Here is a 72,089-nt window from a genome sequence, read left to right as displayed (position 1 = left end):
GAGATGCAGGAATAGAGATGCAGGCATAGAGAACAGACTTGTGGACACAGTGGGGGAAGGAGAGGGTGGAAAGAATTGAGAGAGTAGCACTGAGATACATACTATGCATAAAATATATAGCTGATGGGAAGCAGCTGCATAATACAAGGAGTTCAACCTGGTATTCTGTGACAACCTAGAGCGGTGGGATGGGGTGGTGGGTTGGGGTGAGATTCAAGAGGAAGGTGACATATGACATATGTACCCTTATGGTTGATTTACATTGTTGCATGGCTGAAACCAACACAACATTTTAAAGCAATTATCCTCCAATTAAAAAAAATACTGCTAAGTCAAAAATTAGGGAACAAAAAAAAAAAAAAGGAAGCTTACCTATAGAGAAACACAAAGAAGAAAAGAAAAAAAAAATCACCAAAAGTAATCCCATTCAAATATAATGGTAAAAATTTTGTTATGTTTCTTTCAAGATATTTGTTTATACACTTAAAAATTATACAGCGTAATATCACACTGTTCCACAATTCACTTAACAATATGGTACGATGTAAATCTTTTCATGTTGATGTATTCTAGTATGTGGCTAGAGTTGATGGTTATTTGGTAATATAGTGAATAGAGAAGAGTTATATTGCTTTGTTGTTGTTTAGTTGCTAAGTCATGTCTGACTCTTTGTGGTCCCATGGACTGTACCCCGCCAGGCTCCTCTATTCATGGGATTTCACAGGCAAGAACACAGGAGTGGGTTGCCATTTCCTTCTGCAGGGGATATTCCTGAACCAGGGATTGAACCTGGGAGTCCTGCATTGCAGGCAGATTCTTTACCGTCTGAGCCACCTATATTGCTTTAATAAATACTTTATTGTTAACATTTGTTTCCAATTTTTGAAAGTGAAAGTGAAAGTTGCTCAGTCGTGTCTGACTCTGCGAGCCCATGGACCATAGCCTGTCAGGCTCCTTTGTCCATGGAATCCTCCAGGCTAGAATACTGGAGTGCATAGCCATTCCCTTCTCCAGGGGATCTTTTCAACCCAGGGATTGAATCAGTTACCAACAATACCTCTATGAAAGATCTTGATGTACTTCCTTGTGTGTATAAGTTAAGTTCAGTTGCTCAGTTGTGTCTGACTCTTTGCGACCCCATGAATCGCAGCACACCAGGCCTCCCTGCCCATCACCAACTCCCAGAGTTCACTCAGACTCATGTCCATCGAGTCAGTTATGCCATCCAGCCATCTCATCCTCTGTCGTCCCCTTCTCCTCCTGCCCCCAATCTCTCCCAGCATCAGAGTCTTTTCCAATGAGTCAACTCTTCGCATGAGGTGGCCAAAGTACTGGAGTTTCAGCTTCAGCATCATTCCCTCCAAAGAAATCCCAGGGCTGATCTCCTTCAGAATGGACTGGTTGGATCTCCTTGCAGTCCAAGGGACTCTCAAGAGTCTTCTCCAACAGCACAGTATATTTATTTATTTATTTTTACATGATATTATACATGTTTAATGCCATTCTCCCAAATCTCCCCACCCTCTCCCTCTCCCGCAGAGTCCATAAGACTGATCACAGTTTAAAAGCATCAATTCTTTGGCGCTCAGCCTTCTTCACAGTCCAACTCTCACATCCATACATGACCACAGGAAAAACCATAGCTTTGACCAGACGGACCTTTGTTGGCAAAGTAATGTGTCTGCTTTTCAATATGCTATCTAGGTTGGTCATAACTTTCCTTCCAAGGAGTAAGTGTCTTTTAATTTCATGGCTGCAGTCACCATCTGCAGTGATTTTAGAGCCCCCAAAAAATAAAGTCTGACACTGTTTCCACTGTTTCCCCATCTATTTCCCATGAAGTGATGGGACCAGATGCCATGATCTTCTTTTTCTGAGTGTTGAGCTTTAAGCCGACTTTTTCACTCTCCTCTTTCACTTTCATCAGGAGGCTTTTTAGTTCCTCTTCACTTTCTGCCATAAGGGTAGTGTCATCTGCATATCTGAGGTTATTAACATTTCTCCTGGCAATCTTGATTCCAGCTTGTGTTTCTTCCAGTCCAGCGTTTCTCATGATGTACTAAAAATATATATATATGGCTTTGATTACTTCCTCATGACAACTTAACAGAAATGAAATTGTTGCTAAAATATATTCATAGGGTTTCATTACATATTGTAAAATTGCCCTCTAAAATGGTTGTGTCAATTTAAAATTCCTCATCAGCAGTGAATTAGAGGACTAGTTGTTCCCACCTTTGGAAAAGGTGGATCTATAATTTGAATCTTTACAAACTGAAAAATTGAAAAATGTTATCTGCTGATATAATTAAAAATTTCTTTTGTTATCAAATATTACATATTTACAAAAATATAGCACATATTTAGTTAGAAAGCATGATACCTACTAACTCATCCATCATTGCACCTATTCTCCTAACTTCTATCTGCTTCCCATTCAGATGTAATCAATATTCAGGATTTTTTTGTTTATGCTTCCTCAAAGCTGCTCCTCTTACAACTATGCAAGAAGTTGTCCCAGAACTCAATGCTGATCATTCTATGGTTGTTTGGCATTTGAAGTAAATTGGAAAGGTGAAAAAGCTTGATAAGTGGATGCCTCATGAGCTAACCGCAAATCAAAAACAAAAAATCATCATTTTAAAGTGTCATCTTCTGTTATTCTATGTAACAACAATGAACCATTTCTTGATCTGATTGTGATGTGGGATGAAAAGTGAATTTTATATGACAATCAGTGATGACTAGCTCAGTGGCTAGACTGAGAAGAAGCTCCAAAGCTAAACTTGCACCAAAAAAGGATCATGGTCATGGTTTGGTGGTCTGTTGCCTGTCTGATACACCACAGCTTTCTGAATCCCCATGAAAACATCACATCTGAGAAGTATGCTCAGCAAATCCATGAGATGCACTGATAACTTCAATGCCTACAACCAGCATTGGTCAACAGAAAGGGCCAATTTCTTCTCCATGACAATGCCTGATCGCATTTCATACAAGCAACTGTTCAAAAGTTGAATGAATTGAGCTATGAAGTTTTGCATTATCTGTCATATTATGCTGACTTCTCACCAGCCAACTGCCACTTCTTCAAGCATCTTGACAACTTTGTTCAGGGAAAATGCTTCCACAACCTGCAGGATGATGCACAAAATGCTTTCCAAGAGTTCAAAGAATCCTGAGGCATGGATTTTTTTTTTTTTTTTTGCTACAGGAATAAACAATACAGAAATAAACTTATTTCTCATTGGCAAAAATGTATTGATTGTAATGGTTCCTATTCTGATGAATAAAGATGTGTTTGAGCCTAGCTGTGATGATTTAAAATCCAGTGTCTGAAACTAATATCACTTTTGCACCAACCCAGTAGAATAAATGAATTCAGTAAAGTTGCAGGATACAAAATTAATACACATAAATTTGCTGCATTTATATACAATAATCCAAAGAAATCAAGAAAACAATCTTATTGACAGTTGCATCAGAAATAGTAAAATACCTAGGAATAAATTTAACCAAGGAGGTGAAAGACCTGAAAACTAGAAGGATTTTCCAGGCAAGAATACTAGAGTGGGGTGCCGTCACCTTCTCTGAAAGAAACTGAAGATGACCCAAATAAGTGAAAAGAAATTTTGTGTTCATGGATTGGGAGAATTAATATTGTTAAAATATACATACTACCCAAGGAAGTCTACAGATTCATTGCAATCTTAATTGAAATATCCATGGTATTTTTAACAGAACTAGAATAAACAATTCTTAAATTTGTATGGAACCATAAAAGTACTTGAATATTCAATGTAATCTTGAGAAACATATACAGAGCTAAAGGTATCATACTGCATGGCTTCAAACTATACTACAAAGCTATAGTAATCAAAACAGCATGATAATGGTGCAAAACAGAAACATAGACCAATGAAACAGAATAGAGAGCCTGGAAACAAACCCATGCATATACAGTCAAAGCAACTAAACAATAACAGCAAATGGCAAAAGGAGACAAGAATATACAATGGGGAAAAGACAGTGCTGGGAAAGCTGGACCACTACCTGTAAAAAAAAAAAAAGTGAAAGTAGATCATTTTCTCACACTATATATTAAAAAATGAAAAATGGATTAAAGACTTAAAGGTAAGCCCTGAAACCATAAAATTAGGAGAAAACATGAGCTATGTGGTCTTCATATGCAGTTTCCCTTTAAACTCAGTGTTAGCAATATTTTTTTTGATTTGTCTCCTTAGATGATGGAATTCCAGCTGAGCTATTTCGAATCCTAGAAGATCATGTGGTTAAAGTGCTGCACTCAATATGCCAGCAAATACAGAAAACTCAGCAGTGGCCACAGAACTAGAAAAGGTTAGTTTTCATTCCAATCCCAAAGAAAGGCAATGCCAAAGAATGTTCAAACTACTACACAATTGCACTCATTTCACACTCTAGCAAAGTAATGCTCAAAATTCTCCAAGCCAGGCTTCAATAGTACGTGAACCAAGAACTTCCAGATATTCAAGTTGGATTTAGAAAAGGCAGAGGAACCAGAGACCAAATTGCCAACATGCATTGGATCATAGAAAAAAACAAGAGAATTCCAGAAAAACATCTACTTCTGCTTCATTGATATGCTAAAGCCTTTGACTGTGTGAATCCAACAAACTGGAAAGTTCTTAAAGAGATGGAAATACCAGACCACCTGACCTGCCTTCTGAGAAATCTGTATGCAGGTCAAGAAGCAACAGTTAGAACCAGACATGGAATAATCGACTGGTTCCAAATTGGGAAAGGAGTATATCAAAGCTGTATATTATCACCCTGCTTACTTAACTTATATTCAGAGTACATCATGCGAAATGTTGGGTTGGATGATGCACAAGCTGGAGTCAAGATTGCTGGCAGAACTATCAACAACTTCAGATATGCAGATGACACCACCCTTATGGCAGAAAGCGAAGAGGAACTAAAGAGCCTCTTGATAAAAGTGGAGACTATTATACAGAGTGAAGTAAGCCAGAAAGAAAAACACCAATACAGTATACTAACACATATATATGGAATTTAGAAAGATGGTAACAATAACCCTGTGTACGAGACAGCAAAAGAGACACTGATGTATAGAACAGTCTTATGGACTCTGTGGGAGAGGGAGAGGGTGGGAAGATTTGGGAGAATGGCATTGAAACATGTAAAATATCATGTATGAAACGAGATGCCAGTCCAGGTCGATGCACGATACTGGATGCTTGGGGCTGGTGCACTGGGACAACCCAGAGGGATGGAATGGGGAGGGAAGAGGGAGGAGGGTTCAGGATGGGGAACACATGTATACCTGTGGCAGATTCATTTCAATGTTTGGCAAAACTAATACAATTATGTAAAGTTTAAAAATAAAATAAAATTAAAAAAAAGTGAAAGAGAAGAGTGAAAAAGCTGGCTTAAAACTTAACATTCAAAAAACAAAGATTATGGCATCTGGTCCCATCACTTCATGACAAATAGATGAGGAAACAATGGAAACAATGACAGACTTTATTTTCCTGGGCTCCAAAATCACTGCAGATGGTGACTGCAGCCATAAATCAAAAGATGTTTGCTTCTTGGAAGAAAAGCTATGACAAACCTAGGCAGCATATTAAAAAGCAGAGACATTACTTTGGCCACAAAGTCCCATATAGTCAAAGCTATGGTTTTTCTAGTAGTTATGTATGAATATGAGAATTGGACCATTAAGAAGGCTGAACACCCAAGAATTGATTCTTTTGAACTCTGGTGTTGGAGAAGACTCTTGACAGCAAGGAGATCCAACCAGTCCATCCTAAAGGAAATCAGTCCTGAATATTCATTGGAAGGACTGATGCTGAAGCTAAAGCTCCAATACTTTGGCCATCTGATGTGAACAGCCAACTCATTTGAAAAGACCCTGATTCTGGGAAAGATCCAAGGCAGGAGGAGAAGGGGATGACAGAGGACGTGATGGTTGAATGGCATCTCCACTCAATGGATGTGAGTTTAAGCAAGCTCAGGGAGGTGGTGAAGGTCAGGGAAGCCTGACGTGTTGCAGTCTGCGGGGTTGTAAAGAGTTGGACCTGACTGAGCAACTGAACAAATAATAAACCTTTTTATAGGTCAAAGAAGGCTGTCTATTTGTAAAAGGTGTATCTATTTTCAGAACATTCTGGTAACAATTCCTTTTAAATTGCAGTAATTAACATTAATATTTTATAACTTGACAACACTCTGATGAAACATGTTTGTAGTCCAGAGCCCTGGATTTTGAGTCTTGTGGGACTGAAAGGGATTTAGTGAGCCAAAATTGCTGATATAAGAGATAGCCTTATGGTCTGTGGTTTCTCATTTGCTGTTACCTCCTTTTCTTATGGAAGAGTGTCTTTTTGCTATGAAACCTCTAGTAAGTACTAGAGTAGAAAAATACTCTATTTCCTGCTGATTCTCGAGCATTGTAAGGTGCTGGGTTTCTTGGTTATATCTACTGTACTGATTCATGTTAAAGCAAAAATATTTCTGTACATCAATTTAAGACATCATTAAATTTGATACCAAGAAGCTACTTTCTTTTCTCTGTTCTTCTTATTTCCCGGGTGAAAATCAGGATGGACTCTGAGGCATAATTCACAGGAATATCCAATGAATGAAGGGCTGGTTATTCCCAAGACTCACACAAATGCTTGGCCACCATATGATAATTAGATTTTTTTTTAACTTGAGGAAAGCAATATTAAGCTCTTTGTTTCAGAAAGGTTTGTAGTCTCAATCAGAGTGAAACTGTCCTTTCCTGAACCTAGAAAAATATTTCTATTTCAAGCACTATCATGCAAAACATATGTAAAACAAATGTTTTACTGTTTAGCAGATCCAAAATCAATCCACCCTATCCTTGGGTCTCTCTGCAGTGATTGCTCAGTAATTTCCTCTCCCTTTAACTTAATCTACAGTTTTATTGTTATTTGACGTATTTGTTCCATATGTATTCTGGGCAATGCATGGAAAGGAGTAGCAAGATGTATAACACTATGACTTTTGCTAAGGGTGCTGGGTAGATGATGCTGAACTGCATGGTGAATGAAGAGTGGAATTTTGACTGGAAAAGAGGGAGGAGGAAAAGCATGATTATTTTTATCTTTTCTATGCCTTATTCCTTTCTATTCCCCTATGCTCTATGTCCTTTTAGTTTTTCATGGTAGATACATTCCTGTGATGTTTTCCGTTTCTGTGTTTTATAAACTTTCACTTTCTGTCATTTGGTTCTCAGAATCCATCAAACTAACTCTTATTTTTTTCTTTTAGAAATTATAGCTCATATAATTGGAAGTTTTATATCTTACACAATTTGGAAGGAATTGATCTACCCTCTGAGGAAAATAGACTCAGCTTAACTCAGGTAAGAGAGATTTCTGGTTCTTACTGCTCTTCTTTGCAAATACGGTTAATAATATTTTCATCACTGGATATGAGTCATTTCTAGGGCTCTGATAAGATTCACTTGTGTTATTTTTTGATGCAACACAGATGAAACAGTGGAATGCAGTAAAATACATTTCTCAAGTGAAAAGCTCATTATAGGGAACTAAGATCAGGTATAGGCAGCATAGCATAATTTGGGTGTCAAGTTGTTGATATGTCTCTTTCTGATGTGCAAGGAGGGTGGGTTAAAAGTGGGAGAACTGTATGGGCTTCCCTGAAAGTCCAGGGGTTAAGACTCTGTACTTCCACCGCATGGGCCTTCAGCTGTCCGATTCCTGGCTGGGGAACTAAGATCACACATACTGCTCAGTCAAGAAAATAAAAAGGTGGGAGAGTTATAGCAACCTGAAATACTCCAGAAGCATGGCACAGGTTGTTGTTTAGTTGCTAAGTCATGTCCAACTCTTTTGCGATCGCATGGACTGCAGCCCACTAGGTAAATCTGTCTATGAGATTTCTCAGGCAAGAACACTGAAGTGGGTGGCCATTTCCTTTTCTAGGGGATCTTCATGACCCAGGGATAGAACCCACATCACCTGTTTGACAGATGGATTCTTTACCACTGAGCCACCAGGGAAGTTCATGGCACAATTAGGGACATATATAACTAAAAGGGCTTCCCTTGTGGCTCAGCTGGTAAAGAATCTGCCTGCAATGCAGGAGACCTGGGTTTGACCCCTGGGTTGGGAAGATATCCTGGAGAAGGAAAAGGCTGCCCACTCCAGTATTCTGGCCTGGAGAATTCCATGGACTGTATAGCCCATGGGGTCACAAAGAGTTGGGCACAACTGAGTGACTTTCACATAACTGAAATAAAAATCTTGTGACAGTTGTTAGATTTGGGTTTTATATAAACCTAGGTGACTGCATTGATTTCCTCTAGCCCTTCATGTAGAAGTGGCTCAACATGTAAATGGCTTAATTGAAAAGGGTCTGGAAAGGATGCTTTGGAGGCCAGGAACTTGGAAGAGAATAGATCTTGGTGAGGATGTTATAGTGGAGGTCTTGGACAGCCAGGGACTGAGAGAAGTAGATAATGAGCAGGAGCAGAAGGCAGTATGACAAGAGATGGTAGAGGAGCTGGAGATGAGGTTGCAGACGCCAAAGACCCTCTGCCTGTCAAGTTCCTTGTAGAAAAAGCTACTTCCTCATACCCTCGAAGTTACTTTGTCTTTAGGTTGTCAGTGACTTATAGACTAGTGTAGCGAAAAGCCCTGGACGCTGGAGTCAACTTGCTTTTTAAATTACTATTTTTTCTTTAGAGAGAAAAACACATTCAAAATAGAAAATTTATCATCCATAGCCTCTTCATAGAAAGCAACTATTAAAATTTTGACATTTTCTTCCAGTACTTTTTTTTTTTTCTTCCAGTACTTTTTAATCCATTGCATCTTTAAAACAATCGCAAGAATTGGATTTGTATTGGACACCTAGCTATGCAAAATTAGGTAATTAATTCAATCTCTTTGAGTCCTTATTTTTTATCTGCAAAATATGGATCATATTCCTTTTTCCTATGCTCTACTCTGCTACTGTGAAACAAAAGAGATGAAAGACTTTTTAGAGGCTGTAAACTTTTAGAAAAAGGAAATTAATGTTATAAACTTTGATTTTGTAGGAAATTATTAATAAAACAGGGTTAAAAAGTAACAGCATTTTGGTAGGAAACAACTTGAAGAAATTGTCTTATTTGAAATTACATGGGAGAGTAGGTGCATTCTTGATTCAGATGAGTTTATAATTCATAAGGCTAACTTTGAGGAATAATGATATTCCTACATACTGTATTTTATTTTCAGAGGGTATAGCACAGCTATAATGTATAAATTAAACAATATATTATATATGTATGTAATATTAATATTTTCTAAAGCCAGTATGAAATCAGAATAAATAGAAGTATGCCATGCAAATTTCAGGAAATAATTGTATTATATATATGATTAGATAGACTCTTTTCAATATCTTACAACCAAGATTCATTAACACATTAAGGAAGTAGAAATATGTGTAGACAGTAAAGAAGACAAGAAATCTACTAACATGTTTAAAAGAGTTGAGAAAGGAGATGTCATTAGTAATAAAAAGTTTTTATCCTGCATGTAAGATTAAGGAGAGGTATAATACTGAAAAACTGTCATTTAGTCACTGACCAAAGATTTAGTTGATGACTTCTTTGGCATTTTTCACAGGTATAGTAAAGTGAAAGTTGCTCATTCATGTCCGACTCTTTGTGACCCCATGGACTACACAGTCCATGGAATTCTCCAGGCTAGAATACTGGAGTGGATAGCCAGTCCCTTCTCCAGGGGATCTTCCCAACCCAGGGATCTAACCCAGGTCTCCCACATTGCAGGTGGATTCTTTACCAGCTGGGCCACAAGGGAAACCCAGGAATACTGGAGTGGGTAGCCTATCCCTTAATTGAACCGGGGTCTCCTGCATTGCAGGTGGATTCTTTACCAACTGAGCTATCAGGGAAGCCTTCACATGTATAAAATTTCATTATCTGGTGAATCATAATAATTTCTATCTCTCCTAAGTAGTAAGCAGAAGTAAACAGTTGTAAATAATCATCCGAAGTAAATTATGTCTGAGGGTTTGGAGCGGAGTGAGAAAGCCATTCATGAAGTCCTCAAAAGGATGCCCAAAATAGGTTTTAGAATTTACACAGTTGCACATATTGAAAGTTGCGCATTGTGTATGTAGCCTTGATCCTCCCTTTGGCCTCTAGGTTACAATGATTTAGGTCCTCCTCTATGTTAATGATTCTAGTTATAATCTTTTCAGTTATGCCCACATAAGAATGCTTAGAGAAGTGGGGTAATTAAATAAGATGGTATTGCTAAGCTATCTGGAAGTGAGTCAGAATAAATTTATACTAGCATCAGAGACTAATATCTAAGCCTTTGGACCACTTACTTTTCATTTATGAATATTTTGCATGTTACATGAACAGAAATATCTGTAGATCATGGAGAAGGAAATGGCAACCCATTCCAGTATTCTTGCCTGGAGAATCCTGTGGATGGAGGAGCCTGGAGGGCTGCCGTCCATATGGTCGCACAGAGTCGGACACGACTGAAGTGACTTAGCATGCATGCATTGGAGAAGGAAATGGCAACCCACTCCAGTGTTCTTGCCTGGAGAATCCCAGGGACAGAGGAGCCTGGTGGGCTGTCATCTATGGGGTCACACAGAGTTGGACACGACTAAAGCGACTTAGCAGCAGCAGCAGCATGAATTAGGAATAACCTTTGATGAAAAGAGATAGTTAAAGTGTTAATCACTCAGTCATATCTGACCCTTTGTGACTCCATGGACTAAAGCCTGCCAGACTCCTCTGTCCATGGGATTTCCCAGGCAAGAATATTGGAGTGGATTGCCATGCCCATATCCGGGGGCTCTTCCTGACTCAGGAATCGAACCTGCATCTCCTGTTTTGGAGGCAGATTCTTTATCATCTGAGCCACCAGGGAAGCCCATTTCTCTTCAAATATAGACCAGACAGAAATATAGCCTAATTCTTCCCCCATGGAGTAAGAATTCAAGCCTTCTGTAATGTCCATAATGCCCCTCCTTCACTACCATCAGTTGCCTGTCCTTTAAATAGTCTTCCTTTGTCTAATCTTTTTAATTTTTTTTAAAAAATTGAGTACAATTGAAATATAACAGTGTATTAGTTTCAGGTGCACAGCATAACATGAACATAAGCCTGTAAGGATTTAAGTCCTTTCCTATGTTAATGACTAGTTAGAATTCTTATTTGAGGAGTTATAATCTTCAGGTCCAGTCTGTAGAATAGGTGTTACCAACAGAGAGAGAGATGACAAAGTCTTTGCACATCCCATTAGCTGCAATATTTTTTAGAAAGTAGGAAACAGTGAACAGTATAAGATGATGCACAGAGATCAGAAGGATAAAGATTTAGCTATTTTGAGATATTTGGTAATCTTCATATGATCAGTTTAAAGAAGGTAGAGACAGCTGTTAGACTCCAAAGAGTTGAGGAGGAGGTCATTGATGGGCAATAGAGCAGAGAGTATTAAAGGGGTATAAATATTTCTTTAAAAAATATTTATTAGAAGATAATTACTTTACAATATTGTGCTGGTTTCTGCCATATATCAACATGCATCAGCCAAAGGTGTGTGTATGTCCCCTTCCTCTTGAACCTCCCTCCTGCCTCCCATCCTATCCCCCCCTCTAGGTTGTCAAAGAGTACTGGATTTGAGCTCTCTGCATCATACAGCAAATTTTCACTGGCTAGCTGTTTTACATATGGTGATGTATATGTTTCAATGCTACTCTCTCAATTCGTCCCATGCTCTCTTCCCCTTGCTGTGTCCACAAGTTTGTTCTCTGTCTGTGTCTCCATTGCCACTCTGCAGGCAGGTTCGTCATTACCATCTTTTTAGATTCCATATATATGAATTAATATACAATATTTGTCTTTCTCTGACTTACTTCACTCTATAATAAGCTCTAGGTTCGTCTACCTCATTAGAACTGAGTCAAATGTATTCCTTTTTATAGCTGAGTAATAAGGAATTTGTACTTTTAAAGGCAGTAAGACCCACTGGACATTTTTTGGTGGTAGTAGTTATACAATCAAAGTGCTACCTAGGTACTGGGCTTCCCAGGTGTCTCAGATGATAAAGAATCTGCCTGCAATGTGGGAGACCTGGGTTCAACCCCTGGGTTGGGAAGATCCCCTGGAGGAGGGTATGGCAATCCACTCTAGTCTTCTTGCCTGGAGAATTCCCATGGACAGAGAATCGGGGTCGCAGAGTCAGACATGACTGAACAATTAAGCACAGCACCTAGGTGGAGCAATCTGATGGCCAGAATATAGGTTAGATGGGGAGAGATAAGTTGTTTGGTATTGCAGGATTTCAGTAATGATGAGGAAAGGCAATCAAGATTTGAGAAGAGTAGGATGGATAAGATGCCTGAAGTATTTTAATAGATCCGGAAGAAAAGCTGCACTGGGGAATAGAGAGAGTATTAGTTGCGTAGTAATCATGTGAAATTTCACCAATATATAAGCATCTAGGGGATAGTGTTTAGTGAGCTATGGGAAATACAGCTATAAAGTTTAGGATAGAATTAGGGGATGAATAGATTCAACTTGCATTTACATGCTGGGGAAATACTAGACCTTTGCATATACATTGTTTTTCCCACAGTGGTCAGGCTTTTGGGGAAGGTATTAATATAATTAAAATACATGAAAGCCCATTAGGTGAAGAGAAAAACAAGATCTTAAATAATGTTATTATTTATACAGTGAATAAGTGTTGAAAAACCAGGGAAAGACAAAAGGAGGGATTTGAGAAATAGAACTACCAGGAGAGTTTAGTGCCACTAAAGATATTTATAATAACATCATTATGATGAACAGTTATTCAGTTCTTGGTATGAGTCAAATACGGGTCTAAGTTAGTTTCCTTTAGATATTTTTGAGGCCAGACTATTTTCACTCCAATTTAACAGTGAATAAACTTAAACACAGTAAGATTAAATCATTTTTCCAAGGTCAGGGTAAATGGTAGGGCAGGTAGTTGAGTTTAAACATAGCAATCTGGTTTGTGATTTTTCACTTTTAACCAAGATTTTACATCTTTCTCTCCAGAACATTAAATATTTGAAGGAAAATGAATAAACTAATTTAAATAAACTACATAATACTCTAACTTGTACATTTGGAAAGATGAACAGGTTTGGATTTTATTTTGAATTCTATTTTTTTAAAATTTTATTATTATTATTATTTTACTTTACAATATTGTATTGGTTTTGCTATACATCAGCATGCATCCGCCACGGGTGTACACGTGTTCCCCATCCTGAACCCCCCTCCCACCTCCCTCCCCATACCATCCTTCTGGGTCATCCCAGTGCACCAGCCCCAAGCTTCCTGTATCCTGCATCGAACCTGGACTGGCGATTCATTTCTTATATGATATTATACATGTTTTAATGCCATTCTCCCAAATCATCCCCCCCTCTCCCTCTCCCACAGAGTCCAAAAGACTGTTCTATACATTTGTGTCTTTTTTGCTCTCTGCTATTTTCTAGAGAAAATCTCATTTATTTTTAAGGTCAGCCTTCATTTTGGCAGAAGATGTTTGATCTGAGGTTAATTCTGACTTTGGAGCCCTAAAAAAATCAAATTCTCAGGTTGAAAAAAGTAATAAGTGAGTTAGTTGCTCAGTCGTGTCCAACTCTGCAACCCTGTGGACTGTAGCCCACCATGCTCTTCTGTCCATGGAATTCTCCAAGCAAGCATACTGGAGTGGGTTGCCATTTCCTTTTCAAGGGGATCTTCCCAACCCAGGGATTGAGCCCAGGTCTCCTGCATTGCAGGCAGATTTTTTACCATTTGAGACACACGTAATCTTTTCTTTAATCATCTCATTACAAAACAACAAATAAAAATATTGTTATTGAGAGTTACAGTTACTTCAAACATCAGCACCGTGTTATTTATTTCACAGATTTTTAAGCACTTTTCTATTGTCAAGTAGTTATTCCAACAACACTTAACAAGGAGTTTAATACTGTGTATTAGGCGGTATTTACATCCTTGGAGAGATCAGAGGGTGAAAAATATCAGATTGAGTGGATATATTGAATGACTCTTGAAAATGAATGGGATAGATGATTTCTGAAAGTTCAGTTCAAATATTATAATCTACATGTATAAAGCATATATTAAGTATATGTGATATTAGGGTGTGTTGAATACAGGGCTGTTGTAAGAATCATATGCTAATTTCAATAAAAAATTAATAACAGCATGTAGAATGATTCATGAGTAACATAGCAAGAACTTTGGGAACAGACCAATTCAGATAAATTTAAGCAGAGGATGATTATTCTTGAAATTCAAATTTGAGGCTGGAAGGTTAATGGAATGCATATTTTAATGTACATAAGATAAAGATAGTGAGATGGAAATCATGACAGGAAGCAAAACAGGGAAAATAGATTCAGGAGGCATAATATGTAAAACAAATAGAAGTTTTAGAGGATAAAAAGGGACTGATTTAATTTAAATGAGAGGATGAATGAGAAGAGGGGTGTGAAAAGTGTTTCAAAGAACTCAGCTTAACTGGTGGTGGGGAAAAGTAGAAGGAAATAAAATATATTAATAGGAAAATAATTGGCATCTTATTTTAAAATAAGAATGCAGAAATGTAACTCTGGAAGAGACAATAAACATGCAAAGAATAGACAAATATATAGGACTTTCATGTTAATAAGGCAGTGATAAAACAAATACTATCTTTACCAAACCAACACAAATTAAATGTGGAAAAGTTCTCTTTTTGCTGATGACATTATTGTAAGTCAAGAAAATCCAAGACATTACTATAAAAAATTACTACACAGAATGTGGTAAGGTATCTGCATGTTAGGACAGAATGAACTTTTGTTCATTCTTGCAAGACGAATCTAGACATGGAAATGAGAAAAGAGATTCTGTTCATAATGCTAAGAAAAAAAGCTAAAAAATACATATGAACAATTTTTACAAAGAAGGTATAGAATATGTGTAATAAAAGACACAATCTTATTAAATGACATGAAACAAAATTTGAACAGATGAATAGATGCACTATATTCTTATTTATTTATTTGGCTGTGTTAGGTCTTAGTTGCAGCATGGGAACTCTTAGTAGCAGCACATGTGATCTATTTCTCTGACCATGAATCCAACCTTGTACCCTTGCATGAAAACTCGAAGTCTCAGCACCTGAACCACCAGGAAGTCCCAAACATGATATTCTTAAATGGGAAGATATCATCATAACAATGCTACTTCATTCCAAATTAATATATAAATTTCATGCAGTTAAAATCAAGGCCAGTGGAATTTTCTAGGGGGATTGGATAAAATGATCTTAAAGTTTATATGGAATAATACATACACAAGAATAGCCAAGAAAGCATGAAAAATAATAGCAGGAAAGGAGAGACTTGCTTTATCATGAGACAAAGCATAAAGCCACTATTATGAAATACTCTGATATTTCTACAGATGTAGATAAATATATCAGTGGAAATAGAAGAAAGAATTTGGAAGCAGATCCCAAATATCTGAAAATTTAGCAAAATGAAAATGGTAATTAAATTCAGTGGGGAAAGAATGGGCTATTTAACACATGGTGCCATTACTTGCGGAGATGGCAATGGCACCCCGCTCCAATACTTTTGCCTGGAAAATCCCATGGATGGAGGAGCCTGGTGGGCTGCAGTCCATGGGGTCGCTAAGAGTCAGACACGGCTGAGCAACTTCACTTTCACTTTTCACTTTCATGCATTGGAGAAGGAAATGGCAACCCACTCCAGTGTTCTTGCCTGGAGAATCCCAGGGACAGGGGAGCCTGGTGGGCTGCCGTCTATGGGGCCGCACAGAGTCAGACACGACTGAAGCGACTTAGCAGCAGCAGCAGCAGCAGCCATTACATGGTGCCATTACAATTCTACTATACCTGGAAGAAATTAAAAGTGGACTGATATTTTAAAACATACAAATATAATAGAGCACAGTTCTAAACAGAAAACAAAATACGATAAAATATTGAAAGAAAATCTAAGGGTATGTATGATCCAGGAACAAAGGAGATGGTAACTGAGACTAAATTCAGTAGCTATAAGGCAAATAAGAGCTGTATTTAATCATATAACATTTAAATCATATAACTTGGGTATAGCCAAAGAAATCATAAACAAAATAACAGACAATTGATTTAAAAATATAATAAATGACAAAAACTTAACATCTACAATATAAAAAGAGCTCTTACAAATGACAAGAAAAAGCACAATAAGAAATAGGAAAATACACGGGAAGGTAATTCACAGAAGAGCAAATCCAAACTGCAAGAAAATATGTTCAAATTTTTTGATTGTCAGACAATGAAAATTAGAGTAACAATGAACTATAACTTTTCACTCACTACACTGGCAACAATTTAAAAAGTGTCAACATTTATTCTTGTGGAAATATATGCCTATTATAGCCTTTTGGAAACGCAATCAAGCAAAACTACCCAAATTAAAAATATATGTACTTTGACCCAGTAATCTCATTTTAAGCATTGATGCCATGAAAGAAAAAATTAATGCAAACCGATGTGTGTGTAAAGATATTTGTAGCATTGTTTGTAGGGCTCCCCAAACTAGAAACTAGGTAAATGCTTATTAACAGGGAAATTAATAAATAAATTATGGTCTATCCACACGGTGAATCAGGCAGCTATTACAAAGAATAAATTAGAGCACCTCTCCAGACAGCTTTCTGTACCTTTTTGTACATGTTTTCATTCTGTGCCATATTTCAGGAGAGAAATTTGGAAGTACAAATCTCTCTATTTCCTGAGTAACTTCTCTTTAAATCCAAAGGTGCTTTTGTCTATATTTTCCTTTCTTGTTTAGACACTAAAGCCCAAACTAAATTTGAGGTACATGATTAAATGATACCAAAGATTTATGCAGGGGACATTTCTGATTCTGGCTCTTTGTTCTACTTGAACTGTGTAAACTCTAAGTAACTCTGAAATGGCAAGATGATCTTTAGTTTTTGAAATTTTTGCAAGGACTTTCTTTCCAACTTACTGATTATGTCTGTCTCCCTCTTATGTTCCTTAGTTAACCTCAGGGTCAACCTTGTGCATGAAGTTGATGGATGGAGGAAATTGTTCAGTGGTGTCTGAATTTTTGCTGCAGGGACTCACCAGTTCTTGGGAGATCCAGATTCTTCTTTTTCTCTTGTTCACAGTATTTTATATAGCGAGTATGTTGGGAAACCTTCTCATTGTGCTCACAATTCTCTCAGACCACCATTTACATTCCCCCATGTACTTTTTGTTAGCAAATCTCTCCTTCATTGACACAGGTGTTTCCAGCATTGCAACCCCAAAGATGATTTCTGACCTTTTCAGAAGACACAAAGTCATCTCCTTGAGAGGCTGCATCACCCAGATGTTCTTTATTCACACTGTTGGGGGTGCAGAGATGGTGCTGCTCACAGTCATGGCCTATGACCGGTACGTTGCCATCTGTAAGCCGCTCCACTACCCGACCATCATGAGCCTAAGAATGTGCACTTCTCTTCTGGCTGTTGCTTGGACCATTGGACTCATCCACTCTGTGGCCCAGCTAGCTTTTGTTGTCAACTTACCCTTTTGTGGCCCCAATGAAATGGATAGCTTTTACTGTGATTTTCCTCGGTTCATCAAGCTTGCATGTACAGACACGTATAGATTGGAGTTTCTGGTCACTGCCAACAGTGGTTTCATCTCCATGGGCACCTTCTTTACCCTGATTGTGTCTTACATCTTCATCCTGGTCATGGTTCGAAAACACTCTTCAGGTGGTTCATCCAAGGCCCTTTCTACCCTCTCAGCTCACATCACTGTGGTAGTTTTTTTCTTTGGCCCTTGCATTATTGTCTATGTGTGGCCATTCCCTACCTTACCCATAGATAAATTTTTAGCCATTTTTGATGCTCTTATTACTCCTTTTATGAATCCTATTATCTACACACTTAGAAATAAGGAGATGAAGATGGCAATGAGGAGACTGTTTGGTAAGGTTTTAAGTTTTAAGAAGAGTTTTTTCATGCACAATTCAAGAAATTCAGATTGAGCTTGACTATTCTTGGAAATTAAAAGACTATTCTTTTAATTACACTTTTCATATATATTTTCAATGTATTTAATGATGTTGTTTGGGCTTCCCTGGTGGCTCAGTGGTAAAGAATCTGGCTGTAAGCAGGAGATATGGGTATGATCCCTGGGCTGGGAAGATGTTTCATAAATCTTTCAGTGTATTTAAGATTTTCAGTATCCACTGTGAAATCTCTCCTCAGGGATTCTGTTCTGAGCTGGTCAGTTTTTCATAGGGACACTTACTTTAAGGAATCTGAAAATATTAGGGAGTAGTAAATTCAGCAGGCTTCTCCAGTAGCTCAGCAGTAAAGAATCTGCCTGCAATGAAGGAGATGCAGGTTCAATCCCTGAGTTGGGAATATCCGCTAGGAGGAGGGCATGGCAACCCACAGACAGAGGTGCCTGGTGGGCTACAATCCATAGGGTTGCAAAGAGTCGGACACGACTAAAGTGACTGAACACACATGCACAGTAAATTCAGCAGTGGAATATAACGTCCTTATTAGTTTTTATTATAGATGTTGGTAAAAGCTCATGTCTCATATAATGGGCACGTTTTCTATTAAAACAAAATGTTGGATACTCTTCTCTTAGGTAGCAATTCTCAAAGATGTGGCTCTTCTGGTATACATATGTACCGCTTTTCGAGCCCTTTGTGTTTCTCAGTGTCTATATACCCAGAAGAAAAAACAAAACAAAAAAAGAAAGCTGCCTATGTAGCTTTGAGAATTTGAGGCTTCTCAGATCTGAATTTTGCCATCCACACTCAGATTTAATTAATAATAAGGTTTTTTAATTTAGTTAGGATTGGAATATTAAATTTCAGATAACTCATAGAGTGACAACTCAGGAGGCATTAATATTATTAATTAATCAAATGTTTTGAGACCTGGTCATGTAAATTTCTACTCCTCAGTGTTTATGATTTTTCCTAAACAAGAGTCACTATTTTTATATGACAATGATAACTATGTGAGACTAAATGATTATAAATGGATTGAATATTTTGTAGATAAGAAGCAATACTGAATTAAAAAGGAAAAGATATCCATATTATAAGAATGAGGCTAATAACTAAATAAAACAAAGTATAGAAATTACAAAAGAAAATTTATTACAAAACTGTATAAATGAAGAAATAAAATCTATTATTAAATTGTATAATGAAGAAACGTATTAAACTTTTCATGTGTTAAAATGTTGCATGTAATTATTAAAAAATAAATATACCATTCAGAAATAGTATAAGTAAGTATTCAAAGAGTATCTCACTGTTCTTTTTTTTTTAAAGGAAAGCTTGTTTTTATTATTTAACTGGAGTATAGTTGATTTACAATATTATGTTAGTTTCAGATGTATAGCATAGTGATTTTTTCTGATTATATTCCATTATAAGTTATTATAAGATTGAGTATAATTCCCTGTGCTATACAGTAAATCCTCATTGCTTATTTATTCTTGTATAGTATTTTTTGTATCTCTTAATCCCATAATTCTAATTTATTCCTCCTCTCCTCCTTGGTAACCATAAATTTGTTTTCTATGTCTGTGAGTCTATTTCTGCTTTGTATACAGATTCACTTGTATTATTTTTAGACCATATATGAGTGATATCATGTTGTATTTGTCTCTCTCTGACATTCCACTAAGCATATTGTTTAAGTCCATTTATGTGCTGCAAATGTAATATTTCATTCTTTTTTGTGGTTGAGTTGTATGTCATTGTATATATATATATATATCCTTCCTCTTTGTTTTTCTATGGTGCTTTTTAATGTTCTGGAAGAAATCATCAAGAAGACTAGATTATGCAAAAAATTACATAAATAGAAATTCAATTAATCAGAAAATATACTGAATATTTTCTCTATCTAAATCCTGTGTCAGGAGCTGTAGAAAACTGTGTTGGAAGTATACAACTTAATTTTAGGAAGGGACAAAGGATTTCTGAGGCAAAAATCATTGCAAGTAAGTAAGGAGTGTGGTAGGGTGGGCAGACTGAACGAAAAGGTTTGAGTAGAGGGGATTCATGAACTTGTGAACATTATGGAATGGAGTTAGAAGTCATGCTGATTCATCTTCTGAGGGAAGTGCATGCCTTGGGAAGGAGAGAAGCTCCTGGAGAGCTCTGAAGGCTAAGGGTAGACTGATGCCACAGCATGACAGAGGATGGATACCTACTCTACCTTGTTGCCTAACCAGGGTCCACGAAGCCTGAAAAGATTTGACCCTGCCAACTTCATTGAGCCTTTTCCTTCTTCTTAGCCATTTTAGACTTTGTTGCTTGAGTATACCAAGCTCATGGTCTGAAACCTGTACACTGGCCCTTCACTTCACTTGTGGAGAGTTTTGCCTATGTAAATGTAGGGCTGGTTCCTTCTCATCATTCAGATATCAGCTTGAAGGCCAACACCAGAAAAACACTTCTTATCTAAGGAAGTTCTCTTTTGCCTTACTACTCTAGTTATTCTCTACCATATGCTCTGTTTAATATCTTCATGACTTTTTTTTAAAAATCTATTTGAGAGATTGCTTTGTTAGTTTTTTTTCTCCCATTGGAAAGAAAGGTCCATAAATCCGGAAGTAAGAATTTTTGTTATTTGTACCTAGCGTGCATGCATGCTAAGTCGCTTCAGTCATGTCCAACTCTGTGTGACCCTGTGAACTTTAGCCCACCAGGGTCTCCTGTCCATGGAATTCTCCAGGCAAGAATACTGGAGTGGGTTGTCCTGCCCTCCTCCATGGGATCTTTCCAACCCAGGGATCAAACCCATGTCTTTTAAGTGTCATGCATTGGCAGGAGGGTTGTTTACCACTAGCGCCAACTGGGAAGCCCTTTGTACCTAGAGGGATACCCATTTTATAGCACGAAGTCAGTAATATTTGCCTGACTTAGAGTAGGAAGTCAACAATTATTTGTGCAAAGAGCAATGGTAAATAAAAGCTGAGAAGGAGAAAAAACCAACTCTTTCCTTCTGAATCACAAGGAATGGAAAAGAATGGGAAAATCCGGCAGATTTACCACAAACATTTTGTGTTAACTTTTTCAGGATAACAAACTAGTGGAGTCTAAAGTACATTTATAGCTTAAATATAGAGAAGCACAAAGAAGAAAAGGAAAAAAGTCACCAAAAATAATCCCACTCAAACATAACAGTTAAAATTTTGTTATGTTTCTTTTGAGATATTTGTTTATGCATTTGGGCTTCCCACATGGTGCTAGTGGTAAAGAATCCACCTGCCAATGCAGCAGTCATGGGTTTGATCCTTGGGTCAGGAAGATCCCCTGGAGGAGGGCATGGCAGCCCACTCCAGTATTATTGAGTGGAGAATCCCACAGAGGAGCCTGACTGGCTACAGTCCATAGGGTCACAAAGAGTCTGACATGACTGAAGTGACTTAGCACGCATTTACAAATTATACAAAATAATATCACACTATTCCACAACTCATTTAACAATACAATATGTAAATCTTTTCATGTCAATGTATATACTTCTAGCTTGTAGTTCTTAGTCCCTATGTGGTAATTGAATGGGCAGAGTTATTTTGCTTTAGTCAAAACTTTATTGCTGACATTTATTTCCAATTATCAGTTACCAACAGTACTACTATGAAAGACTTTGATATATTTCATTCTATATATATAGCTTTGATTCCTTCCTCATGAAAACTTAATAGAAATGAAATCACTATGCTAAAATATATTTTTAAGTTTTCATTATATATTGCAAAATTGACCTCTAAAATGCTTGGGTCAATTTAAAATTCCTTCACCAGCAGTGAATTAGAAGACTAGTTGCTCCCACCTTTGCAAAAGATGGATGTATAATTAAGTTGAATCTTTATAAACCTAAAAACAAAATTGTTATTTACTGATCCAATTAAAATTTTCTTAATTTTTGTTATAAAATATTACATATTTATAAAACATGTAGCACATATTTAAGTTAGAAAGTACAATACCTGTGATCCCACCTATCATAGCACCTATCCCACCTATATCATTGCATCTATCCTCCTAACTTCTATTCCTTTACTCTGCTTCCCACGCAGATGTAATCAATATTCTGGGTGTTTTGGTTTATGCTTCTTTTGCCTTTTTGAAAAATAATTTTAATAAATAAGTATATATTTACAAACATTATGAAGTTTAATTTGGCTCATTTGTAAAGTTTATATGTATACTTAAAATATGCATAATGTATTAGAACTTACTCAAGAAAAACTATGAATATATATTTTTAAGGAATTTCTCTTTTTCATCTTTACAGTTTTACAATTTATTTGCATACTCAATGTTGAAAAGCTGAAAGCTTTTCCTCTAAGATCAGGAACCAGATGAGGATGCCTGCTTTGGTACTTTTATTCAACATAGTGTTAGAAGTCTTAGCCACAGTGATCAGACAAGAAAAAGAAAAGGCATTCAAATTAAAAGGTAAGAAATAAAAATGTCACTATTTGCAGATGATATGATACTAAATGTAGAAAAACCTAAAGACTCCACCAAAAAAGTATTAGAACTAATAAATGAATTCAGTAAAGTTGTAGGATACAAACACAATATACAGGAATTTGTTGTATTTTTATACACTAATCCAAAGAAATCAAGAAAGCAATTCTATTTACAATTGCATAAAAAAGAATAAAATACCTATGAATAAATTTAACCAAGGAGGTGAAAGACCTATAATCTGAAAACTAGAAGGTATTCATGAAAGAAACTGAAGATGACCCAAATAAGTGAAAAGAAATTATGTGTTCATGGATTGAAAGAATTAATATCATTAAAATGTTCATACCACCCAAGGAAATCTATAGATTCAGGGCACTCTCAATCTAAATATCCATGGCATTTTTCACAGAACTAGAATAAATAATCATTAAATTTTTATGATAGCTGTTCAGTCATGTCTGCCTCTGTGATCCCATGGACTGTAGCCTGCCAGGCTCCTCTGTCCATGGAATTCTCCAGGCAAGAATACTGGAATGGGTACCTATTGCCTTCTCCAAGGGATCTTCCTGACACAGAGATCGAACCCAGGTCTCCTTCATTTCAGGCAGATTCTTTACCATCTGAGCCACCAGGGAAGCCCTAAATTTGTATGGAACCATGAAATATCCTGAACAGCCAAAATAATTTTGAGAAATACACACAAAGCTAGAGGTATTGGAGGACTTCCCTGGTAGTCTAGTGGTAAAAAGTCCACCTGCCAATGCAAGGGACACAGGTTCCATCCCTGGTCTAGCGTTAGGATTAGAGTCCAGGAAGATTCCGTATTTCATGGGGGCAACTAAGCCCATGGGTCACAACTACGGAGCCTGCACGCTGCACTTACTAAAGCCAGTGTGCCTACAGCCCATACTCCACAACAGGAAAAGCCATCACAATGAGAAGTCCACGCACTGCAACTAGAGAGCAGTTCCTGCTCGCTGCAACTGAAGAAAGCCCATGCACGGCAATGAGGACCCAGCATAGCCAAAATAATAATAATGATAATAATAATAAAATAGAGGTATTCATACTCTCTGACCTCAAACTATACTACAATGCTACAGCTTCCCAGGTGGCTTAGTGGTAATGCATCTGCCTGCCAATGTAGGAGCCGCAGGAGACGTGAGTTCAATCCCTGGGTTGGGAAGATCCTCTGGAGGAGGGCGTGGCAGCCCACTCCAGTATTCTTACCTGGAGAATCTCATGGACAGAGGCACTTGGTGGGCTACAGTCCATGGGGTCACAAAGAGTTGGACAAGACTGAGCATGTACACACAGCCATAGTAATCAAAACAGCATGATACTGGCACAAAAACAGACACATAGATCAGTGGAACAGAATAGAAAGCCCAAACATGCAAATGCAGTCAACTAGCCTATGGCCAAAGGAGAAAAGAATATACAGTGGGAAATAGACAATGTTGGGAAAACGGGACAGCTACATGTAAAGAAATGAAACTATATCATTTTGTCACACCCAATATAAAAATAAACTCAAAATGAATTAAAAACTTAAAGATCAGCCCCGAAAACATGAAACACCTAGGAGAAAACATGACCCATGCTGTCTTCATATTTAGTTGCTCTTTAATTCAGTCTTAGTAATATTTTTTTGGATCTGTCTCCTCAAGCAAGGGCAACAAAAACAAAAGTAAACAATGGGATTACATCAAACTAAAAAAGAAAAAAAACCAAAAAGCTTTTGCACAAGGAAGGAAACCACCAATAAAATAGAAAAGCAAAAGCAATCTACTAAGTGGACAAGATGTTTGGAAATTATATCTGATAAAAGGTTAATATCCAAACTATATAAATAACTCACACAACTCAATACCAAAAAGATGGAAAAAATGAGCAGAGGACCTGAATAGGCATTTTTTCCCCCCAAAAAAGACATACAGATGGCCAATAGACACATGGAAAAGTGCTCAATATCACATCAGGAAAATGCAAATCAAAACCATAACTATGTAGAACCTCATACCAGTCAGAATGGCTTTCAGAAAAGACACAAGAAATAACAAGTATTGGTGAGGTTGTGGAGAAAAGGGAATCCTAGTACACCGTTGGTGGGAATGTAAATTGGTGCAGCCGCTATGGAAAACAGTATGGAAGTTCTCCAAAAATTAAAAATAAAAATAACACATGATTCAGCAATTCCACTCTTGGGTGTTTGTTGGAAGAAAATGAAATCACTCATCTTGAAAAGATATATGTACATCGATGTTTACTGCAGCATTATTTACAATATTGGAAGTATGGAAATAACCTGTGCCTATCCACAGGTGAATGTGTAAGGAAGATGTGGTATATATAACTTAGCCTTAAACTTTGCAACAACATGGATAAACCTGCAGAGTATTATGCTATATGAAATAAGTCACAGAAAGACAAATACTTTATGTTTTCACTTATACATGGACTCTAAGAAACAAAACAAGCAAATACTACAAAACAGAAATGGACTCACAGATACAGAGAACAAACTTGGTTACCAGAAGGGAAGGGAATGAAGGCTTGGGTGAAACACATGAAGAGGATTAAGAGGTGCAAACTTCCAGTTATAAAACAAATAAGTCACAGGAGTGTAAGGTACAGCACAAGGAATAGAGTCAAGAATATAACTTTGTGTGGTATATAATCTATAAACATATTGAATAACTATGGTGTATACCCGAATCTATTATAAAATGTTAACAATTAAAAAAGCCATCTAATTAAAAATAAAGAAATGAAAATTTTGAAGTAAAAAATTTAATGGTACAAAGAATTATATAGTAGTTTTATTATTTTTTAAATATTATTTTTATATAATATAGATGTACACCTTTCTGAGTCTCTTTGTTTCCATCTCCACCTCTATTGTGTAGATATATATATCAGATATTTACATATATGTCTGATATATATATATAAATAATAAGGCTGATATGTGCCAGCTTTATTGAAGTATAGTTGATATGTGAAAAACTGAACATACTTAATATCCTTGGATATATGTAAACATCCATGATACAATCACCACAATCAAACAGCCATGTTGCATAGCAGATCTCTAGAACTTATTCATCAAACATAACTGAAAAGTATTAAAACTAGAAAAAATCTCTTCTATAAACTTATAACTTGATAGCATTTGTCATATAAATGGAATCATGCAGTATCTGTCCTTCTGTGAATGGCTATTTCACTTAGTACCATGTCTTCCAGTTTAATTCTTATTGTTGGAAAAGGCAGGATTTCTTTTCAAGGCTGAATAATATTCCATTGAATGAAAATATTACACTTTCTTTTTCCATTCACCTGTCAGTGGACATGTGGATTGTTTGCATACCTTGGCTATTGTTAATAATGCTGTAAGAAACACGGGACAACAGGTATCTCTTTGAGATGCTGACATAGTAGCATACTGTTTTCCATAATGGGTGTACCAATTTATCTTACCACCAATGTCCAAGAGTTCCAGTTTCTCCACATCCTCACCAACACTTATTATCATTTTGATAATGGCCACCCTTCAATTCATTTAAGTCACTCAGTCGTGTCCGACTCTTTGCGACCCCACAGACTGCAGCACGCCAGGCCTCCCTGTCAATCACCAACTCCTGGAGTTTATTCAACCTCATGTTCACTGAATCGGTGATGCCATCCAACCATCTCATCCTCTGTCGTCTCCTTCACCTCCCACCTTCAATCTGGCCCAGCATTAGGGTCTTTTCAGATGAGTCAGTTCTTCTCATCAGGTGGTCAAATGATTGGAGTTTCAGCTTCAGCATTAGTCCTTCCAATGAATATTCAGGACTGATTTCCTTTAGGATGGACTGGTTGAATCTCCCTGCAGTCCAAGGGACTCTCAAGAGTCTTCTCCAGCACCACAGTTCAAAAGCATCAATTCTTCAGCACTCAGCTTTCTTTATTGTCCAACTCTCACATCCACACATGCCTACTGGAAAAACCATAGTCTTGACTATGGACCATTGTCGGCAAAGGAATGTCTCTGCTTTTCAATATGCTGTCTAGGTTTCTCATAGCTTTTCCTCCAAGGAGCAAACGTCTTTTAATTTAATGGCTGCAGTCACCATCTGCAGTAATTTTGGAGCCCCCCCCAAAAAAGTCTGTCACTGTTTCCACTGTTTCCCCATCTATTTGTCATGAGGTGATGGGACCAGATGCCAAGATCTTAGTTTTCTGAATGTTGAGCTTTAAGCCAACTTTTTCACTCTCCTTTTTCACTTTCATCAAGAGGCTCTTTAGCTCTTCTTCGCTTTCTGCCATAAGGGTGGTGTCATCTCCATATCTAAGGTTATTGATATTTCTCCCGGCAATCTTGATTCCAGCTTGTGCTTCTTCCAGCCCAGCGTTTCTCATGATGCACTCTGCATATAAGTTAAATAAGAAGTGTGACAATATACAGCCTTGATGTATTCCTTTTCCTTTTTGGAACCAGTCTGTTGTTCCATGTCCAGTTCTAACTGTTGCTTCCTGACCTGCATACAGATTTCCCAAGAGGTGGGTAAGGTGGTCTGGTATTTCCATCTCTTTAAGAACTTTCCACAGTTTGTTGTAATCCACAGAGTCAAAGGCTTTGGCATAGTCAATAAAACAGAAATAGATGTTTTTCTGGAACTCTTTTGCTTTTTCAATGATCCAACAGATGTTGACAATTTGATCTCTGGTTCCTCTGCCTTTCCTAAATCCAGTTTGAACACCTGGAAGTTCATGGTTCATGTACCACTGAAGCCTGTCTTGGAGAATTTTGAGCATTACTTCGCTAGCATTTGAGATGAGTGCAATTGTGTGGTAGTTTCAACATTCTTTGGCATTGCCTTTCTTTGGGACTGGAATTAAAACTGACCTTTTCCAGTCCTGTGGCCACTGCTGAGTTTTCCAAATTTGCTGGCATATTGAGTGCAGCACTTTCACACCATCATCTGTCAGGATTTGAAATAGCTCAACTGGAATTCCATCACCTCCACTAGCTTTGTTCATAGTGATGCTTCCTAAGGCCCCTTGACTTTGCATTCCAGGATGTCTGGCTCTAGGTGAGTGATCACACCATCATGATTATTTGGGTCGTGAAGATCTTTTTTGTATAGTTCTTCTGTGTATTCTTGCCACCTCTTCTTAATATCTCCTGCTTCTATTAGGTCCATACCCTTTCAGTCCTTTATCGAGCCCATCTTTGCATGGAATGTTCCCTTGGTATCTCTAATTTTCTTGAAGAGATCTCTACTCTTTCCCATTCTGTTGTTTTCCTCTATTTCTTTGTATTGATCACTGAGGAAGGCTTTCTTATCTCTTCTTGCTATTCTTTGGAACTCTGCATTCAGATGGGTTTATCTTTCCTTTTCTCCTTTGCCTTTCACTTCTCTTCTTTTCATAGCTATTTGTAAGGCTCCCTTAGACAACCATTTTGCCTTTTTGTGTTTCTTTTTCTTGGGGATGGTCTTGATCCTTACCTCCTGTACAATGTCATGAACCTCCGTCCATAGTTCTTCAGGCATGCTGTCTATGCTAAAGTGCATGAAATGATATCTCATTGTAGTTTTGCCTTGCATTCCTTTGATAACTAATAATGTTGAGCATCTCTTCACACACTTTTTAGCCATTTGTATGATCTTCAGAAATAAGAACAAAGTTGGAGACATCACACTCCTGACTTCAAATTATATTACAAATCTTCAGTAATGAAAACAGTATAGTACTGGCATAAAGACAAACATAGAGACAAATGGAACAAAATAGAGAGCCCAGAAAGTAACCCATGTGTATATGGTCAACTGATCTTTGACAAGAGTGTCAAGAATGCACTATGGGGAAAGCATAGTCTCTTTAACAAATGAAAAACTTAATATCCACATGGCAAAAAAATGGAAGGGAAAGATACTGGATCTCTAACTTACACCACACACAAAATTCAAACCAATGGATAGACTTAAATGTAAACCTAAATTATTAAACTTCTAGGAGAAAACTTAGGGGAAACACTTGGTTTTGGGAATGATTTCTTGGATGTAACACCAAAAACACAGAAACAAAAGAAAAAATAAACATAAAACTAAAAGGTTTCTACACAGCAAAGGAAGCAATCAACAGAGTGAAAAGGCAGCTTATAAAATGGGAGAAAATATTTGCAAACTATGTATCTGATAAGAGGTTAATTTCCAAAATACATAAGGAATTCAAACATGCAATAGTAAAAAACCAAATAATCCAATTAAAAAATTGGCAAAGGATTAAACAGACATTTTTATAAAGAAGACATGCAAATACATAATTTTGTTCTGCTCCCTGCAGTTAAGAAGAGGATTGTCTAGATATTAGTCTTTCCAAAGAACTAACTTCTGGCTTTGTTGGTCTTCTCTATTTTATATTTATTTTCAGAATTTTTAATTTTTGCTCTTATCTATTTTACTTTCTCTTAATGTATTTTATTTGTTTTCTAAATTCCTATGTTAGAAACTTAGATATTTAATGTTTTTGCTTTATTATTTTCTCATGTATGCATTTCTATTGAATTAGAGGTAGGATTTTACATCCTACAAGTTCAGTTTTAAGTATCTAAAAATTTATAAAAATTTTTCATTGAAATAAATTATTTAGAAGTTTTAAAATTTGATAATGTATTAGAATTAGAAAATCATTCTTTTATAAACTTATAAGTTGATATAACTTGTTGGTAGATTCAGGCCTACTTGACATTAATTCTATGAAATATGTTAAACTTACTTATATTCTCTTACTTGGTCAATTTTTGTAACTGCTCCATATGTGTTTGAAAAAAAAATCTGTGTTCTTTAATTGCTGAGTAAAAAGTCCTATATACTTCAAATAGATCATGCGTTTTAAAAAAAATTGAAGTATAGTTGACTTAAACAAAACTATTCCATGTTAGTTTCAGGTGTATAGCCAAGTGATTCAGCACACATATATATGCATATTCCAGAAAAACATTTACTTCTGCTTCATTGACTATATTAAAGCCTTTGACTGTGTGGAACACAACAAACTGGAAAATTCTTAAAGAGATGGGAATACCAGACCACCTTACCTGCCTCCTGTGAAACCTGTATGCAGGTCAAGAAGCAACATTTAGAACTGAATGGAAAAACAGACTTGTTCCAAATTGGTAAAGGAGTAAGTCAAGACTGTATGTTGTCACCCTGGTTATTTAACTTATATGCAGAGTACATCATGTGAAATTCTGGATTAGATGAAGCACAAGCTGTAAAGATTGCCGGAAGAAATACCAATAACTTCAGATATGCAGGTGACACCATCCTTACGGCAGGAAGTGAAGAGGAACTAAAGAGACTCTTGAGGAAGGTGAAAGAGAAGAGTGAAAACGTTGGCTTAAATTAACTCAACATTCAAAAAATGAAGATCATGGCATCTGGTCCCATCACTTCATGGCAAATAGATGGGGAAACAATGTAAACAGTGACAGACTTTATTTTTGGGGGGCTCCAAAATCACTGCAGATGATGACTGCATCCATGAAATTAAAAGACACTTCCTCCTTGGAAGAAAAGTTATGACCAACCTAGACAGCATATTAAAAAGCGGAGACATTCCTTTGCTGACAAAGGTCTGTCTTGTCAAAGCTATAATTTTTCCAATAGTCATGTATGGATGTGAGAGTTGGACTATGAAGAAGGCTAAGCACCAAAGAACTTATGCTTTTGAACTGTGGTGTTGAAGAGGACTCTTGAGAATCCCTTGAACTGCAAGGAGATCCAACCAGTCAATCCTAAAGGAAATCAGTCCTGAATATTCATTGGAAAGACTGATGCTGAAACTGAAGCTCCAATCCTTTGGCCACCTGATGCGAAGAAGTGACTCATTTGAAAAGACCCTGATGCTGGGAAAGATTGAAGGCAGGAGGAGAAGGGGCTGACAGAGGATGAAATGGTTGGATGGCATCACTGACTCTATACACATAAGTTTGAGTAAGTTCCAGGAGTTGGTGTTGGACAGGTGCTGCAGTCTATGGGGTTGCAAAGAGTTGGACATGACTGAGTGACTGAACAACAACATATATCTATATTTAACAAAATTCTATTACACTATAGTTTATTATAAGATATTGAATCTATTTCTCTGAGCTATACTATAAATACTTGTTGCATATCTATTTCAATGTGGTAGTGTGTACCTGCTAATTCCCTACTCCTACTTTATCTCTCCCCTTTCCTCTTTGCTAAGTAAGTTTGTTTTCTATGTATGAATCTTTTTTGGAAATAAATTCATTTTTACTATTTTTCTAAATTCCACATGTAAGTGATATCATATAATATTTGTCTTTCTCCATGTGACTTATTTCACTTTACCATAATAATCCCTCATGCTCATGCTCAGTTGTTTCCATCATGTCTGACTCTGCGACCCTATGGACAGTAGTCTATCAGGCTCTTCTGTCCATGGGATTTTCCAGGCAAGAACACTGGAGTGGGCTGCCATGCCCTCCTCCAGGGGATCTCCTGACCCAGGGATTGAACTCGAGTTCCCTGCACTTCCTGCATTGCGGGTGGATTCTTTACAGCTGAGACACTGGGGAAGCCCATAATAATCTCTAGGTCCATCCAAGTTGCTGAAAATGGCATTATTTCATTCTTTCTCTATGGCTGAGTAATATTCTGTTATATATATATCTCTCACCTTTTCTTTATATACATATATATATATACACACACAAATTACCTTTTCTTTATCCATTCATTTGTTGATGGACACAGCATGATTGTTCAAATCCATAGCATTGCTATTTTTTTTTGTTGATTTGATTTGTAGTTGGTGTGTAAGATATGTATTGATGTTTTCTACTGTGTTTGAAAGAATGTTGTGTTTAATCAATTTTTGCTTTATTTATTTTGAAACTATGATATTAGTTTTATACAACTTTAGAATATTCTTGGTGAATTGAAGCTTTTATTATGCAGTAGCACTTTCTGCTCCTAATAATGCCTTTGAACATATATTGTCTGATATAGATATAACCGTGCTAGTAGGTTTTTTTTTATATTTAATTATTTCCCATTAAATTTCTCTATCTGCATGTTTTTAGGTATGTGTCTTATAAATATCACATAGAGGCATTTTAAAGATCTGTTTTGATATTCTCTACAAATACACAAAGCTGACAATATCTTTAGTTCACTGAATTCTTATAACAGCTGGTCATAGTAACGGTTATGTTTATGAGGCATGAACCATTTGGATATATTGATTATTTATAAAAATTATTTTAAGGTACATCAGAAAAAACTAGTTGAGCATATTTTTAAAATGAATATTTATTAAATATTGACTATATGTTTTGCATTGCATACCGCTGCTTGCCAGCATTTACTGATCAGGCGATGGGTATGGTGGAAGTATGGCAGTAATCAATTATAATTCTTTCTGAGAGTTAATATGAAGCAATAGTACCTGAGGGCTTCCCAGGTGGTGCTAGTGGTAAAGAACCCACCTGCCAGTGCAGGTAGATTTAAGAGATGCGGATTTGATCCCTGGATTGGGAAGATCCCCTGGAGGAGGGCATGGCAACCCACTCCAGTATTCCTGCCTGGAGAATCCTATGGACAAAGGATTATAGTCCATGGGGTCGCAAAGAGTCGGACATGACTGAAGAGATTTAGCATACACAATATTACCTGAAGAAGGATGGTGGGAATTGAAGCAAAGGAAAATATTATAGAATAATAAGATAAAACTATATAAGAACCTCTTTTAGAAGATGTGGTCAAGGAAGCCTACCTATTTGGAAAGGGTGTATCTATTTTCAAAACTTTCTGCATAACAATTCCTCTTATACTTTAGTAATTAACAGTTTAGAACTTGACAACACTCTCATGGAAAAATGTCTGTAGTCTAGGATCCTAGATTTTTAGTCTCATGGGACTGAAAGGCATGTAGAGAGCCAAAACTGATGAAGTAAAGTTATGTTCTGTGATTTCTCATTTGCAGTTACTTCCTAGTTTTCATTGAAGAGTGTTTTTGCCATAAAACATCTAGATAGTAGAGTAATACTCTTTCCATTTCCTGCTGAATCTCAGGCATTCTAAAGTGTTGGGTTTCTTTATACTTATTGTATTGTCTTCTTTTAAAGCAAAAATATTTCTGCACATCTATCTAAGCCATCATTAAATTGGGTACTAAGAATCTACTTTTTTTCTCTGTTCTTTTGTTCTTTTTATTCCTCAGGTGAAAATCAGGATGGACTCTGAGGCATAATTCCCAGGAAAATCCAATCAATGAAGGGCTGGCTATTCCCAAGATTCCCACCAACACTTGGCCACCACATGCTAATTAGAATTATTTTTTTACTTGAGAAAAACAATATTAAGCTCTTTGTTTCAGAAAGGTTTACAATCTCAGTCAGAGTGAAACTGTCCTTTCCTGAATCTAGAAAAATCCTACTATTTCAAGCACTATCATGCAAAGTATATGTAAAGCAGTTGTTTTACTATTTAGCAAGTCCAAAATTAATCTGACTTATCTTTGAGTCTCTCTCCAGTGATTTCTCTGTAATCCCCCCTACTTCTTTTAACTTAATCTATGGTTTTATTGTTATTTGATGTATTTGTTACATATGTATTCTGGGCAATGCATGAAAAGGAGCATCAAGATGAATAAAAGTATGACTCTTGTTTAGGGTTTTGGGGAAGACTTTGGGGCAAGGCATGGAAAGGAGTTTCAAAATGAATAACTCTTTGACTTTTGCTAAGGGCTTGGGGGAGATGACACTAAACTGGATGATGAATGAAGGGTGGGATTTTGACTAGAAGAGGGTGTTCTTGGGAGGAGGAAAAGCGTGATTTTTCATCTTTTCTATGTTTTATTCCTTTTTATTCCCCAATTCTGTATTTCCTTTTAGTTTTTCATGGTAGATAAATTCCTAAGTGATGTTTTCAGTTTCTGTGTTTTATAAAGTCTCAATTTCTGTTATTTGGTACCCAGAATTCATCACATTAACTCTTACTTTTCTCTCTTAGAAATTATGGCTAATATATAATGGAAGTTTCTATCGTCTCATACAATTTGGAGGGACTTGATCTACCATTTGAGGAAAATAGGTTCTTTGGTCTAACTCAGGTAAGAGAGAGTTCTGGTTCTTTGCAAATAGGATTAGTAACATTTTCATCACCAGATATGAGTAATTTCCAGAGTTCAAAGAAAATTCATTTGTGTTGTTCTTGATGTCTTAAACTAAAAATCTCATGTGAAAACCTCACCAGAGGAAACTAAGGTTAGGTATAGACAATATAGCATAAGTTGGGTGTCAAGTTAATGTCTCTTTCTGCTGTGCAAGCAGGGCAAGTTACAAGTGGGAGAGTTGTGGGACTTCTCCTATGGTCCTTCTCCTATGGATTTCTCTTATGGTCCAGTCACTTGTGCTTCCACTGCAAGCGACTTGGGTTTGATCCCTGGTCAAGGAGCTAAGATCCCACATGCTGTGTAGTCCCCTGCCCCCCAAAAGTGGTAGAATTGTAGCGGCTTGGAATACCCAGGAAGCATGTCACAATTAGGGATGTGCCTAACTGAAATAAAAATTTTACGAGAGTAGAGTTGAGTTTTATATAAAACTAGGTGACTACATTGATTTCCTCTAGCCTTTCACACAGAAATGACTCAACATGTGAACGGTTTAATTGAAAAAGCTCTGGAAGGGATGCTTTGGAGGCCAGGAACTTGGGAGAGACTAGATCTTGGTGAGGTTGTCATAGTGGAGGTCTTGGACAGCCAGGGACTGTCTGAGAGAAGTAGATAATGAGCAGGAGCAGAAGGCAGTATGACAAGAGATGGTAGAGGAGCTGGAGATGAGGTGGCAGACACCAAAGACCCTCTGCCTGTCAAGTCTTTGCAGGCAGCCCATTTGCCTGTCAAGTACCTTGGAAGTAAAAGCTACTTCCTCACACCCTCAAAGTTACTTTGTCTTTAGGTTGTCAGTGACTTATGGAATAGTAGAGTGAAAAACCCTGGGCTCTGGAGTCAACTTTGTTTTTTAAATTAGTAATTTTTCTTTAAAGAGAAAAACATGTGCAAAATAGAAAATTTATCACCCATAGTCCCCTCCTAGAAAACAACTATGAAAATTTTGACATTTCTTCAAGTACTTTTTAATCCACTTGCATTTTTAAAACAATGGCAAGAATTGGGTTTGAATTGGACACTTAGCTGTGCAAAATTAGGCAATTTAATCTCTTTCAGTCCTTACAAAACATGGATCATATTCCTCCTTTCTATGCTCTATCCTGCTATTGTGCAACAAAGGATATGAAAGATTTTTTAGAGGTTGAAAACTTTTAGAAAGAGGAAATTAATGTCATAAATTTTGGTATTTGCCTCCTGTAGGAAATTATTAATGAAACATGATTAAAAAACAACATTTATAGTAGGTTACAACTTAAAGAAATTATCCCAGTTGAAATTATGTGATAGTAGGAACATTCTTAATTCAGAAGAGTTTATAACTTATATGGTTAACCATGAGGAATAATGATATTCTTATAATTGTATTTTATTTTTAGAGTGTATAGCACAGCTATAAAATATAATATACACTATATTAATGTTTTCTAAAGTCAATATGAGGTCAGAATAAATAGAAATGTCATGCAAGTTTCAGGAAATAATTGTATTATATTTATGATTAGATACAATCTTATTAACATTTTAAACCAAGATTCATTAGCATGTTAAGGAAATAGAAATGATGTGTAGATAGTTAAGAAGACCAGACAACTATTAACATGTTGAAAAGAGTTAAGAAAGGAGATGTCATTAGTAATAAAAAGTGTTTATTCTGGATATCATATGACTAAGGAGAGTCATAAGATTAAGAAGAAGTTAAAGAAATTATGTAGTCAAGTCACTGACCAAAGATTTAGTTGATGACTCCTTTAGCATTTTTCACATAGATCATTAGCTTGTCAGTCATAATAATTTCTATTTCTCCTGAGAAGTCAGCAGAAGTGAACAATATTAATCATCCTAAGTAAATTATGTCTGAGGGTTTGGAGAGGATTGAGAAAGCCATTCATGAAGCCCTCAAAAGGATGCCCCAAACAGGTTTTAGAATTTACACATTTGCATATAATTACAGTTCTGTTATGCATTGTGTATGTAGCCTTGATCTTCCCTTTGGCCTCTAGGTTACAATGATTCAAGTCCTCCCTGACGTTAATAACTCTAGTTATAATTTTTTCAGGTATGCCCACATAAGAATGCATAGGGAATGGGGAAATTAGATAAGATGGCATTGCTAAACTAATACCTGGAAGCGGATCAGAATAAAGTTATACTAGCATCAGAGACTCTAATATCTAAGCCTTTGGATCACTTACCTTTCATTTATGAATATTTTTGTATGTCCCATGAGCAGAAATGTCTCTGGCTAATTTTATGGGAATAACCTTTGATGCTTTTCTTCAAATATAGGCCAGTTAGACAAAAAAATTAGTTTATTTCTCCCCTCATGGAGTAAGAATTCAAACCTCCAATAATGTCTGTACTACTCCTTCTTCATTACCTTCAGTTGTTTGTTCTTCCTCCAAATATTCCTACTTTGTCTATATTTTTAACTTAAAAAAACTGAAGTACAATTGAAATATGATATTATATTAGTTTCAGGTTCACAACACAATGGAACCTAAATCTGTAAGGATTAATTCCTTCCCTATGTTAATGACTCTAGTTAGAATTCTCATTTGAGAAGCTATAGCCTTCAGGTCCAGCCTGTAGAATAGACATTATCAATAGGGAGAGAGATGACAAAGTCTTTGCACAATTCACTAGTGACAATATTTTTCAGAAAGTAGGAAATGGTGAACAGGATAAGATGATGCATAGATATCAGAAGATTCAGCTATTCTGAGATATTTGGTGATCTTCATGAGACCAGTTTAAAGAAGGTGGTGGGGACAGCTGTCAGACTGCAAAGAGTTAAGGAGAAGGTAATTGATGGGCTTCCCTGGTGGCTCAGATGGTAAAGAGTCTGCCTGCAATGCTGGAGACCTGGGTTCAATCCTTAGGTCAGGAAGATCCCCTGGAGAAGGAAATTGCAACCCACTCCAGTATTCTTGCCTGGAAAATTCCATGGATGGAGGCTCCTGGCGGGCTACAGTGCATGGGGTCACAAAGATTCAGACATGACTGAGCAACTAACTTTACTTTATAATGAGGAATATTAAAGAGGAATAAATATTTCTTGAAAGTAAGAGCAGAGAGGAGATCATCCTGGAAAGATGGCATGGAGCCAAATTATAGGAGCACATTCTATGTTAGGAGTTTGTATTTCTACAGGCAATGAGAATCACTGGACACTTTCTGGTGGTAGTAGTTATATCATCAAAGTGCTGCTTAGGAAGAGTAAGCTGATGGCCATATGCAAGTTAGATGTGCAGACACTGGCTGTCCTGTATTGTAGAATTTCAGTAATAATTAGTGAAAGGCAATGAAGATTTGAGAAGAGCAGAGTGGATGAGATGCCTGCAGTATTGTAATAGATCTGGAGGAAAAACTGCATTGGGAAGTAGAGAGATGATTATTAATTATTAATTTATTAATAAAATTAACAAAATTATTATTTTTTTTGTCAGTTCAGTTCAGTCACTCAGTCGTGTCTGACTCTTTGCAACCCCATGAATTGCAGCAAGCCAGGCCTCCCTGTCCACCACCAACTCTCGGAGTTCACCCAAACTCATGTCCATCAAGTCGGTGATGCCATCCAGCCATCTCATCCTCTGTCGTCCCCTTCTCCTCCTGCCCCCAATCCTTCCCAGCCAGAGATCATTCTGTCGTTTTTGAGATTGCATCCAACTACTGCATTTCAGACTCTTTTGTTGACCATGATGGCTACTGCATTTCTTCTAAGGGATTCCTGCCCACAGTAGTAGATATAAAGGCCATCTGAGTTAAATTCACCCATTCCAGTCCATTTTAGTTCGCTGATTCCTAGAATGTCGACGTTCACTCTTGCCATCTCCTGTTTGACTACTTCCAATTTGCCTTGATTCATGGACCTAACATTCCACGTTCCTATGCAATATTGCTCTTTACAGCATTGGACCTTGCTTCTATCACCAGTCACACCCACAACTGGGTATTGTTTTTGCTTTGGCTCCATCCCTTCATTCTTTCTGGAGTTATTTCTCCACTGATCTCCAGTAGCATATTGGGCATCTACCGACCTGGGGAGTTCCTCTCTCAGTATCCTATCATTTTGCCTTTTCATACTGTTCATGGGGTTCTCAAGGCAAGAATACTGAAGTGGTTTGAGATTCCCTTCTCCAATGGACCACATTTTGTCAGAACTCTCCACCATGACCTGACCATCTTGGGTGGCCCCACATGGCATGGCTTAGTTTTATTGAGTTAGACAAGGCTGTGTAGTCATGTGAAATTTCACTAATATATAAACGTGTAGGTGATAGTGTTTGGTGGGCTATGGAAAATATGACTATGAAGTTTAGAATAGAATTAGGAGATGAATAACTAACTCCTAGGATTCAACTAGCATTTACATGCTGGGGAAATCCTTAACCTTTCCATATATATTGTCTTTCACACAACGGTCAGGCTTTTGGGGAAGGTATAATTAGAATATATGAAAGCCCATTAGGTGAAGAGAGAAACAACAAAATCTTAAAAAATGTTATGTATTTATATAGCAAATAAGTGATGAAAAACCAGAGAAAGACGAAAGAAGGATTTTGAGAAATAGGCCTACCAGGAGAGTTTAGTGCCACTAAGGATATTTATAATAATATCATATGGCTAACAATTATTGGGTTCTTGGTATGAATCAAATACTGTTCTAAATTCTTCTCCTATAGCAATTTTTGAGGCCAGACTATTTTCATTCCAATTTAATGATGAATAAATGTAGATATAATAAGATTAAATCATTTGTCCAAGGTCAGCGTAAGTGGTACAGCAGGTGGTCAAGTTTAAACCCAGCAATCTTGTGTGTGATTTTTCATTTTTAACAAATATTTTACATCTCTCTCTCCAGAACATTAAAAATAAGAAGGAAAATGAATAACTGAATAAACTACATAATACTCAAATTTGTATATTTGGAAAGATTAACAGGGTTGGATTATCTTTTAAATTCTAGTTCATTGCTATTTTCTATAGAAAATTTCACTTATCTTTAAAATCAATTTTCATTGTGGAAGAAAATGTTTGAGATGAGATTAATTCTAAGTTTGGAGTCCTAAAAAGTCAAACTCTCAAAGCAATAAATCACAAAGCAATAAATAAGAATATAGCTATTGAGAGTTATAGTTTATTTCAAATTTCAATACCATGTTATTTATCTATTTCATAGATTTTTAAGCACTTTTCTATTGTCAAGTTATTATTCCAAAAACACTTAACAAGGACGTTACCTGTGCATTAGGTGAAATTTACATCTCTGATTGACTGGAAGACACTGAATATTGGAAATGAAAGGTATAGATGATTTCTGAAGGTTCAATTCAAATATTATAATCTATGTGTATAAAGCCCATATTAAATACATGTGATGTTAAGCTGTGTTGAGTATAGAGCTTCTGGAAGAATCAGATGTTAATTTCAATAAAAAATAATAACATCAGGTAAAAGGATTCATAAGTAATATAAATAAGACCCTTTGGAGTTGACCAATTCAGATGGACTTAGAAGGTGATTATTCTTGAAATCCAGATTTGAGGCTGGAAGTTTAAAGGAATGGATATCTTAAAAAAAAAAAGTTTATATATTTATTTATTTTTGGCTGTGCTGGGTTTTCTTTGCCGCATGGACTGTGGTCTACTCGTCAGCGACTGGGAGCTACTCTCCAGTTGCGGTGCACGAACTTCTCATTGCTGTGCCTTCTCTCGTTGCCGAACACGGCTCTAGGGCATGTGGTCTTCCAGGCTCTAGAGCACAGGCTCAGTAGTTGTGGCTCACAGGCTTAGTTGCCCCTGGCAAAGTGGAATCTTCCTGGATCAGGTATCTAACCCGTGTCTCCTGCACTGGCAGGCTGATTCTTTACCACTGAGCCACCAAGAAAGCCCAGGAGTGGATATTTTAAAGTGCATAAGATAAAGTTAATGAAATGGAAATGATGATGGGAAATGAAACAGGGAGGATGGATTTAGGAGGCATAATATGTAAAACAAATAGAAGTTCCAGAGGATAAAAAGGAACTGATATAATTTAAATGGGGAGAGGAATGAGAAGATGGGTGTGAAAAGTATTTAAAAGGTCTCAGCTTGTTTGGTGTTGGGAAGAAGTGGAAGAAATTAAAATATACTAATAGGAAAAGAAATTAATTTTAAAAAATTAATTTATTTAAAAAATTAATAGGAAAATAAATTTCCTAGTAGTGGAAAATTAACTAATTAAAAATAATTGGCATATTGTTTTAAAACAAGAGTACAGAAATGTATTGCTGGAAGAGACAATACACATGAAAAGAATAGACAAGTATATAGGGCTTCTATATTAATAAGAGTGATAAAATGAATATACTATCTTAACCAAATCAACACAAATTAAATATGAAAAAGTTCTCTATTTGCTGAAGATATTACTGTAAAACAAGAAAATCCAAGACACTGCAGTAAAACACTATTACACAGAATGTGGTAAGGTAGCTACATAGAATGAAATTTTCTTCATTTAGCAAGAGGAAGCTAGAAATGGAAATGAGAAAAAATATTCTGTTCATAATGCCAAGAAAAAAGTTAAAAAATACAGGAATAAGTCTTACAAAGAAGGTATAGAATATGTATGAAGAAAAAGACAAAATCTTATTAAAGGACATGAAACAAGGTTTTAACAGATGGGTAGATGCATAATGTTTTTAAATGGGAAGATACCGTCATAATAACAATGCTCCTTCATTCCAAGTTAATATATAAATTTAAGGCAGTTAAAATCAAGAAGTGCAATGGAATTTTTTTGAGGGGTTGGATAAAATGATCTTAAAGTTTATATAGATAATGTATATACTGAAGAATAACTGTACTTCCCTGGAAGTCCAGTGGTTAAGAATCTGCCTGCCAGTGCAGGAGACACAAATTCGATCCCTGGCTCTGGAAGACCCCATATGTCACAGGGCAACTAAGCCCCTGCGCCACCACTACTGAGCCCGAGATCCCAAACTCTTAAGCCCGTGTGCTGCTACTACGGGGCCTGCGTGCCTAGAGCTGGTTCCACAACAAAAGAAGCCGCCACAGTGAGAAGCCCACGCACTGCATCTAGAGGAGGCTTGGGCGCAGCAACGGAAACCCAGCACAGCCAAAAATAATTAGTTAATTAAAAAAAAGAATAGCCAACTAAGCATGAAAAATAATTACAGCAAAGGAGGGACTTGCTTTATCAAGTGACGTAAGATAAAGCCACGGTTTTGAAATACTCTGATATTTCTACAGATGTAGGTAAATATATCAGTGGAAACAACAAATAATTTAGAAACAGATTCCAAATTATCTGAAAATTGAGCAAAATGCAAAAACCGTAATTAAATTCATTGGGGAAAGAATAGGCCACTTTACACATAGTGCCATTACAATTCTATTATACCTGGAAGAAATTAAAAGTGGACTTATATTTTAAAGCATATATAGAAGTAATAGAGCAGAGTACTAAATGGAAAACAAAAAACAATGAAATGTTGAAAGAAAATCTAAGGGTGTAGTTGTATGATCCAGGAGTGAGGGAGATCTTAACAAGACTAAATTCAGTAGCTATAAGTCAAGTAACAGCTGTATTTAATCATATAACAACTAAAAACTTGGGAATAGCCAAAGAAATTATAAACAAAATAATAGATAATTGATTTAAAAATATAATAAATGAAAAAAACTTAACATCTACAAATATAAAAAGAGCTCTTACAAACGACAAGAAAAAGACAGCACAATAAGAAATAGGAAAATACATGGAAAAGTAATTCACAAAAGACCAAATCTAAATTGCAAGAAAACATGTTCAAATTTATTGGTTGTCAGGGAATGAAAATTAGAGTAACAAAGAGCTATCACTTTATACCCAGTATACTGGCAACAATTTAAAAAGTGTTAACATTTATTTTAGTGGAAATATGTCTTATTACAGCCTTTTGGGAAGGCAATCAGGCAAATGTACACAAATTAAAAATATAAGTACTTTGTGTCAGTAATCACATCCTGAGAACTCATACCATGAAAGGAAAACAGTACAAAAGGATGATACATAAAGATACAGAGGATGCAAAGACATCAAGGATGCAAACAAAGATATTTGCAGCATTCTTTGTTGGGCCTCCAAACTGCAAACTGGGTAAATGCTTATTAATAGGGAAATTAGTAAATAAATTGTGGTCTATCCACACTGAATCAGGCAGCATTATAAAGAATAAATTAGAGCACCTCTCCAGACAATTTTCTGTACCTTTTTGTACATGTTTTCATTCTGTGGCATATTTCAGTAGAGAAACTTGAAAGTACAAATCTAGATTTTCTGAGTCAACTTTCTTTATCTAAAAATTATTATTATTATTTTGGCTGCACCATGCAGCTTGCAGGATCTTCGTTTCCTGACTAAGGATTGAACCCATACTCTCTGCAGTAGAAGCACAATGTCTTAACCACTGGACCACCAGAGAAGTCCCATGATTCACTTCTTTTTAAATTCTTAGGTGCCTTTGTCTACATATCCCCTTCTTGATTAGACACTAAAGCCCAAACTAAATTTGAGGTACATGATTAAATGATACCAAAGATTTATGCAGGGGACATTTCTGATTCTGGCTCTTTGTTCTACTTGTACTGTGTAAACTCTTAAGTAACTCTGTACAATGGCAAGATGATCTTTAGTTTTTGAAATTTTTGCAAGGACTTTCTTTCCAACTTACTAACTATGTCTGTCTCCCTCTTATACTCTTCAGTTAACCTCAGGGTTAGCCTTGTGCATGAAGTTGATGGATGGAGGAAATCGCTCAGTGGTGTCTGAATTTTTGCTGCAGGGACTCACCAGTTCTTGGGAGATCCAGATTCTTCTTTTTCTCTTGTTCACAGTATTTTATATAGCGAGTATGTTGGGAAACCTTCTCATTGTGCTCACAATTCTCTCAGACCACCATTTACATTCCCCCATGTACTTTTTGTTAGCAAATCTCTCCTTCATTGACACAGGTGTTTCCAGCATTGCAACCCCAAAGATGATTTCTGACCTTTTCAGAAGACACAAAGTCATCTCCTTGAGAGGCTGCATCACCCAGATGTTCTTTATTCACACTGTTGGGGGTGCAGAGATGGTGCTGCTCATTGTCATGGCCTATGACCGGTACGTTGCCATCTGTAAGCCGCTCCACTACCCGACCATCATGAACCTAAGAATGTGCACTTCTCTTCTGGCTGTTGCTTGGACCACTGGACTCATCCACTCTGTGGCCCAGCTGGCTTTTGTTGTCAACTTACCCTTTTGTGGCCCCAATGAAATGGATAGCTTTTACTGTGATTTTCCTCGGTTCATCAAGCTTGCATGTACAGACACGTATAGATTGGAGTTTCTGGTCACTGCCAACAGTGGTTTCATCTCCATGGGCACCTTCTTCACCCTGATTGTGTCTTACATCTTCATCCTGGTCATGGTTCGCAAACACTCTTCAGGTGGTTCATCCAAGGCCCTTTCTACCCTCTCAGCTCACATCACTGTGGTAGTTTTTTTCTTTGGCCCTTGCATTATTGTCTATGTGTGGCCATTCCCGACCTTACCCATAGATAAATTTTTAGCCATCTTTGATGTTCTAATTACTCCTTTTATGAATCCTATTATCTATACATTTAGAAACAAGGAGATGAAGATGGCAATGAGGAGACTGTTTGGTAAAGTTTTAAGTTTCAGGAAGAGTTCTCATGCACAATCCAAGAAATTTAGATTGATCTTGACTATTCTTGGAAATTAACCTCTTTAATTATCCTTTTCATATATATTTTCAGTGTACTTAATGATTTTCAATATTCACTGTGAAATTTCTCCTCAAGAATTCTGTTCATAGCTGGTCATTTTTTCCATAAGGACCCTTGGTCTAAGGAAACTGAAAATACTAGGCAGGAGTGAATTCAGCACTGGAATATAATGTTATTAAAAACTTACAGATGTTGGTAAAGGCTGAAATCTCACATACTGGGCATGTTTCCTGTTAAAACAAAATGTTGGATACTCTTCTCTCTGATAGAAATTCTCAAAGATGTATCTCTTCTAATATACAGATGTACCAATATTCAAGCCCTTTGTGTTTCTCAGTATCTATACACCTGAAGGAAAAAAAATGAAACAAAGACTATTGTCTAGGTAGCTTCGAGATTTTTGGGCTTCTATTGTCTGAATTTAGCCATCCACACTCAAGATTTAATTAATTACAAGGTTTTTAAATTTAGTTAGGATTGGAAGGTGATATTTGGCTAACTCAAAGAGTGACAACTCAGAAGATATTAATTTTTTTTGATATTAATATTTTTAATTAATCAAATGTTTTGAGACCAGGTATTGTAAATTCCTATATGCCTCAGTGTGTATACCTGTTTCCTGTTATTTCCTAAACTTAGTCACTATTTTTATATGGCAAAGATAATTATGTGAAACTAAATGATTTTAAATGGGTTGAATATTTTGTAGATAAAAGAGATAATACTGAATGAAAATGCAAAAGATTTATATATTATGAGAACCAGGGTAATAACTAAATAAAACAAAGTATCAGTTCAGTTCAATTCAGTCACTCAGGCATGTTCAACTTTTTGTGACCCCATGGACCACAGCACACCAGGCTTCCCTGTCCATCACCAACTCCTGGAGTTTACTCAAACTCATGTCCATCAAGTCTGTGATGCCATCCAACTATCTCATTCTCTGTTGTCCCCTTCTCCTCCCACCTTCAATCTTTCCCAGCATCAGGTTCTTTTCAAATGAGTCAGTTCTTTGCATCAGGTGGCCAAAGTATTGGAGTTTCAGCTTCAGCATCAGTCCTCCCAATGAATATTCAGGACTGATTTCCTTTAGGTTTGACTGGTTGGATCTCCTTGCACTCCAAGGGATTCTCAAGAGTCTTCTCCAACACCACAGTTCAAAAGCATCAATTCTTTGGCGCTCAGCTTTCTTTATAGTTTTTATTATTTATTTATTTAATTGGAGTGTAGCCGATTTATGATGTTGTATTAGTTTAAGGTGTATAGCATAGTCATTTTTTTCAGGTTATATTGCATTATAAATCATTATAAGACATTGGGTATAATTCCCTGTGCTATACAGTAAATCCTTATTGCTTATCTCTTTTGTGTATAGTAGTTTTTGTATCTCATAATCCCATAATCTTAATTTGGTCTTCCCCTCCCCCTTGGTAACCATAAATTTGTTTTCTACATCTATGAGTCTGTTTCTGTTTACAGATTCATTTGTATTATTTTTATATCACATGTAAGTGATATCATGTGGTATTTATCTTTCTCTGACATTTCAAAAGCATATATTCTCTGAGTCTATCCATGTTGCCCAAATGGCAAGATTTCATTCTTTTTTATGGCTGAGTAATATTCCACAGCATATAAATATATCACATTTTCCTAAGTCAATCATCTGTTCTTGGGCACTTTGGGCTGCTTTCATGATTGCCTTTTGTAAATCAGGGTGCTATGAACATTGAGATACAAGTATCTTTTTAAAAAAAAACAGTTTCATATATAATTATTTTTTAAGTAGATTGATTAAAATTTTAGTTGGAGTTCCAATAACAAACTCTCAAAAATTAATAGAATGAATATAGAGAGAAGTAGAAGGATATAGTAGACCTGAATAGCATCATGAACCAATTCAACAGAATTAAGATTTATACAATTTTCACACAACAGTAGGATACAAATTCTATTTAAGTTCCCATAGACTATAAACTAGGAGACTCTGAAACATATACAGGGACATAAAACAAGGTGCAAAAATTTCATAGTCTAAAGGTATTGAAATCATACAAAGTCTGTTCTCTTATCACTGTGGAATTATGTGAGAAATATCAAAAGATATTTGTAAATAACCCATATATTTTCAAGTGCAATGTGACTTAGCCATTGAAAGCCTCAGTAAAGTTAGAAGACTGAAAAAACACAGTGTTTTCAGAGAGGAAAGCATTTAAATGAGAAATTATTATCAAAGATGCTTTAACAAATCTCATGTATTTGGAAATTAAATGTCCTCTTTAAATGATGCATGTATTTAAGAAAGCCATAACAAGGAAAATCAGAAAATATTTGTAATAGAATAAAAATGAAAAGAGAATTTACCAGAATTTGTTGCAAGCACCTGAAGCTGCACAATGCAATTAAGTACAATGTGGAGTCTTGAATAAAGTATGAAAACAAATATTGAACACTAGCATAACATTTTGTTAAATTTAAATAAAATCTATACTTTAGTTAACAATTTTGCTTCCCTTGTAGTTCAGCTGGTAAAGAATCTGCCTGCAATGTGGGAGACCTGGATTCGATCCCTGGGTTGGGAAAATCTCCTGGAGGAGGGAAAGGCTACCCACTCCAGCATTCTGGCCTGGAGAATTCCATGGACTATACAGTCCATGGGGTTGCAGAGCCGGACACGTCTGAAAGACTTTCACTTTACTTCACTTCACTTCATGCTGTTGCTGCTAAGTCGCTTCAGTCGTGTCTGACTCTGTGCGACCCCATAGATGGCAGCCCACCAGGCTCCGCCGTCCCTGGGACTCTCCAGGCAAGAACACTGGAGTGGGTTGCCATTTCCTTCTCCATCACTTCGTGGGATGCATGTATCTTTTTAAATTAAGAGTTTTCATTTTTTCTGGGTATATACTCAGGAGTGGAATTGCTGGATCATCCAGTAGTTCCATTTTTAGTTTTTTAAGGAACCTACAGACTCTTCTTGTGGCTATAGCAATTTACATTCCCACCAACAGTGTAGAAGCTTTCCCTTTTCTCCACACCCTCTCTAGCATTTATTGTTTGTAGATATTTTGATGTGAGCCACTCTGACTGGTCTGAGATGATACCTCATCGTAGTTTTGATTTGCAATTTTCTAATAATCACTTACATAGAGTATATTTTCATATGCTTTTTAGCCACCTGCATGTCTTCCTTGGAGAAAAGTCTATTTAGATCTTCTGCCCATTATTTGATTGGGTTGTTTGCTTTTTGATACTGAGCTGCATGAGTTGTTTGTGTATTTCAGAGGTTAATCCCTTGCTGCTTCTTTTGCAAATATTTTCTCCCATTCTGAAGGTTGTCTTCTTTCGATTGGTTGTCTTTGTTTCCTTTGCTGTATAAAAGCTTTTTAGTTTAATTAGGTCCTGTTTGTTTATTTTTGCTTTTATTTTCATTACTCAAGGAGATGGATCAAAAAACATCTTGCTGTGGTTTATGTCAAAGAGTGTTCTGCCTATGTTTTCCTCTAAGAGTTTTATACTATTTGTCCTTATACTTAGGTCTTTAATCCATTTTCAGTTTATTTTTGTGTAGAGTGTTAGGGAGTGTTTTAATTTCATTTATTTACATGTAGCTGTCCAGTTTTCCCAGCACCACTTATTGAAGAGACTGTTTTTTCTCCATTCTGTATTCTCGTTTTTGTTGTCATAGATTAGAAGACCATATGTGCATGGGTTTATCTCTAGGTTTTCTGTTCTATCCCACTGATCTATATTTCTGTTTCTATGCCAGTACTATACTGTTTTGATGACTATAACTTTATAATATAATCTGAAGTCAGGGAACCTGATTCCTTCAGCTCTATTTTTCTTTCTCAAAATTGCTTCAGCCCTAAATGGTTTTTTGTGTTTCCATACAAATTGTACAATTTTTTGTTCTAATTCTGTGAACAATACCATTAGTAATTTGATAGAGATTGTATCGAATCTGTACATTGCTTTGGATAGTATAGTCATTTTCACAATATTGATTCTTCCAATCCAAGAACATGGTATATTTCTCCCTCTGTGCCATCTTTGATTTCTTTTATCGGCATCTTACAGTTTTCTGAGTGTAGGTTTTTGCCTCCTTGGGTGGGCTTATTCCCAAGTATTTTATTCTTTTTGATGCAATGGTAAATGGGATTATTTCCTTGATTTCTTTTTCTGATCTTTTGTTTTCAGTGCATAGGAATGGAAAGGATTTCTGTGTATTAATTTTGTGTCCTATAACTTTACCAAATTCATTGATGAGTTTTAGCAGTTTTCTGGTAGTATCTTCAGGATTTTCTATGTATAGTATCATGTCATTTGCAAACCGTGACAGTTATACTTCTTTTCCAGTTTGGATTCCTTTTATTTCCTTTTCTTCTGTGATTGCTGGGCTAGGACTTTCAAAACTAAGTTGAATAATAATGGCAAGAGTGACATCTTTTTCTTGTTTCTTGTCTTAGAAGAAATGGTTTCAGTTTTTCACCATTGAGAATGATGTTTGCTGAGGGTTTGTTATATGTGGCCTTTATTATGTTGAAGTGGTCCCCTCTATGCCTACTTTCTGGAGAGTGTTTTTAAATCATAAATGGATGTTGAATATTGTCAAAAGCTTTTTCTGCTTCTCTTGAGATAATCATGCATTTATATTTTCAATGTGTTGCTGTGGTGTATCACTCTGATTGATTTGTGGATCAACCAGGAAGAAATAGAAAAGATGAACAGACCAATCACAAGTATGGAAATTGAAACTGTGGTTAAAAATCTTCCAACAATCAAAAGTCCAGGACCAGACTGCTTCACAGGCAAATTCTATCAAAAATTTAGAGAAGAGTTAACATGTATGCTTCTGACAGTCTTCCAAAACATTGCTGAGGAAGGGACACTCCTAAGCTCATTTTATGAGGCCACCATTACCCTGATACCAAAGCCAGACAAAGATAACACAAAGAAAGAAAATTACTGGCCACAGACCACCTGATCTGCCTCTTGAGAAATTTGTATGCAGGTCAGGAAGCAACAGTTAGAACTGGACATGGAACAACAGACTGGTTCCAAATAGGAAAAGGAGTACATCGAGGCTGTATATTGTTACCCTGTTTATTTAACTTATATGCAGAGTACATCATGAGAAATGCTGGACTGGAAGAAACACAAGCTGGAATCAAGATTGTCAGGAGAAATATCAATAACCTCAGATATGCAGATGACACCACCCTTATGGCAGAAAGTGAAGAGGAACTAAAAAGCCTCTTGATGAAAGTGAAAGAAGAGAGTGAAAAAGTTGGCTTAAAGCTCAACATTCAGAAAACGAAGATCATGGCATCCGGTCCCATCACTTCATGGGAAATAGATGGGGAAACAGTGGCTGACTAATTTTCTGGGCTCCAAAATCACTGCAGATGGTGACTGCAGCCATGAAATTAGAAGACGCTTACTCCTTGGAAGGAAAGTTATGACCAACCTAGATAGCATATTCAAAAGCAGAGACATTACCTTGCCAACAAAGGTCCATCTAGTCAAGGCTATTGTTTTTCCTGTGGTCATGTATGGATGTGAGAGTTGGACTGTGAAGAAGGCTGAACGCCGAAGAATTGATGCTTTTGAACTGTGGTGTTGGAGAAGACTCTTGAGAGTCCCTTGGACTGCAAGGAGATCCACCCAGTCCATACTGAAGGAGATCAGCCCTGGGATTTCTTTGGAAGGAATGATGCTAAAGCTGAAACTCCAGTACTTTGGCCACCTGATGCGAAGAGTTGACTCATTGGAAAAGACTCTGCTGCTGGGAGGGATTGGGGGCAGGAGGAGAAGGGGACGACAGGATGAGATGGCTGGATGTCATCACCGACTCAATGGACGTGAATTTGAGTGAACTCTGGGAGTTGGTGATGGACAGGGAGGCCTGGCGTGCTGCGATTCATGGGGTCGCAAAGAGTCGGACACGACTGAGCGACTGATCTAATCTGATCTGATCACTGATGAACATAGATGCAACAATTATGTCATATCATTTTGAGCTTTTAAATCTCTGTGTCCTTTGTGTGAGTGTGTGTAAAGATAAATCCTGTAAATTTAAAAAATTCATGGTGAAATATTTGGTCCCAATTTTCATCTGCTCTGTGGAAATATTTTTTCTGTACTCTTTTTCCTGCCATTTGTTTCCATGTTTATTGTGTTCTTTCTAATCGTGTAGATTTTGTGTTTGCTGTTTTTATCTTTAAGGTTCTGAATTTAAATCAAAACTTTTTTCTTTTTCAAATTTCTTCACATTTATTTAGCATTTTACAGTTTAGAAAGCATAGTTGCTTGTGGTAATCTTACACTCTTTCCTATTACAAAATTATATTTTGCTCCAGTATCTTGTTTTATGTATCCTTTTACCCTCTCTCTCTCTCTCCTAATCCCTCCTTTCTCTTTTCTCTTTCTTAGGCATTTCTTCGGGATAAAAATTTAGTATGAGAGTTCCAAATGAGTCATTTTTCTTGTTTCCCTAGCTTGGGGTTTACTCTTCATTTTGGGTCCATCATTGTTTGTGGTTGAAAGTTCTGTCTCTGAGCCTGGGGTGGAGATAGGTAAAGAGAAGACAGAATGATGCTCCATACACAAAGGAATATTGCCCTGGCCCCTACAGACTGACCCTCTCTCCAAGCTCTTTCCCTCATGTTCCTAGCCTCCACGGGCATATAGTGTTTCTGTCTCCTCCCCTCCTCTCTCCTTTCCTCTTCTCCCCTCTGCTTCCCTCCCTTCTCCTCCCTCCCTCCTCTCTTCCTTTGTTTTTCTCTCCCTTCTTCCTTTCTTATCCACTTCCTTTATTTTTCTTTCTCTGTTTCCTCTCTTTCTTTCTTTTGTGATGAGTACTTTAAAAATCTATTCTTATAGCTGCTGGCTCTTTAAAAAATGTGGTATATCTTTTCCTGCACCAACTCTTTGTAGCAACTTCATGTCAATGAATGAATGAAGTTGTGTTCTAGCTTAGCAGAATTTTTTTTTTATCAGCTAATTTCTTTCTTTGTAAACTTTTTCCCCCTTTACTTCTGTGAGCCATCAGAGTTGGTCAGGCCACTATAGGGCTGTACATATTGCAAAAAGGTTTTCTTTCCGCTCTACTCTTCACACTAAACAGATATACTATTACTTACAATTTATATTTACTACTGTGATAATTAGTAAAAAAAATTGTCAAGATTGAATTTCATTTATCTGCTGAGTTTTCTATGTTTGCTAAGCCATATATTCAATAATTGGTCTTACATTTTATTCCTTTCCTTTCCCAATGAATCAATGAGAATATATAATTGTTCATAACATAGGAAGCTTAGGAACTGGAAGATACTGTAGAAATTATTTTCTATAATCTCATTTTACAGATGAGGAAATATTACTATAGAGATATGAAGTGAAACATCTGAAGTTACAGAGTGAGTTACTGACCAAACATGAATAGAATTTAAGTTTTCTGATTCACAATCTACAATGAAGTCCAACATAGTAGTTATTTCTGAGTTAAAAGTATTCTTTTTGATGTGAAATTATAGGCCATATAATTGAATTAATAGTTAAACAGTGTTCCATGTAGATTATAAATATGCCAGTTTTTGAATGTAAAACAGAATAATAGCCTTATAGATAATTCACACAAACACACACACTAGGGATTTCTATGAAGTTCCCTATTTTCTGGTAAGTTTCTTGGGTGAAGTTGGTTTGATATGAATATAACAAAAGTATATTTATGTGTTTCTTGGAGATTCTTTAACCTTACTCAGGAAATACATATTTCAAACTAAGTAAACAAAGTGGTGTTTAAAATGTTTTCTGATCTCTTTTTCTTCCTGTTTGTGGCTAATCCATGACTTCCTCTGTTGGTGTGGCAGCATTCTGGGTGACAATTCCCTTGGATAAATGAAATCATATTGGCAATCCTAAGTCTCTGCAGTATCATTTGGTCAGTACTCTCCTGTGTGCCAATTAGTCAGATCTTTCCCAAGAACAGCATTTTTACAGCTATTTGCATATGAAGCAATGCTAGTTTTAACCAATAAAAGTTGAATATGGTTAACTCTTTGGTAACAGTCACACGTCAGGTCTTTATATGAGTAAGTTAGTGACAAATTCAGAAATAACTTGAGGATATTGGTGTACAATGTTGAAGTCCCTAAAGACCAAGACTCAATAGATGTTTCTGGTGACAGGGTCATTTTGTAAAGAAATCAGTTAATTGTTACCTTGTACAATAGAAGCAGCTTCAGCTGAGCTTAATGAGTAAGAATTAACACAAATGAGAAAGAGCACATACAGTCAGAAACTGATTTTATTATTAATTTCCCCCCCTATTTATCCATTGTTCTCTAAGATTGAGATCCAAGAAAAAGAATTACAAAAGGCAGGAGACAGTTTTGTAAGTGGGAACAGAATTTGAATTAGTGTAGTGTTGGGCTTTATTTTATTCCTTGATGTGGAGACCGAGCACTTTTGCTTCCTCTGTCAATGATACAGCACTAGGAGCAGAGCCTCTTCTATGGGAAGCTAAAGGCCTTCAAGTGGTTAAAGCAACGGCAGTCTGGGAACCCAACTAGGAGCTCTGAGATGCAGGTATTACACAGATTTGCCCTTACTTCAATAGCCAGGAAGAATCATGGCTGTGTTATGTTAAATAATCAGAAAGTCATGAGAAAAGTCTTCTCTATATACTGGTTAAGAGGCAGATCGGGGAATCAATATCAGTTCTACCACTTACTGTTCTAATCTATGGCTTTCCCTCTCATGGTCTCGATTTCCTCCACTGTGAAAAGGAGCTGATAATTTTTATGGTTTTTGTAAGTATCAAACAAGATAGTGTCAGTAAAGGTGTTATCGTAGTGTCTTGCCCATGGTGGTCACTGTTTTTGTTTTACTTTGGCTTGTTCTCATTGTTTTCATTGATAGCTTATCAAACACTGCTTCAGACTGGGAGCTCTTCCCTCATTATGCTTCAACAACTCTTTCAGAGTCAGATATGAAGCTGTATATCCAAATAACTTATATCCATATCTTAAACTGCATCATAGGTCTTGATTTCTTTCTGAAGACAGCCCTGATCACTCTGGCTCATGTGTATCTTTTCTGCTTCACAAATTCTATGCTCATACTACTTATTTGACATTCTCTATGTAAGAATTTTTTATTGTTTATATTTTAGTATGTGCTAAAATGTAAATGGCTTAATGGCAGTGAATATTTTAATACTTCAGGAAGTCCATAGAGTCCTGGAACAATGCATTGGGCTTAGTAGATATCTAGAAAATGTTTGCTGATTGATTACAGAGTGTTATGATAAAGGGAAAAATGAATGACATAGAAAATTTACAATAATGTGCTAATCAATGTAAGTGGAACAAAAACAATTAGAGAAGAGGGAGACTAATACAGGGATAGGGTTTTTATGGGATACGGGACTTATAATCAACTGCAGATGAGGGAAAAGGTAGTGAATATGGTAGCACTCCACTGCAGGGAATACCATCATTACAGTGAGGTTCATTACCTACTGGGCTGGCATTGTGTTATAAAGTCATAGAAATATAAGACTTGAAAGGACTACTTAGCATCACCTACTCAGTCCCCTTTATTTTCCAGATGATGAAACTGAGTTCAAGAAGTGAGTTGAGTGTGGAAGGGATGAGAGAAAGAACTTATTCTAACTTCCCATGAACTTAGGGCTTGTGCTTGATCACAACTTTCCCAATTACAAGTGCAGTGTTCTTTTCAATCTTTCCAACATTCCATGAACCATGAAAAGTGAACGTGGCATGGACAATGATTTCCTAATTTAACAGAATTTTGTTTGCTACATTGCATTGGCTCATCCATGTTTAGAGTCTGCAGCACAGATTTCTTTTCTGGCTTGTCCTAACTCTGTCATATGCTCTCACAGCTCAAGCTTTCCTTGAGCTGAGCTACGGAAGCTGGATACATTTTTAAGGTTTCTACATTATCTTCTCTCTTTATGGGGAAAAGATGACTATGATTTGATAAAACCACAATATGTTTAGCTTTAAACATAAGAGAGTATCAATGAAACTGATAGCATTTCATATCGGAGGTCAGTCAGTCCAGTTCAGTTGCTCAGTCGTGTCTGACTCTTTGCGACCCCATGAATCGCAGCACGCCAGGCCTCCCTGTCCATCACCAACTCCCAGAGTTCACTCAAATTCACGTCCATTGAGTCAGTGATGACATCCAGCCATCTCATCCTGTCGTCCCCTTCTCCTCCTGCCCCCGATCACTCCCAGCATCAGAGTCTTTTCCAATGAGTCAATCTTCCCATCAGGTGGCCAAAGTACTGGAGTTTCAGCTTTAGCATCATTCCTTCCAAAGAAATCCCAGGGCTGATCTCCTTCAGAATGGACTGGTTGGATCTCCTTGCAGTCCAAGGGACTCTCAAGAGTCTTCTCCAACACCACAGTTCAAAAGCATCAATTCTTCGGCGCTCAGCCTTCTTCACAGTCCAACTCTCACATCCATACATTACCACTGGAAAAACCATAGCCTTGACTAGATGGACCTCTGCTTTTCAATATGCTATCTAGGTTGGTCATAACTTTCCTTCCAAGGAGTAAGCATCTTTTAATTTCATGGCTGCACTCACCATCTGCAGTGACTTTGGAGCCTAGAAAAATAAAGTCTGACACTGTTTCCACTGTTTCCCCATCTATTTCCCATGAAGTGATGGGACCAGATGCCATCATCTTACTTTTCTGAATGTTGAGCTTTAAGCCAACTTTTTCACTCTCTTCTTTCACTTTTATCAAGAGGCTTTTTAGTCCCTCTTCACTTTCTGCCATAAGGGTGGTGTCATCTGCGTATCTGAGGTTATTGATATTTCTCCCGGCAATCTTGATTCCAGCTTATGCTTCTTCCAGTCCAGAGTTTCTCATGATGTACTCTGCATATAAGTTAAATAAGCAAGGTGACAATATACAGCCTCGATGTACTCCTTTTCCTATTTGGAACCAGTCTGTTGTTCCATGTCCAGTTCTAACTGTTGCTTTCTGACCTGCATACTGATTTCTCAAGAGGCAGGTAAGGTAGTCTGGTATTTCCATCTCTTTCAGAATTTTCCACAGTTTATTGTGATCCACACAGTCAAAGGCTTTGGCATAGTCAATAAATCAGAAATAGATGTTTTTCTGGAACTCTCTTCCTTTTTCCATGATCCAGCGAATGTTGGCAATTTTATCTCTGGTTCCTCTGCCTTTTCTAAAACCAGCTTGAACATCTGGAAGTTCACAGTTCACATATTGCTGAAGTCTGACTTGGAGAATTTTGAGCATTACTTTACTAGTGTGTGAGATGAGTGCAATTGTGCAGTAGTTTGAGCATTCTTTGGCATTGCCTTTCCTTGAGACTGGAATGAAAACTGACCTTTAGTCCTGTGGCCACTGCTGAGTTTTCCAAATTTGCTGGCATACTGAGTGCAGCACTTTTGGAGGTAGTCAGAGGGTAAAGAAAATGAAGGTCATCAGAATTGTCTGAAGTTTGGGGAAATCCATGCATGGGAGTAACAAACAGTGAGAAAAATCAATAAGTTCATTTCTATTTCCACTTTCCTCCCTCATGGTATTCCAGGGCACTCCTATCTGCTTCGCACAACCCTTTTGATTCAGCAGAATATTTATTTCTTTTATCAAAACTTAGAGAATTCTAGAGAGACTGGGGAGTCAGAAGCAGTGCTTTTTGGCAAATAGTTACTGCATATCTTCTGAAATGGCATTTTTTAAAAAAACTATTTTTAATTGAAGGATAATTGCTTTACAATATTCAGTTCATTTCAGTTCAGTCGTAAGGTTATATTATATGTGTTTTGGCTGTGTGAATTATGGCAGTATTTTTATGTGGTCAGTAACTCTTCACAAGGTTGATTTCATTTTTATTCTCTTTTTTAGGTAAAATTGAGTCATCTCTGTTTGCAGAGGAAATGGGTGCAGCCAACCACTCCATGGTGTCTGAGTTTGTGTTCCTGGGGCTCTCCAGTTCCTGGGAGATCCAGCTTCTTCTTTTCCTTTTTTTCTCTGTGTTCTACATGGCAAGCCTGATGGGAAACCTCCTCATTGTGTTCTCTGTGAGTGCTGACGCTAGCTTGCACTCCCCCATGTATTTCCTGCTAGCCAACCTCTCCTTTCTCGATGTGGGGGTTTGCTCTATTGCTGCTCCTAAAATGATTTATGACCTTTTCAGAAAACACAAAGCCATCTCTTTTGGGGGTTGTCTAACTCAGATCTTCTTTATTCATGCCATTGGGGGCACAGAAATGGTGCTGCTCATTGCCATGGCCTTTGACAGATATGTAGCCATATGCAAGCCTCTCCACTATCTGACCATCATGAACCCACGAATGTGCATTTTGATTTTGGCTGCTGCCTGGGTCCTTGGCCTCATTCACTCAGTGGCCCAGTTGGCTTTTGTTGTAGACTTGCCCTTCTGTGGTCCTAATGTATTGGACAGCTTTTATTGTGATCTCCCCCAACTCATTAAACTTGCTTGCACAGAGACCTATAGACTAGAGTTCATGGTCACTGCCAACAGTGGACTCATCTCCGTGGGTTCCTTCTTCATATTGATTATTTCCTACATCTTCATTCTGGTCACTGTTTGGAAACACTCCTCAGGTAGTGTATCCAAGGCCCTCTCCACCTTGTCAGCTCACGTCACTGTGGTGGTCTTATTCTTTGGGCCATTAATCTTCTTCTACACCTGGCCCTTCCCTTCATCACACTTGGACAAGTTCCTTGCTATCTTTGATGCAGTGCTCACTCCTTTTCTGAATCCAGTCATCTACACATTCAGGAACAAGGAGATGAAAGCAGCAATGAAGAAACTCTGCCATCAGCTTGTGAGTTACAGCAAGATGTCCTAAATACTCTAAAGATAAAAGATATTTAGCTCTACCCTTAATGACAACAGAAAAAATGTCATTTCAGGCCTCTATTAATTTTATGTGCTAGGTTACATTGAGGGATATTCATGTTGCCATACACTTAATAAGGATAAAGAGAGCTTACATTGTAGTTTTCTATGTTTCCAGCTTTTGCTGGATGTTTTATATGAATTATTTTATTTACTATTCATGATAACTCTGGGTGGTGAGTATTTCATCTTGTCTTTTTAATAATTAAGAAATTCTTAGCTCGTTCTTTGTATAATTACTATGTTAAATACTTCAAATGAAAGCTGATTATCATCTTAATCCACCATATCCAATTGTCTTATCTCTCAAAAGGTGCCAAACAGAGAAGGTGTTCAATAATTCAGTGTTGGAAATTAGAATATTATTCCTTTTCGCTGTTATTCTTTCCCTGTTTGGAATTGGTTAATGTTCATTTCTCAAACTACCTACCAAACTGCCGTAATATGTGATTGGTTTTTTTCCTATAGATAACTGTTTTTCCTATAGATAACTGTTTTTTCCAATAGATAACCTAGATAACTGTTGACTTTATAATAGGCTTGTTGAATATTATAACTGAACTTTGAAAGATCATGTGTTCTAACCCCTTTATTTTATCAATGGTAATGCTCAGGCAGAGATATGTGAAGTGAGAAATCTAGGATAACAATCAGATCTCAGCTCTCCATCCCTGCCCCAATTTACTGGGGGAAAATTGACAAATATAATTGTATATGTTTAAAGTGTACAATGTGATGATTTGATATACATATACATTGTGGAGTGATTGCTAATATCAAGATAATTAATACATCTATCACCTGACACAGTTAATTCCTTTCTTCTCACTTTAGATTAAAAAATTGGAAAAAAAATCCAGGCCAACTTTTTAGTTTGTATTCTAACTAACAGAGTATTCACTGGCTTTCTATCTCTGACCCCAGTGATAGCAGAACTGACACTGTAAGCTCATTACTCTTTTCATTGGTATCAATTTCACATGATTATTTGCTGTTTTGAAGTTCTTTTCCTGCAGCTCAGAAAGAAATTTCTTCAGCAGGGTCCTGGGTATTTTATAACTGGATGATAATGTTATCACTCACACATGGCTTTTATTTATGTCACTTATTAGAAACATACTATACCAATACAGTATACTAACGCATATATATGGAATTTAGAAAGATGGTAACAATAACCCTGTGTACAAGACAGCAAAAGAGACACTGATGTATAGAACAGTCTTATGGACTCTGTGAGAGAGGGAGAGGGTGGGAAGATTTGGGAGAATGGCATTGAAACATGTAAAATATCATGTATGAAACGAGTTGCCAGTCCAGGTTCGATGCACTGTACTGGATGCTTGGGGCTGGTGCACTGGGACGACCCAGAGGGATGGTGTGGGGAGGGAGGAGGGAGGAGGGTTCAGGATGGGGAACACATGTATACCTGTGGCGGATTCATTTTGATATTTCGCAAAACTAATACAATTATGTAAAGTTTAAAAAATAAAATCAAATCAAATATGCTTCATAAAAAAAAGAAACATACTATAAAATAGTATTATTCTATGTTGATTTTTTTCCTTTAATCAATACTTTAAAGGGTATTCACCATAACTTTTCTTATTGTTACCAAGATTGCACAGTTATTTTAAATGAGCTTCAAGAATTTCATATATGAATATTACAGCATTCCTTGATCTGTTTTTATTAGTGGATCATGATTTTCATAACTAAACAGCCATGGCAATTTCAAGCTTTTGAGACCCAAAGATAATATAGGCCAGAGACAAAAATCTTTCTAATCTATATAAATAAACTAAGCTATTGATATACAAAGTAATGATTATGATAAAATCATTCTAATGGCTACTTATTTTAAAGATTCTTAAAAAATGTAGGTTAGCAATTTTGGGTAGAATTTTTTAATGAATTCCTTTTCTTAAACTACTGATAGGTGTCAGACATCTTTTAGGAAGTTGTTTTACTCTTTTACATTCATTTTTCTTCTTATTTTGTTTTTTACTTTAAAATCATTAATTCACAAGACTTTAAGCAGCCTGTCTACTGATGGGTGGGTCTGTATTAATTAACACTCTGACATAAATCACAAAATATCCTTTTGACCTACATCTTAGAATGATGAAAATAAAAACAAAAGCAAACAAATGAGACCTAATTAAAACTTAAGAGCTTTTACACAGCAAAGGAAACCCTAAGTAAAACAAAAAGACAACTTTTATAATGGTAGAAAATATTTGCAAATGAAGCAACTGACAAAGGATTAATCTCCAAAATATACAAGCAGCTCAAAAAAAACAAAAACAAAAACAAAAACCCATCTGATCAAAAATAGGCAGAAGGCCTAAACAGACATTTCTCCAAAGAAGACATACAGAAAGTCAACAAACAAGAAAAGATACTTGATATCTCTCATAATTGGAGAAATGCATGTCAAAACCATAATGAGATATCACCTCAGACCAGTCAGAATGGCCATTATTAAAAAAATCTACAAACAGTAAGTGCTGGTGAGGGTGTGGAGAAAAGGGAATCTTCATGCACTGTTGGTGGGAATATAAATTGATACAACCACTATGGAGAACAGTATAAGTGAAGTTGCTCAGTCGTGTCCAACTCTTTGCGACCCCATGGACAGTAGCCTACCAGGCTCCAGGTCCATGGGATTTTCCAGGCAAGAATACCGGATCGGGCTGCCATTTCCTTCTCCAGGGGATCTTCCCAACCCAGGGATCGAACACGGGCCTCCTGAATTGCAGACAGACGCTTTACCGTCTGAGATGGAGGGTCCTTATAAAACTAAAAATAGAATTACTATACGACCTAGCAATCCTACTATTGGGCATATACCCTGAGAAAACCATAATTCAAAAAAGACACATGTACCTCCAGTGTTCACTGCAGCAATATTAACAGTAGCTAGGACATGGAAGCAACCTAAATGTCCATCAATAGATGAATGGATAAAGAAGATGTGGTATACATATACAATGGAATATTACTCATTCACAAAAAAGAGTGAAATAATGCGATTTGCAGCATATGGATGAACCTAGAAATTACATTAAGTGAAATAAACCACAGAAAGAGAAATATCATATGATATCACTTATATGTGGAATCTAAAATAATGATACAAATGAACTTATTTACAAGACAGAAACAGACTCACAGACATAGAAAACAAACTTAGAGTTACCAAAGAGGGTAGCAGGGGGTGGGGAGGAGAGATAAATTAGGAGTTTGGGATTAACAAAGACATACTACTATATACAAAATAGATAACAAAAACTTACTATATAGCACAGGGAACTATACTTAACATCTTATAAAAAGAATATATATATATATAAAACTGAATCACTTTGCTGTATACTTGACACTAACACATTAAATTAACTATATGTAACTCTATTAACTATATTTCAATAAAAATACATATTTATGAACAGTGATTAGGTACCAGTTGGAAAGGAAAAGAACTACAGAGTAAAACTATTAAGGTGCAATTCAATAGCTCTGTGGAGTTGGTGTACAAAAAGTACTTTAATGTTGTAGAATATGATAAGTAAAATTAAAAAAGAAACAAGAATTTGAGAGGGACATTTTGAACATAAATATAATAGTTAATATCTTTAACATATATGTGGGACTGATAAATTAATACAAAAAAATAATATTCCACCTATGAGGAAGCAGGGAGAATACTACAATAAATAAGAGAGTGAAAAAGCTGGTTTAAAACTCAACATTCAAAAAACAAAGATCATGGTATCTGGTCCCATCACTTCATGGCAAATAGAAGGGTAAAAGTGGAAACAGTGACAGAATTTATTTTCCTCTACAAAATCTCTGTGGATGGTGACTGCTGCCATGAAATTAAAAGATGTATGCTACTTGGAAGAAAAACTATGACAAACCTAGATAGCGTATCAAAAAGCAGAGACATCACTTTGATGACAAAGGTCCATATAGTCAGATCTGTGGTTTTGCCAGTAGTCATGTATAGATATAAGAGTTGGACCATAAAGAAGGCTGAATACCCAAGAATTGGTGTTTTTGAATTGTGGTGCTGGAGAAGACTCTTGAGTCCCTTGGACAGCAAGGAGATCAAACCAGTCAACCCTAAAGGAAATCAACCCTGAGTATTCATTGGAAGGACTGATGCTTAGGCCAAAGCTCCAATATTTTGGCCACTTAATATGAAGAGCAGACTCACTGGAAAAGAACAAAATAGAAAGCCCAGAGATAAATCCACACACATATGGACACCTTATCTTTGACAAAGGAGGCAAGAATATACAATGGATTAAAGACAATCTCTTTAACAAGTGGTGCTGGGAAATCTGGTCAACCACTTGTAAAAGAATGAAACTAGAACACTTTCTAACACCATATACAAAAATAAACTCAAAATGGATTAAAGATCTAAACGTAAGACCAGAAACTATAAAACTCCTAGAGGAGAACATAGGCAAAACACTCTCTGACATACATCACAGCAGGATCCCCTATGACCCACCTCCCAGAATATTGGAAATAAAAGCAAAAATAAACAAATGGGACCTAATTAAACTTAAAAGCTTCTGTACAACAAAGGAAACTATTAGCAAGGTGAAAAGACAGCCTTCAGAATGGGAGAAAATAATAGCAAATGAAACAACTGACAAACAACTAATCTCAAAAATATACAAGCAACTCCTACAGCTCAACTCCAGAAAAATAAATGACCCAATCAAAAAATGGGCCAAAGAACTAAATAGACATTTCTCCAAAGAAGACATCCAGATGGCTAACAAACACATGAAAAGATGCTGAACATCACTCATTATCAGAGAAATGCAAATCAAAACCACTATGAGATACCATGTCACGCCAGTCAGACTGGCTGCGATCCAAAAGTCTACAAGCAATAAATGCTGGAGAGGATGTGGAGAAAAGGGAACTCTCTTACACTGTTGGTGGGAATGCAAACTAGTACAGCCACTATGGAGAACAGTGTGGAGATTCCTTAAAAAACTGGAACTAGAACTGCCTTATGATCCAGCAATCCCACTGCTGGGCATACACACCGAGGAAACCAGAAGGGAAAGAGACACGTGTACCCCACTGTTCATCGCAACACTGTTTATAATAGCCAGGACATGGAAGCAACCTAGATGTCCATCAGCAGATGAATGGATAAGAAAGCAGTGGTACATATACACAATGGAGTATTACTCAGCCATTAAAAAGAATACATTTGAATCAGTTCTAATGAGGTGGATGAAACTTGAGCCTATTATACAGAGTGAAGTAAGCCAGAAAGAAAAACACCAATACAGTGTACTAACACATATATATGGAATTTAGAAAGATGGTAACAATAACCCTGTGTATGAGACAGCAAAAGAGACATTGATGTATAGAACAGTCTTATGGACTATGTGGGAGAGGGAGAGGGTGGGAAGATTTGGGAGAATGGCATTGAAACATGTAAAATATCATGTATGAAACGAGTTGCCAGTCCAGGTTCGATGCACGATACTGGATGCCTGGGGCTGGTGCACTGGGATGACCCAGAGGGATGGTATGGGGAGGGAGGACGGAGGAGGGTTCAGGATGGGGAACACATGTATACCTGTGGTGGATTCATTTTGATATTTGGCAAAACTAATACAATATCGTAAAGTTTAAAAATAAAATAAAAAAATTAAAAAAAAAGAAAAAAAAATTAGAAAGAGATATACCAAGATACTACTATTAATTATCTCCATATGGTGATTTTTAATTTTTAATCTCTAATTTCCAAATAAATCTTACATGATAAACATATATTCTTTTTTATAAGAAGAAAAAATAATATTTTCTGAAAGAAAGAAAACAATGAAGGATTTCACATGGGAATTAACTGAATAGACAGGGTTCTTAGAATCAGAGCTGTAATTGTCAATATCCCTTTTTAAAAAATAAAAACATTTTTGACTCTGTGGGTCTTCATTGCAATGCATACGGTTTCTCTACTAGCAGTGAGTGGAAACTACTCTCTAATTGTGGTGCACAGGCTTCTCATTGGGGTGGCTTCACTTGTTGAGGGACATGGGCTCTAGAGGATGTGGGCTTCAGCCATTGTGGCCCACAAGCTTAGTTACTCTGTGGCATGTGGGATCTTATCAGACCAGGGATCAATCCCTGCATTGGCAGGTGGATTCTTAACCACTGGACCACCAGGAACGTCCCTGTCAATATCCTTTTTAGATGACAGAACCACAAATTAAACAAATATAGGGGAGGGGACAGATATATTGGACATTCATTGGCTCAGCTAGTGACCAAGATGAATGCAGGCTGAGAATGAAGCTAAATGCCTTCCTTAGGCACATGAAACCAAGAATTTGAATACTGGTAAACTCCTGTCTTTAAATCTTATGCCTTCTTCTCTCAGGTATCTTTAAAAAAGTATCCCAGATTCAATTTCTGACAGCAGGAAATATGATTGACAGCAGTTTATGCACAACATACTCCAAAAGGTACTGGGGCTTGCTTTCTCTCTATTCTCATCTAACATCTCAAGGAAAAGCTCAGATTTGGCCCATCATGGTCAGAGACCCATACTTGCACCATTCAACTGTGAATTGGAGATATGTCATTATGACTTAGGTCAGAAAGCTCAACCTTTGACCAGACAGTAGTGGTCAGAGAGGTGGGATCTACATGTCATCTTCTAATCATATCACATGGTTATTCCAAGAGAAAGATACATTTACCAAAAGAAGAAGGTTGCTGATCTGGGCAAACAGCAGAGTAGACATCCACTAAAAGACATGAAAGTGAAAGGGGAGAGTGAAAAAGTTGGCTTAAAGCTCAACATTCAGAAAATGAAGATCATGGCATCTGGTCCCATCACTTCATGGGTAATAGATGGGTAAACAGTGGAAACAGTGTCAGACTTTATTTTTTGGGGCTCCAAAATCACTGCAGATGGTGATTGCAGCTGCGAAATAAAAAGATGCTTACTCCTTGGAAGGAAAGTTATGACCAATCTAGATAGCATATTCAAAAGTAGAGACATTACTTTGCCAATAAAGGTTCGTCTAGTCAATGCTATGGTTTTTACAGTGGTCATGTATGGATGTGAGAGTTGGACTGTGAAGAAGGCTGAACACTGAAGAATTGATGCTTTTGAACTGTGGTGTTGGAGAAGACTCTTGAGAGTCCCTTGGACTGCAGGGAGATCCAACCAGTCCATCCTAAAGGAGATCAGTCCTGGGTGTTCTTTGGAAGGACTGATGCTGAAGCTGAAACTCCAATACTTTGGCCACCTGATGCGAAGATTTGACTCATTGGAAAAGACTCTGATGCTGGGAGGGATTGGGGGCAAGAGGAGAAGGGGACGACATAGGATGAGATGGCTGGATGGCATCACTGACTCGATGGACATGAGTTTGAGTGAACTCTGGGAGTTGGTGATGGACAAGGAGGCCTGGCGTGCTGCAATTCATGGGGTCGCAAAGAGTCGGACATGACTGAGTGACTGAACTGAACTGAACTGAAAAGACATACTTTCTTTAGAATAAAAAATAATGATATTAACAAAGTTTTACATTAGATGATACAGAAACTATTCATTATGTAGGTGGGGAATCTATCTTGTCATAGATACACACCTGACACAAGGCCTAAAGAGACAGGATTGGCAGAAGCAGGCATTTTTGTATACAACACACATAAACAGTGAGGAATATGGAAGTCCTTGCTGGATCTACTGAACGTTATTTAATCAGTGGAAGAGAAAACTTAGTGAAACTTCCATTTCTAAAATACCAATTCAAAACATTATAGGGAGACTGAAATTAGTGCTGGCTAGTAAACTGATAATAGGTATTGGTTTCCCAAGGGTCTAAAAATGGACTAAAAAATGAATAAATGATATAAAGGCAATGGATATAAAAAGAAAAGGCAAACAAATTATCAAGTAGGATAAGTTATGAATTAAATAAGGATTGGGCTTCCCAGGTGGCGCAGTGGTAAGGAATCTGCCTGCCAGTGCAGGAGATGTAAGAGATGTGGCTTCAATCTCTGGGATAGAAAGATACCCTGGAGTAGGAAATGGTAACCCACTATCGTATTTTTGCCTGGAAAATTCCATGGACAGAGGAGCCTGGTGTTCATGGGTTGGAAAGGGTCGGATACAACTGAGTGAGCAAATACATACAAATCAGGACCACATGTAAGATCAAAGAAGTACTGATAAGTTGGTTAAGATGTATTGAGTAAGTATAAGAATGTATAAAAATCAGAGTTATTTCCAATACCTTTTTTAAAAAAATTAGTTTTTGTTCTTTGTGAAAATGTGTATGAATAGAAAATTCTACATCTGTTGATGGAAATTCTTCATTTCTATAGAAGAAAATATAGTCATATATAAAACACTTCCCAAACTAAAATTTAGCTTGCAACGAATGACTCAAGTCATTCAAATGCAACAGAATACTCATGCCAACAGAAAGGAAAGGAAGAGCCTGGCTAATTACATGTGGAAAGAATACTGCATCTGTAAATATATAGAAGCGAAACAGCCTGAAACAGTGTATGAACAAGAGTCAAAAATAAGTCTTGTGATGACTAGCCAGCATCCAGAAAAAAAGCCTGGTGTAAGGATTTTATTTTTCCAAATGTGATGATAGGCATATTGTAGCATGGAGATATAGGCATTAAGTATCAAAATAATCAGTCAACAGTTCTTACTCTGATTGCCTGTTTATTAATGTTCCTATCATCATTCGACTACCCCCAAATTTTCCTACAGTGTAAAAATGAGTTACACCTAAGTGGAAATTCAGGCCACTTGACTGATTTTTTTTTTTTGTGTGTGTGGCAAACTAATAAATGGGCATCTAGAGGTATACAGTTTCATCTATTATCGATTTACTTAGTGTCAATCAGCATTCCCTTATGTAACCCACTCTGATACTGAAGAGACTCAATTTTGAAGTCTAAACCATAGTAAATTCATCAAGGTAATGTCTCCTCAGAGACAAGCATTTGGCCTTCTCCAGGAGACACTATTTACCATACCACATGCTTCCTCCAACCAGAGGCAGCAACACAATTTCTCAGTTAACATTTTTAAAAGAATAATGCCATTTTAATCTGAGACACTTAAATGTAAATAAAAAACTTGGAAACATCTGATATTAAAATGATAGAAATTAAATTTTACTTCAAGTCAGTAAAGATACTTCATAATACTTTTGGCATTTAAGAAATTCTTCTATAAATAATAAAGTGACTGCATAGTTTCCTCATTGCCATTTTCATTTCTTTGTTCCTGAATGTATAGATGATTGAATTGAAAAAAGGAGTGAGAACTGCATCAAAAACAGCAAGGAATTTGTCTAGGTGTGATGTGGGGTGAGGCCAGATGTAAACAAAGATGCAAGGACCGAAGAACAAAATCACCACCATGACATGAGTTGACAAAGTGGAGAGGGCCTTAGATGAGCTACCTGAAGAGTGTTTCCGAACAGTGATGAGGATAAAAATGTAGGAGACAATCAATATGAAGAATGATCCTAGGGATATAAATCCACTGTTGGCTGTGACCATGAACTCCAGCCTGTAGGTATCTGTGCAGGCAAGTTTGATAAATCGAGGAAAATCACAGTAAAAGCTGTCTATTGTATTAGGGCCACAGAATGGCAATTTTGCAACAAAAACCAGTTGAACGATAGAGTGAATCAAGCCAATTATCCATGCAGCAACCATGAGCAAAATACACTTTTTTTGACTCATAATAGTGAAATAGTGGAGAGGCTTACATATGGCAATATATCTGTCAAAGGCCATGGCAATAAGAAGCACCATCTCCACACCACCAATGATATGGATGAAGAAGATTTGTGCGATGCAGCCTCCAAAGGAGATGACTTTATGTTTTCTGAAAAGGTCATAAATCATCTTTGGAGAGATGACAGAAGAAACTCCCAGGTCAATGAAGGAGAGGTTGGCCAATAGAAAGTACATGGGCGAGTGTAAATGAGGGTTCATTGTAACAGTGAGCAAAATGAGGGAGTTTCCCAATATGCTTGCCATATAAAAAACAGAAGAGAACACAAAGAGGAGAAGTTGGATCTCCCAGGAGTTGGTGAGTCCCAGGAATACAAACTCTGACACCACAGAGTGATTCATTCTGTCAGTTGATTTACCAGCTGTAATGTTTCCAGATAAAGCAAAAGGAAACTAACATAAGAATATTAATAATTATCCATATTATAATGATTAATTATTCAAGGATAGTCAAACTGTAAAGACTTTAGATCTTTTCATTTTCCTCTCAGGACCATATTTTCATTAAATAAGTATTTTACCTGTGGCCACCTAAAGCAGTTGAGTCACTTCCACATGCAATATCCCTTTTACCACAGCCCCCAGGACTACTCATCTACAAATAAGAGATGTAGACTACTTATCTACAAATAACAAACATGGTAACATAGTAGATGTACATGGCAAAGATTGAGAGGGAAAGGGAAGGTGGTATAATGCACAACAAAGAGAAAAAGAAAGGAGGGGGAGATGGATTTGCCAGAACACACTGGTTCTATTTTTATTATTCATAAAACAGTTCTTCAGCCTTTCAAGTTGTGTCATTTCTTAACCTCACTTCATCTTAGGCACATAATATGTGTCCTGAATCATTTTATATTACTATCTACAATCATATTTGCAATTCACACAAAGCCCATGGAGTGGAGGTGAGTGTGAGAGAACCAGGCATGGGGCATAGGGCTGACTCTAGAGTATGCTAGGTCCAAGGAAAGGGTAGAATGGGTATTCATAGCACAGGGTATCTGCATGGGCACTTAGAAAAATAGGTGAAATACAAAGTAGTGTGATTAGCAGCCAGGACATGGCCAAGATGTGCAAGGTGGGATTGGTGTGTGTGTGGGGGGGAGGTTTTGATAAGGGAAGTCAAGGAACTTAAGGAAGTCAATTTGATTTACTGCTCCAGACTCTTCTCAATTTCTGAGGTTCATGAGATAGCTTGGTTATAGCTATTGGAATCCTACTTTTAGAATTTGCTGGGGATGAAGAATGCACACTCATGGCACAGTTGTCCTAGAATAACTAATCCTCTCCTGTCCCTCCCCCTCCCATAGCCCCTTTTATAGTTATTATCTCTTTGCTTCAAACTTCCTATGTCTGTGATCTGGTGCTACGGCCAACTCTTTTCTGACAATAATGTGGGGTACTACATAACCTCTCTGGCTTTCCTGGTGGCTCAGACAGTAAAGAATCTGCCTGCAATGTGGGAGACCTGGGTTCAACCCCTGGGTTGGGAAGATCCCCTGGAGAAGGACATGGCAACCCACTCCGGTATTCTTGCCTGAGAATCCCCATGGACAGAGGAGCCTGGTGGGCTACAGTCCCTGGTGTTGCAAAGAGTCAGAGTGAGCAACTAAGCACAGCACATAACCTCTCCAGGTTTTACCCATTTTTGCAGGGAATACACTATTACCACATGGAACATATATTCTTCTTGACTGTGCATCTCTGTGTCAAGCCCTCCTGTCCCCATAATATGTACACATGCAGCTAAAATCTGGATTGAGTTGAAAAGGGGGGAGGCAGGAGCATAAATTGTAAAGGACTTATAAAATAAAGGTGCATGAATGCACAAAAAGTCTCAGACCTGGAACTGAAGGGGCAATGGAAATCCAACAACAGAAAAAATGGATCTCAATGTTTTGCTTTTAATGTGGGCATTTATATATACACACACCTCAGTATTCATAATTAGTGAAACTGGTCATAAAACTATTATCCCAAAGCATTAGTACTGATTTTTTTAGCCCAAAGTATTGGTGTTGGAGAAGACTCTTCAGAGTCCCTTGGACTGCAAGGACGTCCAACCAGTCCATCCTAAAGGAGATCAGTCCTGGGTGTTCATTGGAAGGACTGATGCTGAAGCTGAGTCCAATACTTTGGCCACCTCATGCAAAGAGTTGATTCATTGGAAAAGACCCTGATGCTGGGAGGGATTGGGGGCAGGAGGAGAAGGGGACAACAGGGGATGAGATGGCTGGATGGCATCACCGACTTGATGCATATGAGTCTGGGTGAACTCCAGGAGTTGGTGATGGACAGGGAGGCCTTGCGTGCTGCGATTCATGGGGTTGCAAAGAGTTGGATACAACTAAGCGACTGAACTGAACTGAACTGAATTGTTTACAATATCTCAGTACCATAGTAATCCAAGTCTATGCACCGACCAGTAATGCTGAAGAAGCTGAAGTTGAATGGTTCTATGAAGACCCACAAGACTTTCTAAAACTAACACCAAAAAAGATGTCCTTTTCATCATAGGTGACTGGAATGCAGGAGTAGGAAATAAAGAGACACTTGGAGTAACAGGCAAGTTTGGCCTTGGAGTACAAAATGAAGCAAGGCAAAGGCTAACAGAGTTTTGTCAAGAGATTGTACTGGTCATAGCAAACACCCTCTTCCAACAACACAAGAGATGACTCTACACGTGGACATCACCAGATGGTCAAATCGAAATCAGATTGATTATATTCTTTGTAGGCAAAGATGGAAAAGCTCTATACAGTCAACACAAACAAGACTGGGAGCTGACTGTGGCTCAGATCATGAACTCCTTATTGAAAAATTCAGACTTAAGTTGAAGAAAGTAAGGAAAACCACTAAACCATTCAGGTATGACCTAAATAAAATCCCTTAAGATTATACAGTGGAAGTGACAAGTAGATTCAAGGGATTAGATCTGATAGACAAAGTGCCTGAAGAACTATGGACGGAGGTTCATGACACTGTACAGGAGGTGGTGATCAATGCCATCCCCAAGAAGAGGAAATGTAAAAAGACAAAATGGTTGTCTGAGGAGGCCTTAAAAATAGCTGAGTATAGAAGAAAAGCTAAAGGCAAAGGAGAAAAGGAAAGATGTATCCATATGAATACAGAGTTTCAAAGAATAGCAAGGAAAGACAAGAAAGCCTTCCTAAGTGAACAATGCACAGGTATAGAGGAAAACAACAGAATGGGAAAGCCTAGATATCCATTCAAGAAAATAAGAGATATCAAGTGAATATTTCATGCAAAGATGGGCACAGTAAAGGACAGAAATGGTATGGACCTAAGAGAAGCAGAGAAGATTAAGAAGAGGTGGCGAGAATGCACAGAAGAACTATACAAAAAAAGATCTTAATGACCCAGATGACCACGATGGTGTGATCACTCACCTAGAGCCAGACATCTTGGCGTGCAAAGCCAAGTGGGCCTTAGGTAGAAGCATCACTACAGCCAAAGCTAGTGGAGGTGATGGAATTCCAGTTGAGCTATTTCAAATAAATGATGATGCTGTGAAAGTGCTGCACTCAATAGGCCAGCAAATATGGAAAACTCAGCAGTGGTCACAGGACTGGAAAAGGTCAATTTTCATTCAAATCCCAAAGAAAGGTAATGCCAAATAATGTTCAAACTAGTGCATGACTGTACTCATCTCACATGCTAGGAAAGCAATGCTCACAATTCTCCAAGCTAGGGTTCAACAGTACATGAACTGTGAACTTCCAGCTGTTCAAGCTGTATAGAGAAAAGGCAGAGGAACCAGAGATCAAATTGCCAACATCCACTGGATCATAGAAAAACCAAGAGAATTTCAGAAAAACATCTGCTTCATTGACTACGCCAAAGCCTTTGACTGTGTGGATCACAATAAACTGTGGAAAATTCTGAAAGAGATGGGAATACCAGACCACCTTACCTGCTTCCTGAGAAACCTGTATGCAGGTCAAGAAGCAACAGTTAGAACTGCACATGGAACAACAGACTGGTTCCAAATTGGAAAAGGAGTACATTGAGGCTGTATATTGTCACCCTACTTATTTAACTTATATGCAGAGTACATCATGTGAAATGCTGGGCTGGATGAAGCACAAGCTGGAATCAAGAGTGCCAGGAGAAGCATCAATAATCTCAGATATGCAGATGACACCACCCTTATGGCAGAAAGTGAAGAGGAACTAAAGAGCTTCTTGATGAAAGTGAAAGAGGAGAGTGAGAAAGCTGGCTTAAAACTCAGCATTGAAAAAACGAAGATCATGGCATCTGGTCCCATCATTTCCTGGCAAATAGATGGGAAACAATGGAAATAATGACAGATTTTATTTTCTTGGGCTCCCAGATCACTGGAGATGGTGACTGCAGCCATGAAATTAAAAGAAGCTTGCTCCTTGGAAGAAAAGGTATGACCAACCTAGACAGCATATTAAAAAGCAGAGACATTACCAAAAAAGGTCTGGAAAATCCAAAGATCTGGCAAAACCCTAGTTAAAGCTTGGTTTTTCCATTAGTCATGTATGGATGTGAGAGTTGGACTGTAAAGAAAGTTGAGCACTGAAGAATTGATGCTTTTGAACTGTGGTGTTGGAGAAGACTCTTGAGAGTCCCTTCGACTGCAAGGAGATCCAACCAGTCAATCCTAAAGGAAATCAGTCCTGAATATTCTTTGGAAGGACTGATGCTGAAGCTCCAATACTTTGGCTACCTGATATGAAGAACTGACTCACTGGAAAAGACCCCGATGCTGGGAAAGATTGAAGGCAGAAGGAGAAGGGGACAACAGAGGTGAGATGGTTGGATGGCATCACTGACTTGATGGACATGGGTTTGAGCAAATCTGGGAGTTAGTGATGTTAGTGAAGGACAGGGAGGTCTGGTGTGCTGCAGTCATGGGGTTCCAAAGAGTCAGACATGACTGAGCTACTGGACTGAACTGAATTGAATAGTTCCCCACATAAAAAATAAACCGCAGTATATGGCATCATAGTAGAAGCTTCTAGGTGCTTGTTGGTAGCCTGGAAGGACACAGAAGAGTCCACTGGGAAATTCAGAAAGAGCTTTACAAAAGAGAAAGGACTTGGGAGTTTTGAACAATCAGTAGGAGTTTAATAAGCTGGGAGGAGAGGGGAATGTATTCTGAGAAAAGATAATAACATTCCTTATTTAGAGCAAATCCTTGGCTATTTATCTTAGTTTTTCAGTGGTTTTAATTTTTAATGTGTAGAGTCTGTCTCCCCAAATATATTGTAAGTTTGAGGAGGATAAAGATAATTTCTTCTGGCTCTTTTATTTTTTAAAATAACAAATGTAATAAGCAGCAAATATTTCTTGATTATTTAGTCAATAACACTTTTCTGAAGTAAAGCCATTTTTTTTCAGGTCCATAATGTTCCATATTTCCTATTTTTCTAGTCCAATATCTTTACTCATTAACTCCAGCAGGTATAAAGGAAGTTTCCAAAATTAAAACTGAGAATTAACACATTTCCCAACCACTCCCAAGAGAATGCCTGATATTCTTGCTAAAAATTTCCAACTGTCTAGTAGGGAAGCTTAATCTCAGGCTTATAGTGGTTCATGGCTAAACTTCTGAAGTTTCAGAAATCAGTAAGAAGCATGTAAACAGAAAAGAGAGAGGCAGGAGGTGGGGGGGAAAGAGAGGAATTGAAAGAGAAGCAATAGTTCTAACAGCAGCCAGTACAGCAGGGAACA

General features: G+C 37.1%; 2 protein-coding genes across 6 annotated transcripts; one reads left to right on the top strand and one right to left on the bottom strand.

Moving 5' to 3' along the window:
• Positions 1-17,467: 17,467 nt before the first annotated feature.
• LOC129621152 (olfactory receptor 4F15-like) lies at positions 17,468-57,651 on the top strand. 5 transcript variants are annotated; one of them, XM_055537230.1, is made up of 3 exons: positions 33,648-33,750; positions 42,807-42,957; positions 55,511-57,651. In XM_055537230.1, the coding sequence occupies exons 2-3, from the start codon at positions 42,951-42,953 to the stop codon at positions 56,479-56,481; spliced, it is 978 nt and encodes a 325-aa protein (XP_055393205.1). In that variant the 5' UTR covers positions 33,648-33,750; positions 42,807-42,950; the 3' UTR covers positions 56,482-57,651. The 5 variants fall into 5 exon arrangements, with proteins under 5 accessions (XP_055393206.1, XP_055393207.1, XP_055393205.1 ...); XM_055537229.1 differs by lacking the exon at positions 55,511-57,651 and adding an exon at positions 42,560-42,704 and having other exon boundaries at positions 42,807-45,110; XM_055537231.1 differs by lacking the exons at positions 33,648-33,750; positions 42,807-42,957 and adding an exon at positions 17,468-17,537.
• An 8,123-nt stretch (positions 57,652-65,774) lies between these two features.
• Positions 65,775-66,725, bottom strand: LOC129621153 (olfactory receptor 4F3/4F16/4F29-like). The gene has a single exon (XM_055537233.1). The coding sequence runs from the start codon at positions 66,702-66,704 to the stop codon at positions 65,775-65,777; it is 930 nt and encodes a 309-aa protein (XP_055393208.1). The 5' UTR covers positions 66,705-66,725.
• Between the last annotated feature and the right edge of the window lie 5,364 nt (positions 66,726-72,089).

This window comes from Bubalus kerabau, chromosome 10 (assembly GCF_029407905.1).
Source record: "Bubalus kerabau isolate K-KA32 ecotype Philippines breed swamp buffalo chromosome 10, PCC_UOA_SB_1v2, whole genome shotgun sequence".
NCBI lineage: Eukaryota > Metazoa > Chordata > Mammalia > Artiodactyla > Bovidae > Bubalus > Bubalus kerabau.
This window is presented reverse-complemented; position numbering and strand designations above follow the sequence as displayed.

What these genes read in the sequence shown, in the direction of transcription:
- LOC129621153 (XM_055537233.1), bottom strand. Translation starts at nt 66,704, where the DNA reads ATGAATCACTCTGTGGTGTCAGAGTTTGTATTCCTGGGACTCACCAAC.
- LOC129621152 (XM_055537228.1), top strand. Translation starts at nt 33,670, where the DNA reads ATGGAAGTTTCTATCGTCTCATACAATTTGGAGGGACTTGATCTACCA. An exon ending in GGTTCTTTGGTCTAACTCAG is followed by an intron (nt 33,751 to 42,559) that starts GTAAGAGAGAGT and finishes TATACTCTTCAG; the next exon opens with TTAACCTCAGGGTTAGCCTT.